This window comes from Typopeltis vanoorti, chromosome 2, assembly GCF_054136105.1.
Source record: "Typopeltis vanoorti isolate ZY-2024b chromosome 2, IOZ_Tvanoo_1.0, whole genome shotgun sequence".
In the NCBI taxonomy this organism is placed as follows: Eukaryota; Metazoa; Arthropoda; class Arachnida; order Uropygi; family Thelyphonidae; genus Typopeltis; species Typopeltis vanoorti.
The window spans coordinates 161380176-161452264 of NC_143550.1; the positions used below are offsets into that span (position 1 = coordinate 161380176).

The 72089-nt window shown below is 35.5% G+C and overlaps 1 protein-coding gene across 2 annotated transcripts; it reads right to left on the minus strand.

Moving 5' to 3' along the window:
* Positions 1-2336: 2336 nt before the first annotated feature.
* LOC150109586 (uncharacterized) lies at positions 2337-28199 on the minus strand. Of its 2 annotated transcripts, none has more exons than XM_090413635.1 (5): positions 28068-28199; positions 10833-11092; positions 5362-5477; positions 4838-5185; positions 2337-3122 (listed from the first exon to the last, which is right to left on the minus strand). In XM_090413635.1, the coding sequence occupies exons 3-5, from the start codon at positions 5369-5371 to the stop codon at positions 2878-2880; spliced, it is 603 nt and encodes a 200-aa protein (XP_090269761.1). In that variant the 5' UTR covers positions 5372-5477; positions 10833-11092; positions 28068-28199; the 3' UTR covers positions 2337-2877. The 2 variants fall into 2 exon arrangements, with proteins under 2 accessions (XP_090269761.1, XP_090269754.1); XM_090413628.1 differs by having other exon boundaries at positions 9662-11092.
* Positions 28200-72089: the final 43890 nt, after the last annotated feature.

The window sequence follows — 72089 nt, forward strand, 5'->3', positions numbered from 1 at the left end:
TTTCGTAATTATTAATGTTGTATGCTTAAATTTCTGTGTTGTTTATTGCAAATTCTGTCAATATTAACGCATCTATATTTGTCAAGGTGTAGTTGAGCAGTGTTATCAATGTAAGCCAGTGTTTCTTATGTTTGTGTATGATAGTGAAGTCGGTATTGGTGGAAATGTTGTCTGACCATTTCTTCAAAGAGTCAAAGACCTTAAAGTTTACATTGTCTGACTGGATATGTTTGCCTAAATTTGAGATCTATCTCCATTATATAGTTTTTTAAGTTGATTTTAAATCTTGTTCTTAAGGATGTGGAGAAGTAATGTTTTATAATGGTAGGCTGTGTAGGTCGGATTCTCTTGCCATTGTATAAACTCGAGTGTCATAATTTCGGTTACATAAATATCGGTGAATCCTTATTCCACAGGAACTTGTAGTTTTTCTCTGTTTTAGTTTTCCTTGATTGGTATAAAAGATTTTTAAAGTATGGAGACCAGTATTCATTTTGAATGAATCAAAGTTTTCTGGAATTTTAGGATCAGGAAGGGGGCTTACCTTGATGTACGCCGTTACTTTTGCTTGGTGTCTGTTCTTTGTTCTTCATTTTCTCACGGCATTGCAGACAGCGCCATTCGGTCCGTTTCGCAGCTCCTTTAGCTTTCCACGTGTTTTCTGAGATCCCGAAGCATTGGTAACGTTGTCTTCGTTCAAATCCAGAGCAATGGGGCCCACCCTGTTCGTTGTAGAATGGTGTTGAGAGTTTCGTTACAGTCAGGACCTGTGCTGGCAAAACGAGCGATGATTGTATTGGTGGTGGTCTCTGTTTATTTTTTTGTGGACCTCGGTTAATAGAGGCGATGTTTGTGGTTGTGGCTGGAATGCTAATTTTGGTGCCCATCAGTTGCACTGTGTTGCTTAAGTCTTCTGTCTTTTCTTTCGATATTCCCTTTGTTTGAAGTTCTTTTTTTCGTTCTTTTTGTAGTATGTGTTCTATTTTGTATTTCATGGTGTTTACCTCTTTCCGCAGTTCTTCATTTTCGCGTTTAAGGTTTTCTTGTGTGTCCATCGCTACAGTTAATTTCGTCTTTATGTCTAGCACAGTTCCTAACATTTCTTCAAAGGTCACGTTATTGAACTGTACGTAATCTTCATATACTCCTCAAATTCTTTGTTAATTTGTTGAATGTGTGTGTATTAAGCAAGTTTTTAACCATGAGTTTGAATGAATCAAAGTTTTCTGGAATTTTAGGATCAGGAAGGGGGCTTACCTTGATGTACGCCGTTACTTTTGCTTGGCGTCTGTTCTTCGTTCTTCATTTTCTCACGGCATTGCAGACAGCGCCATTCGGTCCGTTTCGCATCTCCTTTAGCTTTCCACGTGTGTTCTGAGATCCCGAAGCATTGGTAACGTTGTCTTCGTTCAAATCCAGAGCAATGGCGCCCACCCTGTTCGTTGCATAATGGATTATTGCACTTGTTACAGCTCATTGTGATTGACCTTTGGACTTTCTTCCCTTTAGCAACTGTAGTGCGACTTTTAAAATGGCAACGTCCTTTGTTCTTTGCTCGTTGGGGACAGCAATTCACTTCTGATTTTCAGCACACAAAATTTGGATATTGCTTTGCCTATTTCTATGAATTGAACGTCCCTATCTTCAGCGTAACAAGTAGAATTAAATAGCAGCACTTTAAAATTAAAAATATGAGTTAACACCACTTTAAACCTATAAAAACGGGAGCAGCGATAACAGCGTGCATGCATCCATTTGACTACACAACGCCCTCTATCAATAATAATAATGACAATAATATATTATATGTCCTAGTGCTTAAGCTGGTATTTTTCCTAAAACAGTACCTTTCATATCGCAGTTGGATATTCCTTCTCTCCCCTTCATTTCCTCTTATCAAACCCCTTTTGCCATCTGGCACAGATGCGCACTAGAATTATACGCCAAACATACTCCATAAGATTCTGCTTTGAAAACGCAGAAGGAAGATTACATTCCCCAAAACCCAGTTGATTAATTCAGTACTTCCTTTATGGACGCAGTTTTAACATCGTACAAGCTTCACTTGAATAGCAAGTCATTCTACTTTAAGGGAAAGGTATTTTAAATATGAGCAATTTTTAATAAATATTAACGGTAGAGATACACAGTGCTGTATATTTTATAAATGTACAATTAAATTGAAAATTAAAACATGATAATAATTAATAAGCCACTGAAAATCGGTTACGTGAGAAAAATGCTACAAAACGGATTAGTACACTATTAAGTATTCAGTGAAGTATTTGACTGTCCCGTCGAATTTCTTTTTTATGGGAGAAGAAAATAAGAACAAATAGAAAAGAAATAAATCTTTATTTTAGAATTTATTTTATTTTCAAAAAGATGAAAAAAGAAAGCTACAAAAAAGGTCACTTGGAAATCACTTTTAGCATTTTATAGCCGTGCTTAACGTTACACAGTAAAAAATAATAAAGTACCATGCTATATAAATGGCAGACTTATTTGAGTAGCAAAACCTGAGGCGAAGTGTAAAACTTGAATGAGGAAAAACAAAAAAGTGAACACGAACTAGGTGATCTGTGATTCTCACTGATCGCTTCATTTCCAGATTATTTCGGCTTGAAAATGCAGTTAAACCAACAGTAAACAAAAAATAATATGCGTGTTTAAATTATATAACTGAAATGGGTTATGCATTGAATGCTATGGATCAATGCAAAAAAATAATTTTAACAAAAACAAATAAATTTAAACATAACTTGAGTTTAACATCAGTAACATCTTCTTGAGTTTCATAGCTATGAGTGAGATGATGTTCTTTGGTGGTATACAAGACCACGTTTGGACAAAAATTCACTGGAACACGTGTTGCAGCTAAACGTTTTTTTGCACGTCCTTGTGGATTTCCATGTGTCGTTTAAGGTTATAAGCGGTTGAGATATCTTTCTGGCATACTTTGCAACGGAAAAGATCTTTCTTCACATGCAACTTTAAGTGCTGTCTGAGTCGGTCCTTCCTTGAGTATCTTCGAGGACAAATTTCACAGCTAAAGATCTTTCGCAATTTCTCTTGCGGATCAGCTGATCTGCCTGGAGTTATCGGAAGTGCAGAATCGGAACCTAAAAGTTAGAAAAAAAAATCGTGAGGGCGAATAATAATTCGTCACGAAAACATTAATGTTGAATTACGATAAAGTTTCTTATTATCAAGTAAGTCTCGCTTTGTGTGATGAAACAAAATGTGTCGTTAACTGGCCGACATATACCATGAACCTTTATTCTGTAAAGGAGTTGGCTCCAAAAATGCTTTTTTACATATCAGTTTTCTTCAAAGCGACACTTCCTTGAATTTTATAACTAAAATTTAGACGACTTCTTTTCATGAAAATCAATAATACTTTGGTTCGCATCATCTTCATCATTATCAATAAGGATTCTAATAGGCCGTTAAGCGCCCATGACCTCCTAGAACTCCTATTTTTAGATTTCGCAACGATTATTCTAAGATCAAATACGATAATATCCTATGCATATAAGCATGTATTGTGCTGGTCTGTTTATCTGATTGTGGGATAAACATTACCAGTTTGCGAGGGGGGGAAATCCCCACCTCCTTCGACATTAACTAACTCGTCTTCCTGTTGAAAATCACTAATAATTGTTCCTTGAATCTTAGATGTGATTCAAACTTCAAGTCATTCTGAAGGCATCGTCGAAAATGACTCAACTACGAAATAATGTTTCTACTGTGATATTGTGATAAAAATCAACCATTATTATGGGAGACAAATATGAGGAGATATTGAAATAAGATTTAAATTCCCTGAGTTGATAGAGACCCATGAGTTACACAACAAAGACAACGGGATGGTTATAGATGAACGTATTCAATGATCATTCAACATTTCACTCAGAGAATGCAATATTGCCTTTACATTTACATACTAGTAAGAAATCAAGTATAAATATCCACAAAGAACATTTTGGACATTTATATGAAACGAACACTGGTTATGCTTATTTTCATTTCTGTTTGCGGGTTTTAAATTCTGATTCTCACCACTTGTGTTTGTTTGAAAGAAACAAAACACTCCTTACGTAGGTTAAAAATGAAAACATCAAAAAGCATAAGATAACGTCTCAAATCTCTTATGGTTTTGAATGCGGTTAAAGTGGAGCAGAATGCATTGTTCTGTGGTGTCTTGCTATGTCAATAAGAAAGCTTGACTATTCCCTTTGTTAAGCACTAAGAGCTTTTCTTTTTTCTTAACATCTGTGGAGGGCGTGAAGAAAAACTGTTACACACTTGAGTCAAATGATATTTTTGGTCAAGTTGGTCGAATCGTTTGGTATCCACTCTCCAACCAACAGATAGTTAAGTTTAATTCCGATAGAAATTTGATGGTGTGTGGTGGTTTGGAAAACAAGAAATCAACATTTAGATTTTGAATTTTTTTTGATTATCTTGCCTTTATAGTCCTTCTGCGGAACTGCTGCAAATGTGTTATAAGTTTAGAGTCATTTGTGGGTACAATTCTTATATAAAAGTGAGATGCGTTGCAAACTTCTAAGGCAGTCTCTCACGTGCTATGCAATGATCTAAATTATTTCCAAACAGAAATAAATAATTAGTATTATTCAACCCAAACTCTAAAAATAAAAATAAAAAAAAACTACTGCGGTGTGTGTCTAAATAATATTAGTACTGCAGAGGTGCTCTCAGAAGCAAAGAGAAAATGATTTATGGGGTTATATTTCAGTACAAGAAAACTTACAGCACAAAGGCAATGAAATGATTATTGAATCCAAATAAACCAACAAACTTCCTAACTTACCGTGACATGTCTTCTGATGACGGACAAGATAGCGCATGGTCTTAAATTCTTTATAGCACGCGCCACAACGAACTGTTTCACGTACTTTCTCGTGCATTTTCATGTGTGCCTTGAGGTTACCAGCAGTGGATAAATCTCTCTGGCAAACTTTGCAAGGAAACACTTCTCGATCATTCTTAAAATTCAATTCGACCACATGAAACTGCAAATTATGCAGTTTCATGTGGTTTTTCAGGTTGCTCTTTTGGGTGTAAAGTCGTTGGCAGAAATCACAGTGATGCTTTGCCCAAGGCTTCTGTTGACGATGCACTAGACTGCATTGCTCATTGGAGAAAACTGGACCATACCCTGTAAATGAAACGAGGTTCTGTCAGAAGAATGGACATTTCCAGAGAGCATGTTTGAATTGAAAGTTCAACATTAGATTCGTACGTGCATGAAATATTACAAAAAGCGAAAACTATTAAATTGTTACAGAAGTAAATCTACAAAAGTAAGTCAGAAGTAAAATAATACATTCTTACAAAAGTTCATCGATGATTTTTTATGCTATAATTGAATGAATTTATTATTTAACGAATATTTTGAGGGATCTTCAATTGCTTGCAATATCCATGCTCATATTTCGGAATAATGTAACCTGTCGAAAGAAAACAAATAGTTAATAAAATCCACATCCCTTTATTACTGCAAAAGACAGCACGTTTGCTTATAACAGTCCACAATTCTTCATCACTACACTAAGAAATATAAAATATTTTGAAGTAAAATGAAACGCGCATCGTTCGAAGGACTGTCTTTATATTTTTTCGTCACGTGTTTTTACAAAAGTGGCTAAGCACCTACGAACCGAGACTGTGAACTGGTAGGTGTAAGTTGTTCTGCACCGAAGGAGACTTGTATGAGGTTATGGTCTAAATTTCCAAAAGGCATACCTACAACATACCTGAAAGAGGATCATAGGAAGAAATCAAATTTGTTGGTAAATTGGACGGGGTTGTTTGTTATTATTTTGGGAAGATTGATGATCTAAGATAGGTCGTTGCTGATGGACGAACACCTTAGCATCCCTACCTGCTTGATCGGTGAAACTGGAGAAGGGAATCCAATATGAGTTGCGGATATTGTAGTGCCCAAGAAGGAGGATTTTGCTATTCGGGTACTTAGACTGCAAAACGTCGAGTTTCGGAGAGCTAAATTTGAAGTCAGAGTGATTAACGGAGTTTGGAGATCGATAGAGGGAGCATATGAAAAGGGAAGTTTGATTTGGTAGAGAAATATTTAGCCAAAGCAGATCAAACAGTGGAGGTTCGAGGATTTGCAGTCTTTTGCATGGATATTGTGCAACAAAGAAAAGCAATAAATGATACGGGGGTTAGTAGAGAGTATACTGAAACAATGAATAAAACACCTTAAAAGTAAAAGACTAACGTAAAGTGATAATAACATAAATAAGATTTATATAATTGCCATCTCTATGTTGACATGAAGTAGATATCCTTAAAAAATTAAGTTAAATACAAACAAAATTAAGTCATTGGGAGTAACAGTTTAATATATGGGATGAGATAGCTTAGGAAACTTTTTTTTTTTGTTCTTATCACAGTATCGATGCCGCCACGAAACATATCTATCCCTCTTTTACAGTTATGCTTCAGCCTGAGATTATCCCTACAGGAATTCAAGTCCGTAGTAGCAAACTGCATGAGAAGCTTCAGTCATTGATTTGCGGATACGTTGGCGGGGAGATCTCTGGTCGCTTCAAGAGTAAGGCTTGTGTAAGGTTTTTGTAGATATAAACTCGACTAAAATGTAAATGGACATCTGAAAAAAAAAAACCGAGTAACATTATTGATCTTATGCACTAACACACGGTATAAAGAAAATGATTAATAATGCCAATTTAGAAATGACTCAAAGAATGAAAATGTTTTAAAAATTCTCCTACCTGAAGCACACAGTTTCTTTGATGATTCCTGGTGTAAACGAAGCGAAGGAGTTAATATGATCAGAATATGGTCAGTTTCCTGATAAAATGCAACTGACTATTAAAACGAAAAGCCACTTCGAGTTTTACACGTATCAAGAATTAGCATGCAAAGCGTAATTTTAACATCGTCAGTTTATGTACATTAGCGCCATCTATTAAACCGATTCCTTGTAAAAATTGATTAAAATTTATTGCAGAAATCTTATTTTTCCGTCGCAGTCAAATGTTCTTTTATATATATAGAAAGTTTTTTACCTTGGGTATATACTATACTATGTTAAAGATACCAAATAATTTTATAAGCTAATTTTTAATATATATATATATATATAATTATGGATTTATAATAATTCATTCTTTAAATAAATATTCCTTTAAAATTGATAGCAATTGATTTTTGAAATTGCTTGGTTTCATCACTCAACGAACATATTCCGTTCAATATCTTAAGAAAGATTTTTAATGTAATAATGCGAGAACTCATCAAAATATTGTGGACAGCATTCTTCTGTAGGAAAATTAGAACACGAGCAAGATGATTACAATCATGATTTGGGTGGAGATTATTTCTGCATGAATGTTTTGAAAATTTAGTGCTTCCCAAATATATCTTGAATGAATAGTGACTCCGAGCAATATTTCTGTATGCAATTTAGTAGGTAGATGAAACTGGGAAACATGATTACGAGGATCACGTGATAATTTATGATGAAAGAATATAGCAAACTATAATGAATACGAAAGTATAAAAGTATTTTATGAATACGAAATTATAAAAGTAATGTAATTAAATCAATATTGGAAGCCATGAAGAAACAACCTTTTCGTATGGTTAGAAAAGATTGATTAGGAGCATGTTTATTCCAGAGTTGTAAAACAGCTGACTCCGTCACATCTGAATCAAGGAGCAACGTTTCGAGTACTCAGCGTCAGGATATGCTGAGAAATATCCTATTTGGCTACTACTTTCTCTTTCGCTCTCTGTCGTGTTTGATAATCTTTTGAATATTGCTGCAGTCGCCCGTCAGATTTCATCACACACATCTCCCAGGGGGATGGAATGATCGTTCATATACGTACTTCCGTCATTCTACGATTCAGTAAATTTTAGTGATTATTTTTTTTCAAAATAATCTTCCCGTGATTCGTTTTAAGCACAGAAAGGCTGGTTTTAAGAACCAGCCTTTCTGTGGTTGGTTCCAGAGTTGGCCGATCGCTAGTATGGGTAAGTAGGGTATTCCTCTCTCCGGAAAACTCGGATTTATAGCCGAGACGATGTTTTATTATCCCTTAGCCTTGTGGGGTTTCCCTGTCACTGGAGAGTGCGTGTATTTTGTGATTTGGTGACGTATTTCTGTGCTCAGCTTAGATTTCCTGCGGTGGTGGAAGGAGATAAGTGGGATTCCCAATTTTCTTTCTGTGCCTTCTTTATGTATTGGTTGAATTTTTAGGGAAGTGTTCTAGTATTTTGTGTTTCTTTGAGGGACTGAGGTTATCTGTTGTTCTGTTTGATTTTTTGAGAGTTCGGTGATTTTTAGTTTCCACTAAGCATCAAATGTTATTGACGATTAAGGAATAAGTTTTTTCTCGTGTACGCATATGTTTTACTAACTCTGGAGTCTGAGTCTTTGATTTCTTGAGGATTTAATGGTTTTTGTTAGTCTAGATTACTGGACTTGAACAAGACATGACAGCTGAGAAATACAGAACCATCTTTAACGCATCCAGAGGAGAGGAAAACAAAAATATGCAAACAGGAACCACGACATAGATTTTCTTCACATTCTTCAAACGGAAAAAAAAGAGGGCAAAGAAGAATAAGTGAGTGTCGCGAAAGAAAATCTTAATAATCCATATAAAATCAAATAGTACGAGCTCCAGACATAAACACAGTCCTCTTCCAGTTTGATTACGACTTCTGCCCGACCCCTGCATAACTTAGCAAACAATATCGGCCGACGATAACAAAAGGGAAATATTAAGATCTCTCAACGTGAAAAACATCAGCCAAATCCTGCATTTTTTTTTTATCAACAAAAGTAACCAACAATGCAATGAAGTCTGATTTCTTGTAGAATTAACGAATTGTCTATTGTATCATTGGTTATTATACATAAACAAGGATGACACTGAGAAATACAGAAATAACTTCAACTTATCCATGGGAAAAAAGGTGCAGAATTAATTTCACGTAGTAGATAGAAACTCAACTAATATTCGAACTGTTTCCACCGTCGTTTCGGTGGAGAGATTCCTAATTAATTAAACTAAGTTAAAACTCAATTTAAGTTCAAAATCCTGCTGATCAGGATTTTGAACTTAACAAAGAAATTATCAACAATCAAACGATAAATTTTGTACCTTAGAAAATAAGACAGGATGAGATTCTACTTTAAATAGCACCACCGGAAATTCATTAATTTCCGGTGTTGCTATTCAAAAAGGTGACCCAAGAACGAAAATATTTTTCCTATTGAAAGCATCTCTTGAATGAATGGTTCACTTGTGCTTGTTAGAAAGATAAGATCGCCGTATATACAATTGTCCAGTAAACGTCGGGAATTTTCTTAATTTTTTACTTTGGATTTGGACTAATTTTCTTAATTAGTCCAAAGCACTTGCAAGTGCTTTGGACTAATTAAGAAAATTCTAAAGACGTCTGCAGAATTATGCCAAAAGCTAACATAAAATCTTCATAATATATCTCAAAAAACACAAGTGAATTGCACTGTTACTCTTCTCCACTACTTCAAAACCCCTTTGCACAGACTTATAAAAAAAAAAGCTGTGAAAGTGGTATAAAGCCGATTGCTATAGTAACATCGTTACCTTACCTCTTTCGCAATCTGGTCGACAATGCCACATCTTGCTCAGTGGATAAACTCAATCCTTTCTCTCTCTCTCAATTATGTTTTTAACTTCTATAGTTCAACCCATCTTAATCTGCTCCGAATAATCTGCACCGACTTATGAGAGTCAGCGTGAACAGCGAAAAGAAATTCGGTCTGTAAATAGAAACCATTCGTGGAAATTAATAACATGAACAATCACGTGACATATATTAGAGCGAGCAGCCAATGAAATTCGATTAATGCATATTCCGGGGATTGGCTCTTTTCGAAGGGATAAATTTTATATCCCTTGGAAATCTTGAAGTCTGCGGTTTTTCCTTTCTTTTTAGACATTACACACAGCAAAAATTACTTCAAGCTCAAAACACGACACATATTTTAACAGGCTCTAATTATAACATTTTAATTAAACGGTTAGAAAAAGCTTAACAAACAACATAAAAAAGAACACCTGAAAAACAAAGTCATCTTGTGTGAGAAGCCGAAAACAGTTTAATGAAAAAATAACGTGATTTGGAATAAAGCATTTCTTGTGTAATGTGTAACTAACCATCGAATGAATTAGTACCGTAGACATTTTCACCGTTAACTAATACCGAAGACTCTGAAAAAACAGAATATAGGACTTTTTTTTTTTTCAATCCATTGCAAGACTTCAGTAGGCTGAGCAGTGACATAATCTCACATCAACACATCGTCACGCCGTTCACAAACGTCCATTCCACAGCGGAATTCAACTTGCAACCGTGGGACGTCATTCAACCAAGTGGATGTTTGACCTCAGACAACCCTCTATCACAACCATCAGTGAGGGTGGCAAATGGACAACAATGCTCACTATGTAATTCTGTACCCGCCCCCCCCCCCCCGTTTTAATGACATTTCGAACACTTCAGCAAATTTCAATCAAGTGAACTTCGATTTGTTTTCTAATCAGCCTAATCTATTCTCAACCTTTCTTCCTCTACTTCTACACCGGTTCAGCGAGGAAGGAAAGACTGAAAGATAAGAACTGACAAAGAATAATTTTAAATATATTCTTCGTTTGTTGGTGTGTATGCATTGGTAATACATAAATTAAAACAACGTAACTCAAAGAAAACAATAATAATATTGTAAGTTTTAACATAATCATTAAGAAGGCTACGGAGACTTTTCCGTGTTAATGGTTCTCTTTTACAAGAAAATGTTTCTCTTCCGTTCCTCTGAAGAACTGCTTTCGGATCAAGATCATCTTTGCTGGAACCGGCGAATTGCTCTGAAGCGAAGTTTGCCAACGAAGTTCTGTTCCATTTGTACGTCTGTAATTATCTGAGGATTCTTTAGGATGACATGGATGGCTTTTTCTCGATGCTTCTCGATGGATTCAGCTGAAGATGACATGGTCTGGATTTGGAAGTCGTAGACAGGAACCTGAAATATAAATAAGATCAGGGAGAACAGTAAAGAAAATCTCCTTACGTATAATTTAATTTCTGCTAGTTGACAAGGAAAAGTACTCCAGTAAAGGATTACCAATTTTTAAACCATTTCTCTACTAAGAAGGTTATTTCAAGTTCTGCGCACCACGCATGCCTGGTGTGCAATTACTTTCCACCAATAGTTGCAACAAATATTGACTAAAATATCATGCGCACCTGTTCTGTTTCTGGTGTTCTTGTTATGCGAAATACGAATTTAAAAGTTTGATTTCTTTTTGATATTTAATGTCAAAACGTAACAACCAATGTTTTCCGCTTAGAAACACGTTTATCTCGTTTGACTTTGTGATAATCATTAAAAACAAATTTAATTCATATATTACCTTCCGTTTTCATTTTATTATATGTTCGGTGCCAATTTTCTTCCAGCAGGCCATTGACGATTTTCATCGATGATGATCCGTGGCTTTTAAATTTTCTGTCGCTCCTGGAACCTTCTTTAATGCTTGTCAGCCCTTCTCTGAAGGGTGATAAGAGAACTTCCACACAGGACACGTCCATAATGCTTCATGTGTAATATGCTGGGATTGTTTCGTGGATCACATGAAAGTGTCCGGTGGGAATCTCTCTTATCTCGGTTCAGTGAAGGTGTCACATGTCATTATTTATTTTAAAGCACAACTTCCGCATATACACCATATCACAATCACTTATTTCAATACAATATTGAGTTAAAACACTTGTATCGTCCATGTTTTGTCGTTAACATTATTAGATTCTAAGTTATTTCTGCGCTTATGACTACAAGAAGTCTCAACATCGTCAAAATAACATTTCATTTAACGGCTAGGATTGTTATCAAATTCTCCAATGTTCTATTGTTTTCAACATGTGGGTTGTATGTCTAACTTCTATTTTTGCAAGTCCACTACTCTGCGGATAAATTTTCTTAATATTTCCACTGATTAGATTTGGAAAAAGTTGCGCAGTTTTATTCAAAGGAATTACGAGTAGCAACATCATTGTCAAATCCGGTATCCGGAGAGTTCATCGAAAAACAGTTTACCGAAAGACAATTCATCGAAGGCATTTCATCGAACAACAATTAATCGAAAAAGCAATTCATCGAAAGGCAATTCTCCGAAAAAGCAATTCACCGATGAGCAGTTAATCGAAAAGACAATTCATCGAAACGCAATTGATCGAAAAACAACAATTCATCGAAAAATCACAATTCATCGAAAATACAGTTCACCGAAAAATGAATTATAAGGCGTGTGGGGGCGAAGATGTGTGTGCAATTTTTTTTTTTTTTTTGTTTGTTTTGGATTATTTTGAGAGGTATATATCTTTTTATTATCCTACTGTTTATAACTACTATTTATCCTACTTCGTTCGGAAAGCGATTTTTTGGCGGGGACATACTGGTTGCAGTGAATGATATCCACTGAGGCGGGTATAGTTGAGATGTTAAAAGAACATTTCATAAAGGGATTTCATCCTCGTGAAAATTTTTAGCTCATATTCTAACCGTTGATGAAACATGGCTTCGTCACTATGACCCAGAGAACAAACAACAGTCAATGGAGTGGAGACACAAAGGTTCTCTAGGGTCAAAGAAGTTTCGAACCAAACAGTCAGCAGGGAAAGTTCTTGCCATTGTCTTTTAGGATATGGATGGTGTAATCCTTACCTTACCTCAAGAAAGGTGAAAGTGTTACAGCAGCTCTGAAGGAATTGAAGGAGGTACTGAAGGAAAATCGGTTCGAGAAACTAAGCAGAGGCGTGTTGCTTTTGCAGGACAATGCACCTGCTTATGAAATCCAACAGACAATATACGACTTGGGATTTCAATATCTACTTCAAACACCATATTCACCAGGACTGGCCACAGGGCCAACCCTAGAAATTTTGTCGCCACGTGCAGTAGCATATTTTTCCGCCCCTTCCCCTTAAAAAAAATTGTTTTAATGACATCTTAAAAGCCATGATATTAATCTAGGCTTCAACATCTCTGATCATAAATTCTAAATAGCAGCATTAACTAATAAAAATTCATACGTTAATGAAAAAGGATCATAAACTATATTTTTTACAGAGAGAGAGAGAGAGAGGGAGATTTCCTCTTAATGTGCAGTATAATAAAATGATTCGAAACGTGTTACTGTACTTCGGGATCTTTTAATTTTTAAAGTGGGGGGGGCACAAAAATTTTGCACTCAGGCGGCGCAAACCCACGGAAGGGTCCTGAAGATCAGTCACTAAGAGTTGTGTAGATTCTAGTTAATTGTTAAGAAAAGTTAATTGCTCTCCACATGTTTACTTGACCAAATAATGAATGAACGATTCCAGGAAAAAAAAAAGTTTCTTTTCCAGGCATTAAAAAATACACAGCCTATATATTTACAAATGAATTGTAAGAATAAATTGCCGGTAGACAGTGTCATTTCCTGATCATGTTATCAGGAAATGAAAGTTTATGCTAAGATAGAAGATATATATATATATATATATATATATATATATATATATATATATATATATATATATATATTCAAGATAACAAGTAATTTTATATTAACTTGGTTTTAATCCTATTTCCCAAGCAAACAGACAAGAAAGTCAAGTTTGCGCCTGTAAGTAGTGTGCAAATCCAAGGCAACTCTTGGTAGTGCCAGTCGAGGCAACTCGTGGTAAAGGTGGATAAAGCTGTGGTCACTTTTCTTAGTATACTTTATTAGTATATTACTTTTTATTAGTTATTATTTAGTTATATATTATTATATATATTATATTACACACACACACATATATATATATATATTATATATTAGTTAGTTAGTTATTAGTATTATACACACTAAGAAAAGTGATCAGAACTTTATCCACCTTTACCAAGAGTTGCCTCGACTGGCACTACCAAGAGTTGTCTTGGACTTGCACTACTTGCAGGCGCAAACTTGACTTTCTTGTCTGTTTGCTTACTTTGGAAATAGGATTAAAACCAAGTTTATATAAAATTATTTGGTATCTTGAATACATAATATACCCAAGTTAAAAAACGTTATATATATATATATATATATATATAGTTCTGTAGTACGCAAGTTTACATTACTGAAATACATGAATTTAATTAAGAAAGGAATATTAGCCACATTTTTTTACATAGAGAAAGCAAAGCATTCACTATGAAATTTCTTCACGTACCATGATGCACGGATGTCAAAAATAAACTGGAAGTATAAATGCTTGTAATCTTTTTTTTTTTTTTTTACTAAATTTAAAAAATTAAAATAAACATCGATATTTCTTAGGCAACCAAAACGAAACGAGAGAGAGGGTTCGCTATGAAATAGTAAATTCACGGAAAGAAGAATAAACATCGATATCGCCCTACCTAAGAAAACTCAAAGAGACCACACATAAAAATCAGAATTACATTAGTTGGGATGTCTTTCTAAATATAAAAAATGAATTCATTTACTGCGCCATACCATTTTTGCAGAAAATGTGATATTTTCAGCTATTTTGCCTAGTTGAAGTTATGTTTGCAGCTTAGCATCATTCTACATGTCTAGAAAGAGTGATATCTAATGTTAAGGGAAAAAACAATAAATTGATTATTTCGACTGACTGCACAGGAACCCTAAACTATCGCGAGAAAGTGCAGTTTCTGTGGACATCTGACCTAAGGTTCAAATCTTTGAACGATAGTTGTTTCAGATGTCGAATAAACTGTAGATTACTAAGTGTATGTGTGTGGTGTTTTCGTTTTCTTCCCAACAGTAACCCTACCAGGAGGTTATTTATTGTTTATCGTATGGCAATCTACATAAAGTTATAAAAGTACATTTACAAAAATGAGAACAGATATGTAAAAAGTAAAAGAAAAAAAAAGTGTAAATGATAAATAATTACAGTAAAACAGGCAGTTACACGTTTGACGGACAAAGCACTTATAAGTTAAGATTATGTTCTCTGATCCAGTCTATAGAAGGCGGTGTCACCTCTAGGAAGTCGCTCCTTTGACTCGTATATGTGCGAAGACAGCACTCAGTACAAATATGATGGATTGATTGGTTCGGGTGTCCACGGTCATACTCCGGTGAGGGAATTTTCCTCCACTTGTACAGAAAGCTTGCACATCTTCTATTGCGTACGAATCCTGTTCAGTGTTATCCATGTCTTTCCAATTCCACACCCGGGATACAGGGGCACGCCGGCCATATGTGCAATGTGTGCGATGCACACAGGCGCCAGGATAGTAAAGGCGCCAAAGAGGAGGAAATATTTTTTAAAAAAAAACCTTTTTTTTTAAAGTGATTTTTTTATTGGAGGGGAGGATAGGGGCGCCAACTAAAGTTTTGCACACAGGCTCCAGACACTACTGCTCGCCCCTGCCGGGATGTTGAGGCAGCAACTATCAAACTAAATTTTGAGTTGGGCATTAATATTTATGCTCCACACTCGTTTCCATTAATTTTTAGTATTTTAATTAATTATTCTCAGATGTTTATCTTCACGAAGAGGGGGGGGGGGGCTTTCTTGATTTCAATCTGTTAAGCTATAGTTCTGATATGTCATTATTATGTATAGGCAATACAGTATTTCTGAGTACTTTGTCATATTCTGTGACAGAGCATCACTTCTTAGATTTGGTGGTATTATGTTGCTTAGCATTGTAAGCCAATAAATAGGAGTTGTTTTAATGGTTCCAGATTATAAGTTGCATGGTGCTGTTAAGCTGACCGTCAATTATCAATGGTAGTATAGCTCCTGTATATATTGTTTTCAGCGCTCATCGGCCTAATCCCTCAATCTCAATTTTCCGTCTCTTGTTACTCCTAGGTATTTTAGCTGACTGGCTACCTCGAGAACTTCGACCTTTGGAAAGACCGTTATGGGTTGTTTTGATTATTTGAGACAGATATGAAGTATTTTAGTCCAGCGCTTCCCAAACTGTGGGCGCGGCCCCCTTGGGAGACGTTAGTTTTGTTGAGAAGTCTCAGATATAAGTTGTATTGTCAGTAATAAGACCTTGCATACCACTATGCTACAATTTTTTATTAAGTTCATAATACGGAACTAAACAAATATCCAATTGTCTCGTAAATTTTCTGGAAAGCTCCATTGAGAGATCATTATCCATAAAATAGCTTTCTTGTCATGTCTAATCCTATTGCTAATTTCTTTAACTGAATTCTTTAACGGACTCATCACAATCATAATCTTTGGCAGAACTTTCTCCGCCATTTGGTTTAACGTCATCTATTAATTGTACCAGTTCCTCCTCGTTTAACCCCCCCCCCCCTCAACCGGGCAGGAGGTCTATAGACGTCCAGATAAATCTGGATACGATGAATGCTATCTGTTGAAGTTATAAGAAGTGCAATTCGGCCAGCATGTCCATTAGAAGGTGTGATAAACCCTCCCGCTGAAGAGAACAGTTAATCGGATTATCTCACGCTCATAGCTGCATCTCTGTTGTCTATAACAAGGAATGCAGTTCCTCGTTCTATGCTGGGTAACTGAATCCTAGTTATATTGGATAAACTAAAAATATAGAAATTATTTTTATTTTCTCTTTTTATTGTACAAAGCAATTTTAATGCCTGGACAAAATAAAGGTTCTTGCATAGTTTCTTCATTTAAATATCGCCTTACCTTGGTACACTAATTTCATTTTTATTTATTTTTATTTTTTTGCTAATTTTTTTCTAATCGCTTACTCCACAAAACATTTTCTTTGTTCTCGAAAAAAATTAATTCACGATAATTATTTGAAATATTTGAATTATTTTTGAAAAAAAAACAGGCTGCGGAGGTTCAAGATTATGTTATATTTTTGTTCAAATCATGTTTCGAAGAATACTTCACAAATTTCCTGAAGGACCTGCTTGAGCGACTCTGTTTTATAGAGAATAAAACGAAATTCTTTAATCATATCACTATTTTTTTCTTTATTTTCTTTATATTGTAATCCTCTTGGTTTCCCCTGTATAATTGGTCATTGCAAAATGAAATTAAAGGTTATGATTTAAATTGATATGTATATATTTTCTGCTAGTTCAGATATACTAATTGTATCAGATGTGTTATAATGGCAAAAATAGTAAGAAAATAATCATTTACACTTTCCTTCCAAAACACAAAGAAAGGACATTGTAAATTCACCCAATGAAAAAGAAAATACTACATATTTTTCTTGTGTCATCTTTTTTTTTTATTGTAGTACAAAGAAGAAATCGCTGCCCATAAGATGGTAGAATAAAAGAGGACAAAAATCTGTAGATTGATTACATTATAACTAATAGAGATATGTCAGAAAAAAATTATTTATGTAAGAGTTCTAACATCAGCAGATGTTATTACTCTTGTATAAATATTTTTTTCTTCCAGTTTAGATACATGGCATTGTTGAAGTAGCTAAACATTTGCTACTATTTACACTAAAATGAATGGACATGTTTTCCCAACTGATTTACGTTTATAACAGTTATCTTGCGAAATTTATAAAACAAATTCTCTGAAATATCTGCAGATTGAATAAGTCTATAACCCTCCCCCGCCCCACCAAAAAATAAGATTATGCATATGTTCCTTTTCTTTCAAAAACAATTCAAATCTTCTTTTTCAAGATAATTGAAAGAAATAATTTATAATTTTTCGATAATAAAAATGAAACTGATCATTACAAATTAAGAACTTATTTTAGGATAAATACTGTATCAGCCTGTGAAAGAAATGTCTATATTTATTTCTATGTTAGGATATCTACTAATCAACAATTGAAAATAAAACACGACATTCTTGATCTAATTCGCACTACAGCTTGAGGCACTTTAGTGTCCCTTCTGGCTAAGTGTCCTCTCTTTTCTTTCTCAATAGCACGCAGAGTAATCTAAGCCTTTACCCATTTCCTCCAGCTAAGAAGATTACTATCAAATATTTCTAAGACGTAGATTACTCCAGAAAATAGCAACCAGCATCAGAAGTAGAAGTAAAAATATTTAGATTATTTTAAGAAAAAGAAACAAAATTCTGAAATTTCTACTGAACTTTCTTTTGTGTGGTATGCATATAAGCAGTTTTACACGTTGAAAATATAGCATAGTGTTTCTAAAATTTCAAATAATTTCAGCAGACAGTAGAACAGCTGATTTAAGATGGCAAAGAAAGATTACAGAATTAGAATCTTCACGGTACAACAATATTATTCTCTTATTTCTTTTGTCAAAATGGTAAAATGGAGTAATAGATTATGAATACTCTCTGGAAACTTTTTCGAACCTGTAGAAATTAAGAGTGGTTATGTAATTGAATTGCAGGAGAAAATAAGGAGGCGGGGGCGTAAGCATTAGAAATTTTTCTAAATAAGCATAAATTTTGAATCATTCTCTATATGATATCCTTCATATTATATTTTCAACATATCTACGGTGGTTACGCACTGGATATTATCGTAATGTACATCCTACAAGAAAAAAAAAAATATATATATATATATATATATAATATACTCTCATATAAATCCAGTCTAAGTCTGCTTCCCTAAATAAACTGCATAAATGCTGTATTAAATTTGGTATGAAAATCAACAATAAAAAGACGAAATGTGAACTGCATCCTGAATGGAGAACTTACAGAAGAAGCATATTTCAGCTATTTAGGCACAATTTTTAGTAAAGTTGGCAAATTTAAAATTTTAAATATGGAAATAGACAACAGAATTAGCAAAGCTGGTATGGTAGGAAGGAAAAAGAACAAAGTTTCATGGAATTAGAGAAATTATTCAAAACACTAGAACTAGCTGTATACAAGACAGTGTTCAAACCAGTTTTAAAAAATTATGGATCTGAAAGCTGGTTTAGAAAGAAAAAAAACAGTATCAAAGTCTAGAGACCGCAGATATTAGAGAGAAAGATTAGGAGCGTGAATAGAGGGCATCAATGGCAATATCATATTAAAAACAACGATATGAGGAAAGAACTCAACATTGCTAGCATTGAACAATTTGTTAATCTCAATACATTAGGTTTTTTTATTTTATTTATTTATTTTTTACTGTCAGCAGCTCTTATGTCTTATCAATAATAGAAGATATCTCAAAAATGCTAATATTTTGTTGTAAATCAACTTCTTATAACACACAGAAGTATTCATTTTTACTCAGGAATTGATAAATTTTTACTACTTCTGTTTTGTCCGAAGACTACAATGAAAATGTCCATGTACCATTAAAGAAACTTTCACTTCAACAGATGCTATAATGCAGAAGCCAGAAAATAGGTGGCTTTGTTTAACACTGAATACAGTAAAAAGACATTTATGTATTGCGATGGCAAATAAGTTTGTTCAGTTTATGCGTTAGTAAAAGTTTACGCCTTTACGAAATTTATCTTCCCTGCATTTACTTTTCATATCGGTATCAATGCAATATCATTTCAATTTTCTAGCGAATAACATTTTCAGCGAATTTTTTCTGCAATCAATAGTTCGCGAGATGAATTTTTCTGATTTTTCCTCGCGATGAATTGTTCGGTCACGAACATAGCCATATGTAAAAATCGGAAAAAGTAATCATTTGGGAAAATAACTCTTTTACTTAATTATTTATACACGAATATAAATATACGCAAAAGAAGAAATCCATCGGAATCAAATCGGAACTGCGCGGTGGCCACAAGCAGTGGGATACGCGCAGTCGCCATAATGTGGAGTTGCTCCATCATGCTGGAAAATGAGGCCCTACACATTCTCAATCTGGGAAACACAAATTTCTCTAGCATATTTAGGTATGCCACTCTCGTAGTCTTCTCCTCATGGAAAAAATGGCTCAACAATGCGATCATGCACGATCGCATTGTTGAGCCATTTTTTCGAACCAACTCGAAAATTCCAAAACAGAAAAATCAACTTTAAGAAACATCTCATCTCTGGAAAATGGAAGACTACAAAAAAACCTGGCGTGAATGTATAAAAAAAAGTCCTCCATCCTAAACTTATTTTCTACAAAACTGCAGAAACCGAGAAGAGAAAAATTCTACAGCTCATTTAATGAAACTGCTGAAAAGGACGTCAGCATCCTACGTTTATCAAGGATGTCAAGCGCCTTTATCAGGGCGTTTAAGCTGAAGGTGAGTTAGCCTGTCTCATACGAGGATGGAAGGTTTTTCCTCTCTGAAATTTTTTCTTTGTTTTTTTTCTTGCAGAAAAACAAGCGAACCGAATAGGAAAAACACGCAGTGATTTAAGGCCAGTTGCTTCTTCCTTAATTCAAAACAACTCAACCCAATTCCAATTTCCTTTAGCACTGTGTTTTCTAACTGTGATCTGCCGACCACTGGCATCCTTCAAAAGTCGAATAAGACTTCCAACCGCTGCTCATCTAAATATAACACTAGATGAGTATGCTTCTAAAAGGTTTACAGGTTTTTTTTTTTAAGACTCTTTATTCATCATTCCTTATTTTATTATTTTCCTTTCCTAGAGAATATTTTAACCTATTATTTTTTTTTTTAACAAACTGCACCGATCACCTCCTCAAAACCCAGAAATATACCCACACATATACTCATTAGTATTCTTAGCCTATTCCTTCCCTTATTTACTGCAGTTACTTGCTTTCGAGGTTATTCGGGAGATAAGTGCATGTGGCACTCCTGTCGTTGAGGAATAACAGAAACAGGACTAAATAAGTGAAACATGCTTGAAAAATCTTCAGGAATGAATTTTTTCAAGTTTTCCAATATTTTTACTCTGAATTCCTGTATATTTTATTATTATATTGTGAAAAATATTTACATCAAAGAATCAATTTATTATTATTAGTAGTAGTAGTAGTAATATTAATGATTAATACTATTTTCCCCTCATCCTCCTCAATATAATGATTGTTGGTATAGCAATGCTGCTTTACTAAGGAATAATTACAGAACAATATCGATTCTTATTGTTCTTCTTGTCCGACTTGCCTATTTCCAGCAGGAAAAGCCTAGTCATCTCAGTATTAGGCCTACTAACTTACGTTCAGTAAATTTATTTATTTATTGCATTTATTAATGAAAAAATTTTATTTGGATTCCGTATTTGAAACTTTTACAAAAATATGTCGAACCATTCCAGTTTTCAGTTCAGCTATATTCGGGGCGACAAAGAAAAATGTCGAAATTATGTATTACAATAACTCGCTGACTTAGCAGATGTTTTCAGTACAAGAAGCTGAATGCACGGTTCAGTTTTAGTTCGTAATGGTTCACTTTTATCATGACATTTCCGTAAAGAAGTTCCTAAATGATATTAGCAATTTCGCTCTGGCTGGATGAAATTTAATGAAATTTTTAATTTCAATCGACTAGACTTATTGTGACAAAATTTGGTAGAACGAATTTCTTAGCCTGTTCCTCCCCTTATTAACTGCAATTACATGTTTTCGAGGTTATTCGGTAGATAAGTGCATGTGGTACTCCTGTCTTCCCTACAGATAAATCGCTAACTGTACAATGAAGCAGGATGTACACTTACATTAAATGCTCTAAAATACAAGAAAATAATTATTACGTTTCAATGACCGCTTCCATATGTTGTCTGTATCATGAGTAACGTTCCGCATTGTTACTGAACATTTTCTAAACAATAGTTTGCAAGAAAAATGACTTTTCGATGAATTATGAAAGAATTCATCGAAAAATTTTCGGTGAATTGTTTTTTCGAAGAATTTCATTTTCGACGAATTGTCGTTCGATGAATTGTCATTCGAGGAATTGGTCATTCGATGAATTGCATTTTCGACGAATTGCCATTCGTTAAATTGTCGTTCGGCAAATTGTTTATTCGGCGAATTGCTTTTTCGATGAATTGCATTCGGTGAATTGTCTTTCGATTAACTGTTTTTCGATGAATTTGCCTGTAACCGTCAAATCCCCGTCTTAAAAACTGATTACTGTAGAACAAGCTAAGCGATCTCACTAAATGTTTTATTGAGATTATTATTATTATTATTATTATTATACAGAGCCAGTCAATCAACGTATACACACGTTAACAGATGTCATCTATGGACTTTCTTTCGATGTAATATGAACTCTCATCACCATATTGTGTAGTATGATGATCTCTCTAAAGAGGTCATTACTCACATGAATACTAGCATCAACACGTGACCGGTAGGACAGTCAAACAAAATGACCGAGGCACGATTGTCGTTCGAGGAACGCAAGACCATTTTGAGTTCACCCAAGTTCTTTTGATTTAACACCCTTGGACTTCTACCTATAAGGGACAATAAAGGAAGTAGTGTTATCGTAGAACACCAGCTACACTTGTGGCTCTTCGGGAAGAAATTGAAACGTCATCTCAGCAATCTCACTGGACACTTTGTTCAACGTTGCCCAAGCAGTAGTTCGCCGTAAAAACAAGTGTCTGGACGCTAATGGTAACCACTTTGAGCATCTGGTGTGATTCTGGAAGCCAAAGGTAACTTGTATTCATCCCTTGATGTCTCTACAAATTTATTATTGCAATTTTTATACAGGTTTTTCTTTTGCTAAAGTGTGTATAAATTTTTTTGGCGGATTCGGTATTACGTTTTTATATTGACTCCATACACGAGAGGTGGATTGATCAACGTATAGTACATTAGTATCGTATGTGGATAGTGGGTTGGGAAAGGAGAAACTTGTTTACATTTGATTTGAATGACTGTATATTGTATTCCTTGGGAAACACAATGGGGGGGGGGGGAATTGTTCCACAAGAGCAGTTGCGGGCATGAAGGAGCAGGAAAACAAACTTGTTTTGTGGGTTTCAAGGTGTACTGTGAAGGGATATTAAGCAGCAGCAGATGCACGTGTTCCAACAAGCTTAGCAGTGAGTGGAGGAATTATTGATGTTATTTCAGATGCATTTCCTATGGAAATATTTGTAGAATACACGGAATGTGGAAACCGTTGTCTGTGCGAAAGTGTGTGTGTGTGTGGGGGGAGGAATGAGTTGGTAAGAGATGGGTCATTTATCACCCTAAATGATCCATTTAGGCTGATATTGAGTCAAGCCTAAATGTATTGAGGCTTGACTCAATAGCTGGGCGGATTTATGATGTATATCAAATTAACATTCAAAAGTAATGTAACGTCTTGAGCGAAAGAGAAATCCTATTTTTTTTTGTTGTTGTTCAAAAAACTAACTCTATTACGCAATGGTACTACGTAATGATGTGATGTGTATATGCCAGGAGAGCTTGATGTCAGGGTGATTCCAAGAAGAGAGATCTCAAATTTTCTGAAAATTTGGGTGTTGTGAAAAATAAGACCAGGTAAAAATGGTTCAGTTTTATGAGAAATAAGACAGAATTGGATTTTAGTAGCATTTAAATCGAGGAGGTTATCTGAACCCCAATGGAGGAAAGCTTGAAGATGAGAATTGAGGGAGGTGGTGGTTGATGTTGTGTAGGTTGAAATGAGTTGTCCAGAATAAGGTTCATCAAATGAAAGGGAGGATGCCATGTGCTGTCATCTGCAAAGATGTGTATTGGGTTGGAGGTCAACTAAAATACTTCATAGGTCATAGCAGGAAGAGGGTTTGTGAGATAACAGAACCATGTGGAACACTGCCATTAGTTGAATGATGAAACGATAAGCAAACATAATGTGCATCCAGACAGAAAGCTCGCAATCCACCAGTGTAGTCCCAGGAGTGTACAAACGATGTTAGAGACCCGGTGAAAAGCTTTGGAGACATCAAGTGGAACCACTTGAGATTCGCCAAATTTCTCCATCGCATTTGTTCAGAGATGGGTTGCATACGTCAGCAGATCTTCCGTTGATCAACAGCGACAGAATCCATACAGGCAGTCCTTTGTTATCTGGTTGCCTTCAAGGTAGTGTAAAAGTTGGGAATTGATGATAAATTCCATTACGTTAGACAGAAGTGAAGTGAGTGAGATATGGCGGAGTTGGCGGACAGATACTTGTCGCCTTTCTTGGGAATGTGTTGAATATAGGCCAATTTCAGGCTGTGGGATAAAGATACCAGAGGAGGAATGCCCCATGGCAGAGGATGAATGCATTGGTACAAGGAGATTTTTTTTATCAAATTGGGAAGCATTTATCTGATACCAGGGCTATATCAGATAATAGATAAGGGGTATATTAAAAGCATATAAGGTGCATTGTATGTTAGACATCTGGAATGATTGGGGAGCATTTACAATTGTCAGTTATGTATGCATTGGAGGAAATGTGTGAACCCAGGAGATTGGCTTTTTCTGTGGGTGATGATATAATTGAGCCTTCTGGGTATGATATGTTTGTGTGGGAAACTGTGTTGGGCAGAATATACGACCCACTGCTTTGGCGAGAGACCAAAATGCTCAGCTGCCGTTTGGAAATGCTGGTAGTTTCTGGCTTTTGCTCTTTCAAATTCTTTGCTGGAAGCATTGATTGTTTTTTTAGGACTTGAGTATATACTCTAAAGGAGGGCGGAGTTCTTGATTTGAGCCAGTTCTGGTATGTTTCGTTTTTTCATGTGTACAGCCTTACACATCTTTTTGAGAACCAGGGTTTAGTTAGGGAACAGTCAGAGTAGTGCGGGAAATGCATATTTCCATGCCAGTGAGGATTACGTTAGTGCATATGTTTGGGATGAAAGGTCGTAAGCAGTAATCCAACCATGAGAATGAGGCACAGAAGTCGCGAAGGCAGTCCCACTTGGCACTGTTATAATGCTACACTACTCCTGAATGTGGGTGCCTGTGTAAGCTTTGTTGCATGGGAGAGAAGAGGAGCACTTGATTGTGGTCAGAATTACCAAGGATGGCCCACTATCTTCACTTTGTATTTGGAAGGATCATTGTTGAGGAAGAGATCTAGGATGTTTGGGGAGTAGTTCGGGTTACCTGGTAATCTGGTTGGTATCTGAACAAGCTGTGTAAGGTCGTTAGTGACTGCAAATATTTCAACGTCTCTGCCTGCAAGGTTCGTTCAACTGAAGGCCAGTGTTGTTGTGGACTAAAATCTCCTAGGAGGATGGTTTCGCTATTGGGAAAGTGGGACTGGAGAAAGTCAATTTCAAGAAGAGGAAATTAAAGAGTGCGGAGTGGCTGTTTGCATTACGGGAGAGATTACGACAGCAAATGAATTTCAGTGAGTTGGGAAAGGATATTTTCATCCAAAGGTCAAAGGTGGGCGATTCTAGGTTGGTTGCTCTCTGGCAAGGTATGTCAATGTAGATGTATGCGCAGTCGCCTTGGATTCCAAAGGAGTTAAAGAGTGTGTAGTTTGGAAGATTGAGATGAATACTGCTGGGGGGTGGTGAGATTTGAGTTTCTGCCAGAGACAGTACGTGGGGTTTGGCAGTCTGATGATGGTCGTGGACTCTATTAAGGCTGGAGTTTAGGTCAAGTATGCAGGGGAAGTGGATATGCAAGGTTCTGTGAGGTATATATTTGACCGAAAAGGTCATTCACATTTACTATGCAGTGCCTGCATACTACTCTTCATGGTGGATAATACTTAACATTAATATCAATATAATAAAAGAAATAACTGTATAATTGTATACTATCAGAATCTGTAAGAACATCTTAGTTTAACTGGATACCATACATATGGAGAAAAGTGCAAGACATTATTGTTTTTATAAATATGTAACAGAGGGTTAATACTATTTTTTTCTTTACAAAAAATGAGGCGTTTCTGTGGGATTTACTACAATATATATATTATTCTACAACCTTTCCCAGATGGAACCGTATATAAAAAAAAAGAAAGAAAAAAAAGGAAAAGAAAGAAAAGAAAAAATCGGCAATGCAGAACGTACTGTGCACTCATAACCTAAATTTGAATCGTTGTATATCTTATTCATTGCTTATAAAGAAAGCATTAAGAAGGTTTTCAGTTTGTGTTCTGTGGTAACCTTTCGTTCTTCACGTAAATCATGTATTAACATATAAAAAGCCACTTATGTGTATACAGGTCAGTAGGACTGGGTACCAAAAAAATAAAAATAAATAAAAAATTCTTTCGCATTTTATTTCCCAAGCGGAAAAAGCTGAATTGCTTTTAACCTAATCTAACTCTAAATTTAAGACAAGTCGGAAGCAATCTTCATGCTGCAAGCATTTAATGATAGTGAGCCAGAACTTAAATCCAACTTTTTTAGGAGGAGAATACGGAATGCAACTGCCACCGTCTCGTGAGCCTAAATTCTAACATTCTCATTACTGTCTGTAATAGTGTGAATTCCCTGTTCGATTTTCTTGAGATGGGGAGGTGTAAATTTTCGATTTTCCCACAGGAAATTTTTTTTTGCCAGGCACTAACTAAATAGACTAACTCGGTCCAAAAAAAGGTTTAGCAAGGTTCCACTAGTCAGCAAATGGAATCGGACTTAACAGGTTTTCTTCGGAGCGTATAGCGATATTAATGAAAACGCCATTTTCAAAGGGATACGTCATTCTGAAATACTGATATTGGATTGCTTTTGAAAAACATAAACTGGGCAAATTTAGTGCAGAAACAATTTGCACTCTCCGATTTGTTTCCTGAATAAAGTTTATTTGATTCCCCAAACAACAGGAGTGACGCTTATTGATTGAGTTTTCATTTCTACATTTCCGTTAGTAAACACAAACAAAAACATTCCGTGCTGTTCTCTGTTTCAGAACAAAGAAAACTGTCTGTTTTTACTTTTGATCCCAATGCACGTATTTTGCTTGGAAACATTCACTAACTCATTATTTCCTAAAACGCATGTCAAATGAAAGCAAGCAAGCCGAGTACCGAGAAAGCAAATAAAAGTGTCTGCTGCCTTCATCATACGATTTTAATAAGCACGTGTTGTTTGATACTTCTGTTATGGCATTTTGAACTTCAGAAGAGAATTTACATTTATCACAAGCGAGTAAATCAATATTTCAGGCTAGGAGACATTCCTTAACGTTTTTAGAATAGTCTAAAACAATCAACGAAAAGCAAGCAAGTTAAAATCTGTTGAATAAGTCCCAGGGGACTTATTCAACAGATAAGTTGATAAGGGACTTATTCAACAGATAAGTTGATAAGGGACTTATTCAACGGGACTTATTCACGCAGTACTCTCACGCACCTGTACAACCTCTCTCTTATTTGGTCCAACTATTACATTATGGGGGGGGGGCGGGGATTAGGGAGAGAGAGACATTCCGAAATATAATGACAAATATACAACGACAAACATGTATAATCCCAAGAACATATGTAGTTCATCCGGATTATAAAATGAATGACAAATACAGAAATAAATATGCAATGCATAATAGCGCAGTGCACAAGAATAACCATAAATTATCTCCAAAAAGTAACCCTAATTGTAATGAGAAAATCAAGTTTCTAATTAGAGGCATTTAGGATTGCACTTAAATTTAATAACGAGAGAAAAAAAATAGCTATTTGTGAAATTATAGGATAATGCTGTGCAAACGTAATTACGATTCGTGTTTTTAAGGATAGTCGATTCTTTATCTTAAACTGACAGCAAAGATTGTCTTTAAAAGGAACAGTATATATATTGTATTTATAGATAAATCACCCTCAACATACAAGGAATCGTAGCGTCATTAATTCGCACACCTAAATACTAGAGGAAATACTTCGTTTGGACAACTTTTAATATCATGATTTACTTCAATGTATGATTGAATTAAGGCCATCATTTAATATATTTCCAAGTATTTCAGGTAATATTTGCATTCACGGCTTCTTTCATTATAAAACAAACGATATAATTGAGGTCCAAGCCTTCATAAAATTCCTTTTAGAATTACATGTAAAGCTAGTTATAATTTTAAAATTATTCGGTGATTGCACATACAGAATTTGATTTATTGTGCGATTTTTGGGTAACAAATTTAACAAGCAGCAGAATAATCATCACATAAAAATTATTAATACTGTATAAAAAAGGCGTCACTTAAAAATATATCCTACCTGATGTACGCAAGTTCATCTCTCACACGTAAACAAAACCTTCATAAGCGATTTAAAAGCAACAAATTTCATTTCAAAACAACCATACGAAATCAAAGAATACAATTATTAAACGTGTGTTTACTTGTAAACCACATTCCTCGCACGCCATTGGAGAATTTGAAGTGCCACCTACCGGACTGTCTGGTTTAATGTAAGTTTAATAAAGTTCGTTGCAGGAGAGAAATTTAGATATACAGATTTCTATATTTTCATTGCACTTTCGCTGAAGGAATCACACTGTAATTATTATTTTGATCATACTAACAAGAAAACTTATACTCCTGTAGTCTTTCCTGAGCGGTTGGAAACATCAGGACTCGCAACCTGACTAAAACGTTAAAAAAAAAAAATCTATAAGGGCTTCTAATGAAGAAGTGTTTGCCGCTTTCTTCCGAGGTTGGCAGGCGTTTTATCTCACGTAATCGAATAAACTCGGATTTTTGTTTTTATGCTGACAGCCATAACTGTTTCATAATTTAAAACACTCCCTCCAAGACCTTTCCTGAAAGGATAATGAAATCAAAAAAAGCATTTTGAATGTCTGCATTTGAAGAAAAAAATCGCAACCTCAGTTTTAATTCTAGCTTCGCTAAATCAAAGCACTTACGCGGAATAATTATGCAAAAATGCAGAAAATTCTCATTACTTTAACATAAAAAAAAGCTTAAATTTGATTTGTAATTTGTCCCTCTGAGTAAAACATTCAGCTCCATTTCGCTTACTTATTCTACACATTTGCTAAGGTTTTGTAAGCCTATTTTCCCCCAGCAGATTCACAGTTATTCGATATTGCGATCACCAAATAGGGTTTGTTATACACATGGGTTGGAAAATAACAGCCTTCAGCTTATCTCCAATTCCTCCTCAAATATCTCCAGAACACCTGCTTGAAATAGCTCAAACCACCTGAAAACTGGATTAAGATATTTAAATCATAGAAACCAATACATCCTCTCGTCTCCAACCGAACTCTTGGCTTTATTACACAAGTTATAATTTTCTGATCTTAAGAGGACAACAGGAGGAAAACAACAGATTAACCTCACATTCTTGGTAAAAATCGAAGTTAGTTACATTCACAGTAAGGAAATGTAGGTTTGGAGTGATTCGGAAGTACCATTTATATTCAAACAATATGCCTGCTCTCAGGAGTAAAGTTTTTTTAAAAAAAAACGCCTATGATTTTCTGCGAATAGAAATCATCGCCCACTCAGTCTAAAACTCTATTCCGAGACTGTAGGTGGATGAACATTATGCAAATTTAAAGAGTTCGTAAATTATGCCTGAAATATTGTGCAGTCTCAAGGTGCTCAAATCTCTGATCCAATGATATCTTTTTCGCCTTAATAGAGAATCACTACATTTATTATACAGTATTACAAATGTGATAAATAATGAAATCCAAATATTATCATATTTTTCTTTTATTAACACAACCTATCAATCCATTGTACACTGCTTAGAAGGAATCAACGTAGACCCCCATGGGCAAAATGCTTCGTGCCATATAATAAGTGACGTCATCGGTATAAAAAGGAGGAATATGACGCTCCAAAGTCACTGCAACTGTGTGATAGGATGCCACGTTGCAGGCTTATCTGTTCCGCGAACTGTTGAAAATTAGGCGATCCCAGCTTAACAGTCAATGACACCATACCGGAATGAAGGCATTCGGAATCAACTGCAATTGTTACCAGAAGTAGACGACCTACTACACTCACCGGACCTGACAGTAGGGTGCTAAAAACAAATAAATGTAAAAACTACCATTCGTTGGCAAACAGATTGAATGATCAGTTTCAAGCATCGACCGGAACATGATTCTGCATATAAATATTCGACAAACCCGCAGACCGTAATAGGCAAGTCCCACATGACCCGAATCAGCATCGAGCGAAGTCTTCAAGTGGTGCAAAGAGGGCGTACAGTGGAAAGGTCTAAAGCTGTGTTATTTATTTATCGTATGGGGTTGCCCTTCTCCATCCTCCCTTTTATGGACGGGTTTAGCCCTCCTAATGATGGTTATATATTATAGGTTATATATTATATGACTGTAAATCCCTATGTGTTCTGGGCCGGTTTGCCTGTTAGGAGGAAAGAAGAATCTTACTTACACCCTCTAACGAGCAGATGGACCGGTGTTGGTGTAACAAATGGTGTAACGTATCTTACCAGACTACATTACCCAGCTATGAAATTCGGAGGTGGCGGTGTGATGGTATAGTCCTGTTTTCGTCGTTTGGCCTCGAACCTCAGTTTGTGGTTCCACGAACATTGAACTATGAGCGGTACCTGAACATTATGAACAATGCTTCCTACCCTCTGACGTTTCTACGAAACTGTCCATTGTCTCTTTCAGCACAGACAATTCACCGTATCATAAGGCTGCTCAGTAACTGTGGTTTGTGGATATGAACAACCTCACAAATCACTGGTTTCCACAGAGACCTGTACACGCAATATGTTGACAAAACTATTCGGTTAGCTAGTTGTGGTAAAAAATATGTTTTAATTACATTTCTGAGCACCGAGTAGGCGCTCAGAAATGTAATTAAAAGTGCGTGTTGCTATAACTGTGATTCAGGCATAGATGGCCTGAATCACAACTATAGCAACACGCACTCAACCACTCATCCAATGGATGATACGTCACAACAAGACTTTCTTCCATTCCGCGTGCAAAACTGCCCCATTGGAGATGCTGATGACGACCACTATCGTGTGAACAGAATTCTGAGTTCTAATTCATTCCAAAGATGTTCGATGCAGTTGAGCTATGAACTCTGAGACAGCCAGTCTAACACCTGAATATTGTTTAGTGGGAAACAGCCTCGGACACGCAGCGCAGTACGGCATTGCTCTGCTGAAACATGCAAAGCTCACTGCGAACATATTTTCACAGGATCCGAGCATGTCGTTGTCCATCTAGCCATCAGACGTCATGGATCTGGACACGTCCATCAATGTAGCAAGCCCCATCCTACTCAAACATCCCCATACCATTATTGAGCGTCCACCGAAATTGACAGTTTCATTGATGCAGTCCTTTCCGAACTGTTCGTCGGATAACCTCCAGATTCAAACACAACCATCAGAGTGAAACATTTGGAAGCGTGATATCTCGCTCTAGAGAACTCTTTTCCAATCATTTACGGTCAGAAACGGTGTCAAACACCGAGACAAACATCAATTCGCGTTGAGTGAATACTGATAATGAGTGGTTTGTTTGCAGCAGCTCTGCGGTAGTAAACTAAGGCATGCAACTCTTTGAGGACATTTTTAGTACCGACGGATATCGTTGCAGTATTTTCCAAGTTGACTGCGAGGTCCGCCGCCAATGACGCTCATGATGCTTGAATATTCCGAGACAGAGCTCATTCGTCTCGATCAGCGAGTGTCTGTGCCTCCTAAGGAGTTTTCCTGTTGTGGTAGCACCATCAACGTTTCGTCTACGAATGCCATAAGGTTGGGTTTCAGTATCATGAGATGGGGAGAAATGTAACGGATAGAACGACCATTGATATGGCGTCCAAGTACCATCCAACATTAGATGTCTGTCAGTTCTGTATAGCACCTTCTTTTATTACCAGATGCTACGCAGACACTCCCCGAATATTTGCAAGTTGAGCATTTAGTGTTAAGATATTTATATTTCTTATCTCTTATAGTAACCTTTAGTAAAAACATTAGAGTAGTTCAGTAGAAAGCTATCGGATTACTCTTATTTGTAGTTGAGTAGATTTCGATGAGCTTTTCATTGAAATGTCCCAGATTAAAATAACATTCAATTACTCTTCGCGTTTAAGACGCGAAGAGCAATTATCAGGGCTTTTCAATTAAATGTGAAGTGGATGGTTTCGTACGGCGGTGATAGAGTTTCCTTTCCTGAAATTAAGATTTCCTTGCAGTCAGACAAAAAGCCAGCACAACACATATACTTTACAAGTGGAGTATCTTTATGAGCATAGGGATAACCACTTTCATTCAGCCATTCACAACCTCTCATACTCTGGGATTACAAGGTTCAGGTGATATTTACTTCTCCTTTCCAAGGTCAGGCCACTGTTTTCGTTCTTCAAATTCAGATATCTGATCTGATCTGATTGTTACAGAAATAATCCATACGGAATGGAAACATTCATTCCTCACTCTGTTCAAATTTTCCAACACATATCTAAGCCATGGTTTTCCAAGAAGTATGCCAGGTCTGTCCAAGAAAGGCAAATACCTTTCACAAATAGTTTGGAAGCAAAACACCCACCTTTGTTCACAACCTACGTAGTTGCTCGTACAATTTTAAAATCCACCATTAAAAGGGAAAAAGTCTAAATGCCAATGGATTAATACGGAAAATTCTCACTGATTGAGCCGATGTCAGTCACACCTTCTACTCTCTCACGCCCAAAATTTGTTAAGTGCAACTTTTGTGCATCTGTTCTACCTTCTCCATTTCACCATAACGGTAGCATTGTAACATTACCTGACGACAAGTCTGATGTCTTTAGGTGATGGCTTCATTATCTTCCAACTCCTACATATAGATGATATTGGCAAATTATCTTCGTCTTTGCCTACAACATTGCATCTCATGCCTTCTGCCACCTTCCATCAAAAAGACATCCGAATAATTGGAAATAACTTGCATACCACAGAAGCAACTGGACCAGATGTACGAGGGTGGCTTGAAAAGTCCTCGGCATAACAATGAACAAACGAATTTATAATTTCAAAATTATTTTTATTTTTCGACATAATCTCTCTTACGACTAATACATTTATTCCAGCGATGCTCCAGAGCCATTATTCCATCCCTGTAAAGGTGCTCAGTAAGATCTGCAAAGTAACCCTCTATAGCTGCAATCACCTCTTGGTTCGAAGAGAAACACTGACTAGCGAGGAAGAGTTTTAATTTGGGTAAGAAATAGAAGTCAGAGAGAGAGCCAAATCTGGGGAATACTGTGGATCTTCCAACAATTCATAGTTCAGATCCCTTAATGATCGCATTACCAAAACACCTTTGTGGGCAGGTGCATTGTCCTGATGAAAGATGCTTTTTTTTTCTTCTGCAAACCAAATATTTTCTTAGGAATATTTTCGCCTAGTCTGGTTAAAAGATTGAAATAATATTCCCCGGTTATTATTTTACCCTTTTCAAGATAATTAACAAATAAAATGCCTTCAGCATAGCAAAACATGAAGCCATGACCTTGACTGGGGCTGAACAACCGGCTTCTGTCCACTGTTTTGACTGCTGTTTGGATTCTGGTGTGTAGTGGTGAATCCAAGTCTCATCCATTGTAATAAATCGAGGCACAAAAATCACTTTTATTTTTGTTAAAACACTTCAAGCACTCTTCAGAGATTTTCATCCGAGTGCGTTTTTGATCAGCTGTGAGCAAAAGCGGCACCCATATTCCGAAAAGCTTTTTTATTTGCAATTCTTCATGCAAAATATATCTTATACTCTCTTTTGAAATACCTGTAGTCTCAGCAATTTCACGCACTTTGACTCGCCGTTCATCTAATACCACATCGTTCACTTGATCATTGATTTCTTGTGTTGTTATACTTTTTGAACGTCCTTCACGTGGATGATCTTTAAGGCTTGTACGGCCAAGTTTAAACTCGACAGCCCATTTCTTAATTGCAGGCTTTTAGCACTCTTTGAAGAGCGCCCATAAAAGTTTATAGGCACACTTCTCCGTCGTTTTCGAAGGAAAAAAATTTAATTTTTTTTTTCTTTAAATATAAATACACTTTTTTTCATATCAGTATAATCATTTATTATTATACACAGTATTGACACACACATTACAATAATTTGCAGTCTATGATTATGTGGATTATTTAAATGAAGCCGGCTAATCCCCCTACTTGGAACTGTGGTTAGCTTTTATGAAGAGAGTGGGATGTAGACTTCGCTATTTATGTTGTTTGGCACTGTATATATATGGAATGCAGGCGTTGGATGCTGGAATTGTCATGTGTAAATACGTGTTAATGCTCTATTAACTGTGTTGGTATAGTTTTCAGAATTCGTGTTTTAATGTTCTGTAGTTGTCTACGTGTTTTAAATTTCTTGGTAGGTTGGTGAGTAGCGTGGGTATCAGATGCGATCTCACAAAAGAACCGTATGAATTGTTGAAGGGTCTAGGGATGTAAAGAGTTGATCTGGGTCGTGTTATGCGATATGTGTCTCTGTTGTTACGATAGGTGATGTTGAAGTAATATCTTAGTAACATTATGTAGTGTGTCAGATTTTTAATGCTCAGGATTCTGCGTGTCGTCATAAGCGTTTCGGATATTGGTTGTGTTTAAGGTCTACAAATCACTGCTATCACGATTTTTCTGAGTAATATTTCTAATTTTGTTAGGTGGCTGTTTGATGTGTTTGCGTAGATCGTTATACTGTACCTGAGTAGAGATTCACAGATACCGTGGTATAGGAGTTTTTTCTTTTTATGTCAGATGGCATTATGTCTTTTACTTGGAAAAGTTTTGCTGCGATGATGCGGTGTTTAGTGTGTAGGTAATCTATATGTTTTGTCCATTTAAGGTGGTAATCTATGCAAATGCCAAGGTGTTACGGGTTTGATTTCGGGACATTGGCAGGCATTTTTGTTGTTAATGCAGTGGTATGAGTGACAGTGGTGCGGGACGCGACATTCTCGGATTATGTATTATTAACATCTGTGTCTTGGTGTTGTTGATTACAATTGAGTTTTGGTAGAAGTATGTTTTGATTTCATTTAGGTCTTCTTGTGCTTTGGCGAGAGCCGTGTTGATGTCTGTGTGAATTGCTAGTAGAGCGGTTTCATCTGCTTACTTAAATATTTGACTTCGTGTGGCCCGGTTATGAACATCATTTAGATGGTAATATGGCGGCTTTATGGGACACCGTGTTTTTATTGTTTATCCTGGCTGTAACATTAGCCTATTTTTGTTAGTTGTGATCTGTTTACGAGATAGTACCTGAACCAGGTATGCGGTGTTCCACTTATCCCGATTGAGTATAACATATTCAGTAGTATGTCATGTTCAAGTGGTTAAGTCAAGCAGTATAAGCATGGTGTACTTTTTTTTATCGAGGGCTTTGTTTATGGCGTCGGCGATGTCTTCTAATAAAGTGATGGTGCTTTTTGTTTTCTGAAAGCAAAGCCGTATTGCTTTTGTGAGATAATATTGTTCTTCTGTAAATAGTTCTGTAGTGTGGTGTTTGTTATTTTTTCTAGAATTTTTGATATGACGGATAGGTTAGCTATTGGTCTGTAGTTCCGGGCAGCGTTTCTTTTACCGTGTTTGTAAATTGGCGTAATTATTGCAGTTTTTAGTTGTTGTGGATAATGCCAGTGTCGAATATTATGTTCACGAGTGTCAAAAGAATTGGATTTATTTGTTCAAAGTGTGTTAAAAGGTCTATGAGTCTTATTTTGTCTATTCCTTGAGTCAGCTTTGGTTTTAGTTGTAAGAGTGCTTCCTTCAATTTTTGTTTTCTTGCAGGTGGAAAATACATAGTTTGTTGTTCACTTTGTGTTGGTAATTTTTTGTTGATGATTGGTTGATTATCTTTTTTGAGTTGTGTGATATTGTTTGTGAATGCGTAGTTGAATGAGTCTGCTAGTTCCTCTTGGTTTATATCCTGACCGAAGGTTTTTTTCAATAAAATCTTGTGATGGAGCTTTCTTTTTTCGAGTCAGTAATTCGTTCAGTACAGCCCATATTTGCTTCATATTGTGATTATGTGCTGTATATTTTGGAAGTAATAGTGTCTTTTTGCCTTACGAATTTTTGTTGTTGATTTCTTGTGTTTTCATATAATCTTTGTAGTTGAGTGTTACTGGGTGAATATTTTCGTCTTTTCCATAGATTGTTCTTTACAGTAATACACTTTAGAATGTCACCGTTTATCCATGGATTATTGTCTGTTTGTCGCCTAGATTGTGTAGGTTTTGTTGCATTTTTCTATATTTCTGTCAGCATTACTTGGAAGATTCTAAATAATTACAGTCTCTATTTTTTACAAGGTTGTCGACAATTCTCTTTAATATGATCGAGTTTTGTCGACTTTTTGTGATGGTGGGATTGGGGGAAGGTAACGCAATGAAAGGAAGTTGAGCAAAGTAGCGATCGGCAATTTTGACGTTAATTACCGATGACGTGTGTGTGTGTGTGTGTGTGTGTATGTGTATATATATATATATATATATATATATATATATATATATATATATAATGTATGGAATGGAGATGCTATCTTTAAAATTAATAGTCTCTGTTGTGCACTGCTTAGGAGGATCCAGAAGAAATTTCTTAATTGTTTTTTCAGAGTATCCATTTTGTTTAAAGATAAGAGTAAGGTGATTCATTTCTTTTTGTAGTTCATCTTGTTCATTTAAGAGAGAACGTGCTCAAGAGAGAGCGTGCTCTGTTTCGTAAGGTAGATATAGTTCCAAGTTTTCGTGGTGGAAAATGATGAGAAAGATTATGCAGATATCTATTGGTATGTGTAGGTTTTCTGTACATAGAGATTTTTAACCTTTCAGAGCATCGTGTAAACATAATATCCAAGAAAGGTAAGGAGTTATTATTTTCTAGATCAGCAGTAAATTTTATATTAGGGTGTTGGATGTTTAGATGACTAAGAAAATCTGTGAGAGATGTGTGCCCGTGATTCCAAATAATGAATATATCATCAACATATCTTTTCAAAACTTTTGGTTTAAATGAGAAGGAAGATATGGCTTTCTTTTCAAAATCTTCAAGGAAGATGTTAGCTAGAACTGGGGACAAAGGATTGCCCATTGCCAGGATTTGTTTTTGTTGGTAAATGGAGTTCTGATATCTGAAGTAACCAGAATGAATGCAATGCTTTAATAAAGTGAACATTTTTTTTGGATAATTTGTCCTTTAGTAATGTAAGTACCTCGTCCGTAGGAACGTTAGTAAACAAAGATATAATATCAAAACTAGCTAGAATGTCATTTTCATTGATGGGAATATCTTTTATATAAGACACAAAATCTGTGGTATTTTTGATAAAAGATGAATATTTATTGGAAAAACACTTGAGGTACTTTGCTAGGTATTTGGAAAATTTATACGTAGGTGAGTCAATTCCTTCCACAATTGGGCGAAGAGGGATGTTTTCTTTATGAATTTTGGGAACTCCATAGATGCGTGGGATAAGAGGATGTAGAGAGCGTAAAGAGAGGCGAACATTATGAGGAAGTTCACTCGTAGTCTTTAACAAGTTGTTTGTACGGTTTTGTAATTCTCTTGTAGGATCTTCCTGAAGAATTGAATATGAAGAATTATCTTCAAGTAATTGAAGCATTTTGTTGTGGTAATCTGCAGAGTTGAAGATGACTGTGGAATTGCCTTTATCTGCAGGTAATATTGCAATTGCACGCACAATTGCAATAAACAATGGTACGCCAGTTGGAACAACTTGAAAAAATACAACGTTTTCATGTATCGATTATGTGAGGCAATTTATACCTGTAATTTCCAGTTTGTTTAGATAATTCAATGTTTATTAGTATTCTTTTCCTTTATAAATACCTGAGGAAGGCTGTTATAAGCCGAAACAAGTAGTATTTATCATTAAAATCTTTATATGTTATCTCGGTTTTGTAGTCATTAAATCTATTATTTTTTTTTCAAATGTACAACAACCGAGTAAAAGCTGATCAACACATCTATAGCCTAAATGACGAGGCGTCTCTAATGAACATACAAAGGAATTTTAAAATAACATTGAAGAAAATAGGATTGAAAATAAACAGGTTAGTTTTCCTCCAACGTTGTAAGTTCCATACAATTTTTCCCAATTTCATCTCTTTTAAAGAAAAGATAACAACGGAACGCGCTAAAAGAATCTATCGTAAAGCTAAGATGGATCTCCTCAGCGAAAGAATTACTGACACAAAACGTTGCTTGGCGTTTTTGTTCAGCACTAAAAGATCTTTAACTCAAAAACTAGAAGAAATTATGGATAATGTTAACTTACATGATTTTATCATTAGCAGTGAAGCACAAGCCACACGAATACAAAACAAGAATAAATATACTCTTATCAAGAAATTTAATAATCTAATAAGGACACAAAACAGATCTGGTCATAGTGAAGCCCGTATTAATCCTGAAAAGGTTGTAGTGAACAAATCTTCTCATATGTTAACGGATGCAGAAACGGATATTCTTAGCAAAGGTCTCAATTTTATTCCCTCACCAAAATTTATCCCTAAAGAATCTCTCCTTACAAAAATAGAAAAGGCAAGTTCACTCATTCCTAACCATTTGGCGAAACTTCTTCGTATTGAATCGATTTTCATTATAAATAATGCCAAACCTCCAACAGATAAGATTTCAGTGGCTGAAAGAAGAGCCTTAAAAAATCTAAAACAGAACAGTAACATTATTATTTTACCTGCAGATAAAGACAATTCCACAGTCATCTTCAACTCTGCAGATTACCACAACAAAATGCTTCAATTACTTGAAGATAATTCGACATATTCAATTCTTCAGGAAGATCCTACAAGAGAATTACAAAACCGTACAAACAACTTGTTAAAGACTACGAGTGAACTTCCTCATAATGTTCGCCTCTCTTTACGCTCTCTACATCCTCTTATCCCACGCATCTATGGAGTTCCCAAAATTCATAAAGAAAACATCCCTCTTCGCCCAATTGTGGAAGGAATTGACTCACCTACGTATAAATTTTCCAAATACCTAGCAAAGTACCTCAAGTGTTTTTCCAATAAATATTCATCTTTTATCAAAAATACCACAGATTTTGTGTCTTATATAAAAGATATTCCCATCAATGAAAATGACATTCTAGCTAGTTTTGATATTATATCTTTGTTTACTAACGTTCCTACGGACGAGGTACTTACATTACTAAAGGACAAATTATCCAAAAAAAATGTTCACTTTATTAAAGCATTGCATTCATTCTGGTTACTTCAGATATCAGAACTCCATTTACCAACAAAAACAAATCCTGGCAATGGGCAATCCTTTGTCCCCAGTTCTAGCTAACATCTTCCTTGAAGATTTTGAAAAGAAAGCCATATCTTCCTTCTCATTTAAACCAAAAGTTTTGAAAAGATATGTTGATGATATATTCATTATTTGGAATCACGGGCACACAGCTCTCACAGATTTTCTTAGTCATCTAAACATCCAACACCCTAATATAAAATTTACTGCTGATCTAGAAAATAATAACTCCTTACCTTTCTTGGATATTATGTTTACACGATGCTCTGAAAGGTTAAAAATCTCTATGTACAGAAAACCTACACATACCAATAGATATCTGCATAATCTTTCTCATCATTTTCCACCACGAAAACTTGGAACTATATCTACCTTACGAAACAGAGCACGCTCTCTCTTGAGCACGTTCTCTCTTAAATGAACAAGATGAACTACAAAAAGAAATGAATCACCTTACTCTTATCTTTAAACAAAATGGATACTCTGAAAAAACAATTAAGAAATTTCTTCTGGATCCTCCTAGGTAGTGCACAACAGAGGCTATTAATTTTAAAGATAGCATCTCCATTCCATACATTAGCACAGTCTCTAAAAAATTAGCTAAAGTCCTTAAAAAATATAATATCAGGACCTTCTTCACCACACTTCCTAAAATCCGTTCTCTAATCAGCCATCCAAAACCTACTCATCGCAACCTTAAGTACCCTGGAGTATATAAATTGTGGTTCGATTGCAATATCCCATACTTTGGACAAACTAACAAATCTATTGAACAACGTATAGAAGAGCATAAGAGAGACATCTCTTACAAAAGATCTCATGCAACTGCGTTATCCAGTACTGTTCTTTTTTCAAATAATCCTAATGACGATCAACAAAGCCACTCCGTTTGCTGGAATAGATCAGAAAATATCTTTCGCTGTGATGATGAGTTTGAGAGGAAAATTGTAGAATCAAGGGAAATCTTGCTGAACCCTATTCACTTAAACAACAATTTGAATTATAACATCCCAGATAGCCATGCTGCAGTTATTCAATATTGGCGTTCACCTGTGCCTGCACGCACACTTGCAATAAACAATGGTACGCCAGTTGGAACAACTTGAAAAAATACAACGTTTATGTATCGATTATGTGAGGCAATTTATACCTGTAATTTCCAGTTTGTTTAGATAATTCAATGTTTATTACTATTCTTTTCCTTTATAAATACCTGAGGAAGGCTGTTATAAGCCGAAACTAGTAGTATTTATCATTAAAATCTTTATATGTTATCTCGGTTTTGTAGTCATTAAATCTATATATATTTTTTATTTTATTTTTTATTTTTTTTCAAATGTACAACAACCGAGTAAAAGCTGATATATATATATATATAAGCTTTTACTCGGTCTTGATATATATATATATATATATATATATATATCAAGAGTATTTATGTTAATGTCTCCTATTAGGAGAAGTGAGCCCATGTGTTGTACGAGTAGGTGGCATTCTGACATTTATCAAAGAAAATTACAGTGCGATCGAAAAACAAACTCATTTCTAACAATCGGAAACACCTAATTTTGGAAATCACAAATAGCGAGAAACATATATCAAATACACAATAAACATAAACAATAAACAGTTAGTTGTTGAAGAAGCGTGGTCAAGGGTATTTATGTTAATGTTTCCTATTAGGATGAGTGAGCCCATGTGTACGGAGTTCAATGCCGCTTAGCCAGGATTCTAATTCATGTAGAAAGCTGAATGGATTATGTTTATTGTGTATTTGATGCTATGTTTGTCGCTTTTGTGATTTCCAAAATAAGTCTTTCCACATGTTCGAAATGAGTTTCGTTTCGATCACACTGTAATTTTCTTTGATAAATGCCACAGTGCCACCTCCTCGTTTGTTTGATCTTCATCAGTTGTAGGTTTGGTAATTATTAATGTTCTATGCGTAAATTTCTGTGACGGTTATTGCAACTTCTGTCAGTGTTAGCGCATCTATGTTTGTCACAGTGTAGTTGAGCAGTGTTATCAATATAAGCCAGTGTGTCTTTATACTTGTTATGTTTGTGTATGATAGTGAAGTTGATGGAAATTTTGTCTGTCCATTTCTTCAAATAGTCAAAGACCTTTAAGTTTATATTGTGTGACTGGATATGTTCGCCTAAATTTGAGATCTCCATTATATAGTTTTTAAGGTGATTTTAAATCTTGTTCTTAAGGTTGTGGTTAGTTAATGTTTTATCATGGTAGGCTGTGTAGGTCGGATTCTCTTTCAATTGTATAAACTCGAGTGTTTTCATTCTGTCTCATAAATATCTCTGAATCCTTAGTCCACAGGAACTTGTAGTTTTTCTCGGTTTTAATTTTCCTTGCTTGGTATAAATATTATTTAAGAATCGAGTCCAGTGTTCAGATATATAGATTGGTGTTGGGAGTTTCTTGTCAGAAAAGATCGTTGTTGTCGGCCTTGTTTTCTTGCTTGCAGCAAGAGAGGAGTCTCTCAGACTTCTGCTGGTAAAACGAGCGATGATTTGTGGCGTTCTCTCTTTGTTTGTTTGTGGACCTAGGTTAATAGAGGTGATGTGTGCGGATGCGATTTAATGCCAATTTTGCTGCCGATCAGTTGCACTATGTTGCTTAATTCTTCTGTCTTTTTGTTTTGGTACGCCCTCTATTTGAAGTTCTTTTTGTCGTTTTTTTGTAGTATTTATTCGATTTGGTATTTCATGGTGTTTACCTCTTCCCGCAGTTCTTCATTTTCGCGTTTAAGGTTTTCTTGTATGTCCATCGCTACAGTTAATTTCGTCTTTATGTGTAGCACAGTTCCTAACATTTCTTCAAAGGTCACGTTATTGAACTGTATGTAATATTCGTACTCCTGAAATTCTTTGTTAATTTGTTCAATATGTGTATTTATCAAGTCTTTAATCATGAGTTTGAATGAATCAAAGTTATCTGTAATTATTTGTGGAAACCAAAAGGAGCTGTTTCGCAGCTCCTTTTGCTTTCCACGTGTTTTCTGAAATCCCAGAGCATTGGTAATGTTATCATCGATCACAGCCAGAGGAATGCGGGGGCCATCCTGTTCGTCGCTTAATGGATTATTACACTTGTTAGAGCTCATTGTACCTTTGGGCTTTCTTCCCTTTAGCAACTGTAGTGCGACTTTTAAAATGGCAACGTCCTTTGTTCTTTGCTCGTTGGTGACAGCAATTCACTTCTGATTTTCAGCACAAAAAATTTCGATATTACTTTGCCGATTTCTATGAATTGAACGTTCCTGTCTTCAGCGTAACAAGTAGAATTAAATAGCAGCACTTTCAAATAAAACAAAATGAGTTAAAACCACTTTAAAACTATAAAAACGGGAGCAGCGATAACAGCGTGCATGCATGCATCCATTTGCCTACACTATTTATATCAATAATAATAATAATAATAATAATAATAATAATAATAATAATAATAATAATAATAATAATAATAATAATGACACTAATATATTATATGTCCTGGTGCTTAAGCTAGTATTTTTCCTAAAATAGTACTTTTCATATCGCAGTTTGATATTCCTTCTCTCCCCCTTTATTTCCTCTTGTCAACCCCCTTTTTTTTTCTCGCAGAGATTTGCACTAGAATTACACGTAAAACATATTCCATAAAATTCTGCTTTGAAAATGCAGAAGGAAGATTATATTCCTTAAATGGCAGTTGATTAATTCAGTACTTCCTTCATGGGCGCAGTTTTAACATTGCACAAGCTTCACTTGAATAGCAAGTCATTCTACTTTATGGGAAAGGTATTTTAAATATGAGCAGTTGCTAATAAATATTAACGGCAGAGACACATAGTGCTGTATATTTTATAAATTTACAATAAAAATGAAAATTAAAAACGTCTAATAATTAATAAGCCACTGATAATCGGTTACGTGAGAAAATGCTACAAAACGGATTACTACACTATTAAGTATTCAGTGAAGTATTTGACTGTCCCGTCGAATTTCATTTTTATGGGAGACGAAAATAAGAACCAAATACAAAAGAAATAAATCTTTATTTTAGAATTTATTTTATTTTCACAAAGAAGAAAAAAGAATGCTACAAAAAAGGTCACTTGGAAATCACTTTTAGCATTTTATAGCCATGCTTAACGTTACACAGTAAAACTAATCAAGTACCGTGCTATATATATAAAAGGCAGAGCTGCTATTTGTGTAGTAAAAACTGAAGCGAAATGTAAAACTTGAATTAGGAAAAACAAAAAAGTGAACACGAACTAGGTGATCTGTGATTCTCACTGATCGCTTCATTTCCAGATTATTTCGGCTTGAAAATACAGTTAAACCAACAGTAAACAAACAATAACATGCGTGTTTAAATTATATAACTGCAATGGGTTATGCATTGAATGCTATGGATCAATGCAAAAAAAAAATTGTAACAAAAACAAATAAATGTAAACATATCTTGAGCTAAACATCAGTAACATCTTCTTGAGTTTCATAGCTATGAGTGAGATGATGTTCTTTGGTGGTAACAAGACTTCGTATGGGCAAAAATTCACTGGAACATGTCGTGCAGCGAAACATTTTCCGCACGTCTTTGTGGATTTCCATGTGAAGTTTAAGGTTATGAGCGGTTGAGATATCTTTCTGGCATACTTTGCAACGGAAAAGATCTTTCTTCACATGCAACTTCACAAAGACGTGCGGAAAATGTTTCGCTGCACGACATGTTTCAGTGAATTTTTGTCCAAAAGAAGTTTGGACAAAATAGCCTGGACATTAACTCCAGGCGAGGAACAGCCTGGACATTAACTCCAGGCTGTTCCTCGAGTATCTTCGATGACAAATTTCACAGTGAAAGGTCTTTCGCAATTTCTGCTGGGGATAAGCTGATCTGCCTGGAGTTATCGGAAGTGCAGAATCGGAAACTAAAAGTTAAAAAAAAATTTGTCAGGATGAATAATTATTCGTCAGGAAAACATTAATGTTGAATTACGAAAAAACAAATTGCACACAATTAACGAAACAAAATGTGAGTTTTATTACTAAACGTTAGACGACATTTTTTGATGAAAATCAACAATACTTGGTTCTCATCTTCATCATTAAAGATTCTAAAAGGCCGTTAAGTGCCCATGACCTTCTAGTACAGTACTCGTATTCTTAGATTTCGTAACGATTATTCTAGGATCAAGTGCTTAATCCTACGCCTATAAGCATGTGTTCTGCTTGTCCGTTTACCTAATTGTGGGATAAGGATTACCATTTGGAGGGGGGTGGGTGGAAATCCCCACATCCACTGACATTAACTAATTCGCCTTCCTTGAAAATCACTAATAATTGTTCCTCGAATCTTAGACGTGATTCACACTTTAAGTCATACTGAACCAAGGGCATCGTCGAAAACGACTCAGTTACGAATTAGTGTTTCTACTGTGATAAAAATCATCCATTATTATGGGAGATTTCATATATGAAGAGATATTGAAATTAGTAAAATGCCCTGCGTTGATAGAGAACCATGTATTACAGAACAAAGACAACGGGATGGTTATAGATGAACGTCTTCAATGATCATTCAACATTTCACTTAGAGAATGCAATATTGCCTGTTCATTTACATACTAGTAAGAAATCAAATATAAATATCCACTAAGAAAATTTTGGATATTTATAGTAAACGAACAATCCACTGGTTATGTTCATTTTCATCCCTGGTTGCAGTTTTTAAATTCTGATTCTCACGATTTGCGTTTCTTTGAAAGAAACAAAACACTCCTTACGTAAGTTAAAAATGAAAACATTAAAAAGAACAAGATAACGCCTTAAATCCTGTGTGGTTTTGACTGCGGTAAAACAGGAGTAGAATGCATTGCTCTGTGGTGTCTTGCTATGTCAGTAAAAAAGCTTGACTATTCCCTTTGTTAAGCACTAAGAACTTTTCATTTTTCTTAACATCTCTGGAAGGCGTGAAGGAAAACTGTTACACACTTGAGTCAAATGATATTTTTGGTCAAGTTGGCCGAATCGTTTGGTATCCAGTCTCCAACCAACTGGTAGTTAAGTTTAATTACGAGAGAAAGTGGACATTTGTGAAGGTTGCTGCGTGGGAGAGGAATTTATTTCCATTGCCGGTTGAAACTATCATCATTCTTGATGGTCTGTAGTGGTTTGGAAAAAAAATTCAACAGTTAGATTTTTAATTTTTTTTTTATTTGATTATCTTGCCTTTATAGTCCTTCTGCGGAACTGTTGTAAATGTGTTATAAGTTTAGAGTCATTTGTGGGTACAATTCTTATATAAATGTGCGATGCGTTGCAAACTCCAAAGGTAGTCTCTCACGTCCTACAATGATATAAATTATTTCTAAACAGAAATACATAATTGGTATAAATCAACCCAAATGCTAAAAAAAAAAATAACACCTTTCCAGTGCGATGTGTGTCTAAATAATATTAGAAGTACTTCAGAGGTGCTCTCAAAAGCAAAGAGAAAATCATTTGTGGGTTATATTTCAGTAAAAGAAAACGCAGAACACGAAGGCAATGAAATAATTATTGAATCCAAATAAACCAACACACTTCCTAACTTACCATGCAATATCTTCTGATGGTGGACGAGACTACGTTTGGCAGTAAATACTTTACAGCACGTGCTACAACGAAATGTTTCACGTAATGTTTCGTGTATTTTCATGTGGGTCTTGAGATTAATAGAACTGAAGAAATCGCTCTGGCTAACGTTGCAAGGAAACATTTCTCTATCACTCTTATGCAGTTTCAAGTGTTGTTTCAGATTCCTTTTTTGGGTGAAAAGTCGTTGGCAGAAATCACAGTGATGCTTTGCCCAAGGCTTCTGTCGACGATGAAACAAACGTATTGCTTATTGGAGGAAACTGGACCATCCCCTATAAATAAAACGAAGTTTTGTCAGCAGAATGAATATTTTCATAGCGCCTGTTTGTATTGAAAGGTCACAATTAATTAGATATGTGCTTGAGATATACAAAAAGCGAAAATTATTAAATTGTTATAGTAAATCTACAAACGTAAGACAGAAGACAGCACGTTTTCTTATAACAGTCCACAACTCCTCATCACTACACTAAGAAATATAAAATATTTTGAAGTAAAATAAAACGAGCATCGTTCAAAGAATTGGCTTTATATTTTTTTCGTCACGTACAACTAAGAACAGAGACTGTGAACTGGTAGGCGTAAGTTGTTCTGCACCAAAAGGAGAGCAACCCACAACGACAACCCACAGTATACCTGAAAGAGGATCATAGGAAGAGATCAAGTTTGTTGGTAAATTGGAGGGGTTTTTGTGTGTTATTCTATTGGGAAAATTGATGATCTGAGATAGGGCATTGTTGATGGAGAACACTTTAGCATCCCTACCTGCTTGATCGGTGAAACCAGAGAAGGGAATCCAATATGAGTTGTGGATACTGAAGTATCCACAACTTCAGTATCCAGGATGTATTCAGTATATCAGGATGACCTTGCGATTCGGGTACTTATGCTTCAGCCTGAGATTATCCCTTCAGGAATTCAAGTCCGTAGTAGCAAACTGCACGAGAAGCTTCAGTTACTGTTTGCGGATACGTTGCTGGAGGAGATCTGTGGTCGCTTCAAAGGTGGTGTTTGTGGCTGATATTTGCAGATATAAACTCGACTGAAATGTAATTGGACATCTGAAAGAAAAACCCGAGTAACATTATTAATCTTCTGCACTAACACGTGGTATAAAGAAAAAGATCAAAGATGACAATTCAGAAATGACTCAAAGGATGAAAATGTTTTACAAATTTTTTTAATGTTTTGAAAATTTTTTAATGGTTTGAAAATGTTTTAAAAATCTCATACCTGAAGAAAACAGTTTCTTTGATGATTCATGTCGTAAACGAAGGGAAGAATTTAATGCCCAGTTTCCTGATAAAATGCAACAGACTATTAAAACGAAAAGCCACTGCGAGTTTTACACGTGTCAAGAATTAGCATGCAACGTGTAATTTTAACATCGCCAGTTTATTTACTTTAGCGCCATCTATTAAACTGCTTCCTTGTAGAAATTGACCAAATTTATTGCAGAAAGCTTATTCTTCATTCGCAGTCAAATGTTCTTTAACTATAACGGATCGCTGGATAACAAATTTCAACTTTCTTTTTTTCTGAAAACATGCCGATGATCATTGCGTTTTATCAATATCAGATCGTAGCATAATATTTCTTAAAAAAATCAGTCAACAGTTTTAGCTATGTACACATCAAGTATATATATATATATATATATATATTATTATGGATTTATAATAATTCATGCTTTAAATAAATATTCCTTTAAAATTGATAGCAACTGATTTTTGAAATTGTTTGGTTTCATCACTCAACGAACATATTCCGTTCAATATCTTTTAAAAAAGATTTTTAATGTAATAATGCGAGAACTCATCAATATATTCTGTACAGAAGTTTTCTGTAGGAAAATTAGAGCACGAGCAAGACAATTACCATCATGTTTTGGGTGAAGATTATTTCTGCATGAATGTTTTTTAAAATATAGTGCTTCCTAAATATATCCTCAATGAATAGTGATTCTGAGCAATAGCCAGATTTCACTAATGTCAACAATCTGAGATCACATCGTATTCAATAAAGCAACAAACTCAACCAATTTGTTTCTAATACTCCTGGCATTTGTGTATAGACATAATAAATTACGACCTAGCCTATTCTTATAATTAGATATGCAATCTATTTGGTCTTGTTCTAGAATTTTCTCTTTTCTCTCCCCAGACATACCTAAAACGTCCGAAGGTAAATCATATTTTCCCACTCCTTTGTCACATTCATAACCGTGTTCGCAGACATTCATATCATATCGCGTTTGCATACCATAACTGAACGTTCACACACATTTTTCCCATTCCTCCCTTGATGAACTCATTTCCCTGACTCTCTGCATTGGGTTTCATACCAAGAAGTAATTTCTTCAGGCTTCTGATGCCAAATGAATTCAAGTGCAGGCCATCCCTCTTATAGAAGTTTTCTGCCATCAGACACACTCCACACATCTAAACACTCGCAGCCATATTTTCTAGACAGCCTGCACATGAAATCATTTGCTATCATCGCCCTCTTTACTAACTCAGTATTGTCATCTGGGTAGCAAACTTACAATTTTTACTCTCTCGCATTTCTTTCTCGCTTCTTTCAACAGACCTTTTATATCATTTCTCATATTATGTTTGTTCCCACTTAAATGTTTAGTACCTGCCTGAACCAGATAATTCTTTTACTTCAGTATAGAGAGTGGCAAACTGATTTTCTGAGCCGAATTCAAACTGAGATGTCGTAACGTTTAAACCCTTTTAAAGAAACGGACGATATTTTTCAAAATATGTAAAAGGATAAATATCGTCTATTAATCATAAAACCACCTTGTACACCTTTTCCAATTCTATAAGATGCCAGTCGAATATAAAAACAATTTCAGCAGAGTTAGTTGGTTGTTTATTTGAAAAATATATAATTGAGAAATAATAAAATGCTGAGTAACGTGATGGCTTTGCCTGTATATTTATCACTGGTAATCAATTTTTTTTTTTAAACGCTCGACTGATTTCTGAAATTCGTGTCTTAGTTCACCGGAAGATAAAAGTGAATAAAAGAAAAAAAAAAGTTACACACACGTTTCGATCACAGAATATTTGCTATTCTTGTTTCCAAATAATTTAGTGTGATCGATTAATGTTTGTAGCCCATTACTACCAGTTGTTTCATGTGGTAAAAATGCCGGCAACACAGTTACATTATGTCCTCTTTCCAGAGAAACCTACTTAACTAAATATGCTGAGTTCATTCATTTGTTGCCAATATCTAACTTTTCATCATAGTCGACAAGATATTTCTCCATAACTGGAATAATAATATAGTACTGCGATTGGCTTATTATATATTTCTTACTTTTTAAAATATTTTCAGTGGAAGGGGCTATTTCAAACTGGAAAGTTTGGCAAAGATTCCCTCAGAAATTCATCTGTGTGTTGGCAGAAAGAAAATGCTTTCTGGTGTTAGAAAGATATACCAGTAACAACAGTTTCGCAAATAGTTTAGGAATCACGCTCAAGGTAAGGAGACCGTTTAAAATGTCATTCTTTGCACTGGATTATTTTCATCTAATTATCGATTCTTTATAGGACATTTAAAAACACGATGTTTCTCTTTCAGATTCCATGAGTTCTTTCAACAGTACGTGTTATGCCGACAGAGGTCATCCGAGTCAAACGTCAAGCTGAAGTTGTCATTAAGAGATGTCAAGACGTAAAATAACCCCGTACAACTTCACCCAACAACTAGAGGTGATGAGAGAGAGAGAGAGAGATTTCCTCGAAGGATTTGACGCCAACATGATTCGAATTAGATGAGATATGGCAGTTTCGTTCAATCTGTTAAGGATCATGGTTGTAAATGATCGTATTGTTTTGTGCATTCTGTCGATCACTTTTAGTAATATAAATTTGATTATACAAAATACTTTATAAATAACCAAATATCGACACTGTCTCGACTTTCCACACACACACACACACACAAAATGAAATTTCATTAGATTTAATCAGATGTTGTTATAGAATGTGTGATGACACTGAGTAGTATTTCAAATTAAATATCAAGCCATGGTCTCCGTTTCAAATAAACGGATGGCATCGACTTTCCACAAAAAGTTTTCAGTTTCGCAAAACGCTTGACAAAGGAAGTCTTCCTGCAAAGTTTGCCATAGAGACATCTTAACTGCCTGTTCGCTCTGCACCTGCAAACGCACACGACAGTCCGGAAAAGCTTCTAATCTTAGACCTAAAAGGCTTCACTCACTTTCTTTGGGAATAAAAGCATCACAGTATTTATTCATTCATTCAAGGATGATGTTTGTTCTCTTTATGAATATTCCAAAATAAGCAACGAATATGATCAGGAAACAGCAAACCAACATCACCAAAATATAACTAAATATAACTGTTAAATAGTCCTTTTTACTTTCTTGCATAGAGCACACTTGATTTTTCTTTTCAATATCACTACATTTTGGATTAATTGTTTACAAGAATGCTTCCTTCTCCCTCTTAATATATATTCATTTAGACGTTTTCTACAAAACATGTAACAGAATTGTGTTTACTTTTTAGGCTCTCGTTTTGTGTCTCGAAAGATTCCTCAGAAGCCAACTAACCAACAGAAAACAAGGAAGAAATTCACATGCGAAATCTGTTCCCGCCAGTATTCCGAACGAATTTTTAACGACCATTTGAAAGTGCACGTGAAGAAAGAGCATTTCCAGTGCGAAGTTTGCCAGAAAAAGTTGTCAAGTTCACCTAACCTTAAACAGCACTTGAGGGTACACCAGGAGGTGCGAGAAACTTTCCAATGTGGCATTTGTTGGCACAAATTCATTTGGTGTTGGACAAGACAATCTTGTCCAACACCAAAAAATATTCTCCCACCGTTAAGTGGGAAAGGAATGTATTCAAATTACGGATTCTTATTTTAATTTTTATTGTTTCGTTTTTAGGGTTGTGAATGGGAAGTTTTACAGTCAGGAGTTCTGTGATGTGTGCTGTTATGCCTAAACGTGGTTACAAAAAGTTGCAAGAATTAGTTTTTGTATAAACAAGATTGTCTTTTTATTTTCTTAATGCATTCTTTAAAATATTTTAAAGTGGAAACATTAAAAGTGCAGACATTTTCGCAATTTTTATATAAAATATTTTCATTGTATTCCATTTGGCAGTTTAGATTACTTTTAACAAGTTTGTTACATAACTACTTTATTCTCTTTTGTTATTCTTAAGTTTTAATATCTTTCTTACGGAGACAATAATTCCTTACTTTGTTTAGATGAGAATATTATTTTTAAAGTGGTTGCAAAGTTTGTTTTCACGCGTTCTTTTTTTCATCCAATATTTTCAACAATGAAAAGAATTTACAGTGAACAGTTCTGTAATGTGTGCTGTAATAACATAAAATAAAATAAAATAAAATTTGAAATAAAAATTAATTTGTTTCTTATTTTCCTGTAACATAAGAACAAAGATAAAATTTATAGTAAGCAAATAAAGGTAATTTGCATACGTTATTTTAATAATCACATAATAATCGCATAAATGAGTTTAATAGTGATATTCTTAATCGCCATTTTAAATATTTTTAATTGTGAAGTTATTGTCTGTAAATTAGTATGTATTTTTAACCTCTTCGTGATTGTCAGAATTTCCTGGCAATAGCAATTTGGAATCTCTGACTTATGAATGACTGCAAGGTTATTCTTTGTTGTTCATACTCACTATATCGTATCATACTCAATATGTCATTATGTAACAAGTCTTTATGATGGATTAAAGGCTTAAGATAGTAACAAAAAGTTAGTGAAACCGTGTTCACAGACAATTGACTTCTGAAGAGTATCTGTTTTGAAAACAAAGTTTCGCCAATTTCGGAATGTTTAATAAAGTTTACAAATCCAGTTTAATAAAGTTGGCTACTTGACAAGGAGTTTATTTTAAAGCGACAGAAAGATCTTGTAATTTATGGATAAAAAAGAAATAAAAGAATAAGGATAAACTAGTGGGGGGGGTATGGCTGAGTAGTTATCTCTGCTCTTGATAGTTTGTGAATATCTCGAGGTGGTGAATGAATTTCGTCCGCCACCATCCTCCAGTGCTCCGATCCATACTCTACTTATACCAAATTTGTCTCTTCTCTAGAATAGGGGTTTCGAATTAATTAACAGAACTCATTGTTGAAAGTGTAATAGGAAAGGACGTGGTCAGTGAAGATTTAGGAACACTTATCGTCCTGCAAGACTGTGTGGATTATATTTCATTAAAAATAAACTTGTTTCATAGAAATATTAATTACTGAAATACAATAACTGTTATTATTTTATTTTATAAAATCTGTATTTTATTTTTGCAGAATTTATTTTATTATCCTCTTTATCTCATGAGAAATTTATTTTGTTTTCCAAGAAAATTAATTTTAAATATTGATTTGTGGAAAATGTTATACTCAAGTAATTATTTAGAGGGCCATAATGGACATGTTGAATATCTTATTTGTGTTTGTTTACTCCTTATCAATCTATTCGTTGGTAGGACAGCAGTTGTTTGCTACTTTGCTAGGGAAGTACACGTGGCCAGTTAGCCTGTTTTCAGGTATGAAAAAATCCGAGTTTCCGGGCAATAAAACCTTCTACCTCCGTCTGAGATGTACGAGCATTTCAAATTTTCATTTTCTGTAAAATGCTATACTAAACTAGTTATTTAGAAGTCCATAATGGAAATGCTGAATACCTTATTTATAAATAAATCCTGGTTGATGCTCCTTTTGGAATTCTGCTCTTTGACCTCCATCCATCAATTTCACTGCCAGAAACTAGTGAATATCTAAAAGACGTGGAAGAATGTCTAAGAGTTGTGGAATTAAAATCTCAGTTCGCTTCTGGAATTAAAAAAAAAAAAAAAACGTAGTGAACTGCGCCGCAGATGATCGGTAATGTCGGACCCACCTGGCAAATATTGATATTTCGAGTCAATAATGAAAGTTCTTTTCATTAGTTTTCATTAGTGACTCGAATCTATAAGATTCCATCGGACAATTTCATTGTTTAGACTTGGTATAAGCCACGATCTCACCGAGAGAAGTAGTAAGGTAGGTACTATGAACCAAATAGGGGTAGGGTAAATGGTGAGGCATGTGACGGTGGAAACGTGACGTCGCTGCCAGATTTTCACCCAGGAAAATTCCAAACATTCCATACTCATGACGTCACGATTCCTTATAGTGAGGTCACTATGAACCAAATAGGGGTAGGATAAATGGTGGGGAATGTGACAGCAGTAACGTGACATCATTGGTCGGACCCTATGAACCAGATCAAGTTCAAGATAAGATAAGGATTTGTGCTGTGATTGGTCGGACACTTTAAACCAAATAGGGGTATGGTAAATGGGGTAAGAGAAGTGACGTCAGTGTAATGGGTGTGTGTTGTTATCAGATGTAGATAAGCGATGTAATTTCTTAGTTGCAAATAAGTGACGTCATTGAGTTGAAGTGGAAAGGGAAGTTATTGTAGTTGGAAGGTGTAACTTCCTGCGTGCCATGGGTGGCATATTTGCGTGAGTATCTTGCTTTTGTTTGTTTTCAGTGGTGGTTTATGGGTAATGGTTTTAGTATGGAATTCTGGGTGATATTTAGGGTATGGAATGTTTGGAATTTCCTGGGAGACCAGCCATCATTGACGTTATCCTTTGTATATTTGGTTCGAGTGTGGAATTATGGGTAATTCTTAGAGCATGGAATTTTGGGATGTGGCAGTTTTGTCAGTGATGTGAGATGAGCTTTTTTTCACGTGTGGCATTATGGGTAATGATTAGAGATTTGAATTCTGGAAGAATATTTGGTCAATTGTTGGGGTATTTGTCTCGATTGTGGAACTATGGGAAATTATTTGTCAATATACCCGTAGATATTTTCTACAATAGTTAGTTACTGAATATCACTGGTGCCCTCCTCATCCCCCAAACACAGAAACACACTTTTTTTCTTTCATGTTTACATTTTCTAAAATAATTAACTATTGTGGCTATTTGTGAGTTCCAAAATTAGTGTTTCCGCATGTTCGAATTGAGTTTGTTTTTCTGTCACATTGTATTTTTCTTTGATAAATGCCACCTCCTCTTTTATTTGGTCTACATAAGTTGTAGGTTTGATAATTATTTATGTTTTATGCGTAAATTTCTGTGTCGTTTATTGCAACTTCCGTCAGTATTAGCGCATCTATGTTTATCATTGGTATAATTGATATAATTGGTATTATTGGTATAATTGAGCCGTGTTATCAATGTAAGCCAGTGTTGTTTTATACTTCGTTTTATATACTTTTCTTTTTTATACTTTTTTTATACTTTATAAATAATAATAATAATAATAATAATAATAATAATAATCCAGGAATCCGTGTATTCGTCTTTTATTAGTGTCGTTGCTTCAGGTTTTGTTGTTGGTTCTCAGCGAACAGACATAAACCTTATGAGGGTAGACTACACACAAAATATACACACCTTATATGTGTGCGTATTTTGTAAACGTCATCAAACGTTGGATGTAATATCAAACGTTTTCCACCTCCGAAAATTAATTACTTTAAGTGAAACTAATCGCCTAGTGTGAGACCACCGCTGCCTTGTGCCAGAGGTTATTCGACTGCGTCCAATAACCAAAGGGATAATTTTGTTCAATTTGATTGAACAGAATTATCAGCATGTTCTTGAATTATGAAAAGGACAAAGAAGATATCCCAAACAGATATATCATGTTTCTCTCATCCTACCTACAGAAACTCTACATATCTAATTCATAAACAGAATAAAACGTGGAATACGTCTTTAACTTAATTTTTCAACCGAAAACGTAGCATGGGTCTCGCACTAAACTGAATGCATTAAACTCCCACATAAATTACACAGCAATATCACCTCTCATAGCTGACAATCACCAAACAGCAATATGTAGTAAGACTCTAGTTAGCTGGTTCTCAGGACTAGATTTTTTGCTTGGAGAGTGTGGTGAATAAGAGAAATAGGTTGCCGGAGTCTGCTCTGGGTGCCATAGCTGTGAATGCGTTCAAAGCAAAGTATGATAGATGCTGCGCAAATGTTGGATATTGCTTGGCATGATAACCGGGGCCGCCTCCCCGCATGATTCTGAGAAGTCCATGGAGTACCCCATAGTAATAATAATATTAAACAGCGGTATGTTAGGAAATTCGTTGCCTGCTCATCGGTTTTTTCCTACAAATCAGTTAAAATATAACTGTTTGTTCATTATTTTTTCCCGGTTTTCCCTATTCTCTGTATAAATAGAATTGCTTTTCACTTTACGCTTGCGATTTAATAATCTTTAGTTTTCGGGCTCGCTTTTTTTTTTCCCCAATATGAACGCCTCACTGAACCATTTGTCTCGAGCAGGGATTAGTTGGGCCTTTGCAAATTACTGGTTTTCCCTTTCAGTCGTTTCTAACAGGTGACTTTGTATCCATTGCCCACAAAGTATTCCTGGTGAGAAGTTTACAGGGTAGTTCACCATTGCTTTCCCCAACCCTCCAATTTTATCCAGGTTCGAGACATGCGCATGGCTGTCACGTATTCATGACTGTAATTCCTGTGTGTTCACTGGGCCGATTTGCCTGTTCTAGAGAATGAAAATCCCGAGTTTACAGGTGAACCCCCCCCCATATCAGTATGAGACCGACTAACTCACCTTTAGTAGAAAGAGACCAGATAAAGTTTATTCACGTCACGGACGGGCTTTCGAACCAAAGAGACGTCGTCTATACTGACTGAGCTATGGAGGCCGCCCTTTGCAAAATCTGCCAACAATTTTTAAGCTTTTGCTTAAGGTACATTTGGAAATAATGATGACATCAAGGAAAGGTGTGCTGTAAAACTTGTGTTTACATGAATTCATATGGAACAACTTTTTTTTTTTTTGCAGGAATGCATATACTTCCTTGCAAAACCATCATCAGAAAAGATCCTCTCACTGTCAGTTACGAAAATCGAAACGATGCTAATCATTTGCAATTTTCAGTTATTGTTTAATCACCATGAGTTATCTTCAGCAGTCGATATTGTCGAATAGCATTGATATGTGCTTACCGATGTGTAGAACGCTTGTAGAAAATCTAATAACCAGCTGGTACTTACGTCCGGAGAAGACTCAAACATCTCTATATTCTTTCTTTCAAGGTTACACGGTGGTCAGCATTCATAGTGAAGGATTTATGGAGACACGACACACAAGTTGGAATAATTATTTTACTTATCATTAAGAAAGTAATATTCGACGTTTCGACCTCTGTATTGAGGTCATCATCATCAGGAAAACATACATTTGTACACAGGATACAAGCTACATGACACACTATACAAAAGCCTGTGAAATTGAGCCTTTTTAAGTATACCAAGAAATTGGAGGACTCATCTTCAACCCGTATAGCATCCAAAACGATCCTAAACAAAAGAAAATATAAATAACAGATGGCTTTAGAAATTGTTTAACGTAGTTCTGTTTTTTTTCCACTAGGGTAACTACTATAGGGACTAGGGTAAATGATTAACAAACATTTAGATTCATCTTACTTTTGTATAGTATAGTCTCATGCAGCTTGTATCGTGTACATATGATTGTTTTTCTGATGATGACCTCAATACAGCGGTGGAAACATCGAATGTTACTTTCTTAATGGTAAGTAAATTAATTATTCTAACTCTTGTGCTGTGTCTCCATGAATTCTTCACTATGAACCAAGTTTCTAAAGATAGGAAGAATAAGTCTCAATAAATCACCTGAAATAGATCAGTAGCCGAAATGAAATGCTAAATAGAATGAAATGTGTGTTTTTTTTATCTCTTCTCTTAATTTAGAATTTGGGATTGCTTTACGAACTTTAAATGAGCTATCCCCCAGCAGAGACGAGTGGCGTTCGAGCAGTCATTTGGACAATTCAGAAGTTTTAATCACTTCTTTCAAACGAAATGACCAGATCGACTCCAGGTTGAGACCAACAACCCCTTCGTTCATCAACAACAGACCAGAGTCCCAGGAAACAGTTGAGGAACAAGAGGGATTCTGAAAAGTCAGAAGGAATAAGTAACTCAAGGAACCAAATTACATTTAAATACATAACATTTATTGAAGAAGATATTCGTTATTTATGAAGTGTCTTAGCAATGCAAGTGTTCCAAAATATGTATACCTAACATCTAAATAGGATTACTGAAGAACTATAACTGAAGATAACGCATTTGTAGTGTTTAAATCATTACCATGAAAAGCAACATCTTGTATGAAAATGCTCATTAAATTTTATCCTACCACACGATTCATTCCTCTCTTCCATGAATAATACCGCTCCATCCAGTATACACTATTTGGAAAGAACCCAAAGGACAGTGTACTGTGAGACACAAACAGCTATGGCGCACATCAAAGGATCTCAGAGAATTTTGGACCATTCTTGCGATCAATGGGAATTTTGGATTATTCTTCCTGTAGGCATGTAATCAGGTCCCGTACTATTGTGGGGCTATGCCAATTTTGGAAGCTTTTTTTCCTCCCAGCAAAGGTCTTGTAGAGAGCTTTCGATTCTGGATATTAGTTTAATTATTAAAGAAATACATAATGATTACGAAATGCAGTATGGGAGGAGATGTTCCAAAGAAACAGAGGTACATGTGGAATTATGAAAGATGATGGCAAAATGCATAGAATGGTATCGTAATAATTTTTAAAAGGAATTAAAGAAATATAAAAGTGGTGGAGGTGAAATACGAAAATGATCAAATTCGAAGGATACTTACAGGGTGTTCGGGATAAATTTGACAGTTTCGTAAGGAAAAAGAAAATCTTCTTTGTATCTATTAAATTTAATGAATTGACAAAAAAACATTACAGGCAGAGTTAATTACAATACTATCAACAAGATTTACTCAAAATAACCACCATTAGCATCGATCACAGCTTCAATTCTGCTTCGGAACCTCGAACAAGCTGATGCTACAGTCTCCCTGGGAAGGGCCGCAAAAACTGTTTTAATTTTATCCATTAACTGGGCTTTTGTATTACTGGAAGTGCGATTGGTGTCTTTTTCAACTGCGCCCCATACAAAATAATCCATGGGGTTAAGGTCTGGGGAGTTTGGAGGCCAAACATTTGGACTGGTGAAGTCGTAGAAATTTTCAGACAACCATTTTTGACTTTTCCCAGAGGTGTGGCAAGGGGCCGAATCCTGCTGCCATACATACGGCCTACCATTGGCTACCCTTGTTATCCAGGGCTTGACTACAGTTAGCAACTCCACGAACAAAGCCCGAATTCCAATGCCAGGGTTCTTCAACACCTGTTCCTGCAGATTTGCGAGGAATTCTGCTGTACGAACGCAATCAGATCGTCTGCTAGGGATCTTTCTTCTTGCTACATCCTCGTAGTCACCATTGCAAGTCTCTAGTTCATGCCTGATTGTTTTTACTGTATTCAGGGAGCATTGGGCAGCAGTCGTAATATCCTTATTTTGATGGCGGGCACGAATCATCATGATACAAGTTATTCTCTTCCATGATTCAGGTGGGTTCCAGCTATCCATCCTTTCTGACATCTTGTATATGAATGAAGAAGGGTCCAAACTTTTAAATGAAGAGAAGTGTGTGTTAATACATGTAACTTACGGAAAAATATAATTAATTATAAATATGTCAAATTTGTCCCGAACACCCTGTATTTTTATTTAAGACTTTATATTATTGTTTAGAAATCTGTTGAACAATTGTACTTTTCGCAAAAAAAAGTTTTCATTTTCGAGAATTTTCAAGTGCCTGTATGTAATAAAACAATACTGGATATTAAAAGAAAAATTCTAATAATTTCATAATAATAATAATAATAAATCTATCAACTAAACATGGCATTAAGAAATAATAAATTCGAAACAACAATTTGAAATTAATATCAAAATGTGACCATCACTAACAATGACACTTTTTTTGGTGATTAACAAGACTCTGCTTGTACAAAAATTCTTTTGGGCATTCGCTACAGCGAAATGTTTCCCTCACATCCTTGTGTGTTTCCATATGCGTTTTAAGGTGGTGGGCGAACGTGAAATGTTTATTGCAAAGCTTACAACAGAAAAGGCTTTTCTTCACGTGAAGCTTCAGGTGTTGTCTGAGATAATCCTTCCTTGAGTATCTTTTAGGACAAATTTCACAGCGAAATCTTTTGCCTGGCTTGTTACTGGAATCCATCATCTCATCTGGGATCCTCTCGCGTGCAGAACCCGAATCTGAAGATGAAACATCATTTTGTGAGGAATCATTAATGAAATCAAGAACTTTTAAAAATCACAATATTTCAATATTTAAAGGGTTCGAACTTTTCCAATACGAGACCACGTTGGTTTCGTTTTTTAATCGTTTTTACGAGTTCAAACATGCTTTAATGAATGGACAGTTGCTGGGATAGACTACCTATATCTTTATTCTCCAATTGATTACTCTGTATTATACTCTAAACATTGTAACCCACAAGAACCGCCGAAATCTACACTTTGAATATTCTACAGCTGCTTAATAATCAAACAGTATTATTTAGATTCATGTAACCATATAGGACTGAGGTATTCTGGGGATCAAATCTCTTTGCTATCATAAGAACCCGACGATCATAAAGCACTCGTCACGGGTGCGTGGGCACATATTTATAATGCTCCCCCACAAAAAAAAAAAAAAAATAATAATAATAATTTGGAAAGGATAAAAATTTTATTGAATATTATTATCAAGAGAGGAAACAAGATGAGAGCAAAGAAAATTGAGTGTCAGTTCCCGTGTCCAACTGACTGCATTAAAAGTCGTTTTCAAGGTAATGATGATTCCTTTTGGTTGGAGAGACTTCGTAACTCAGTCGGTTTCGGCGATACCATTCGGTTAGAAACATCTGGGTTTGAATCCCATTTAGGAACCTTTAATCAGAGCTTTGCATCTGAAGCTGAGTTAGGCGATCTCATACAGGGATGGGCAGGGTTTTTCTTATCGGAAACTCGGGTTTTTCATCCTGCAAAGCTAGCAAACCGACCATTAGACAAAGCACAAATAACAGACATAATAACGCTGCTCACACTGCTTGAGTTGCTTCGGTCGTAGACCAAACCAAACCTTTTCGTTGGAAAGACCAGGGTTCGACTCTCGTATGGAACAAAAGTACTTTTCCTGTAAAAGTTAATTAGCCAGTATTGCGTAGATGTAACAGGTTGGATTTTACAGTAAATTCGCGTTTTTACGCCAAAAAATAGACAAACCATCGAGGGAATGCACGCAATTCACACCCAGGCATACTCCGATCATACGACGCGTTAGGTTCCAGACCACAGTCCTATAGCGAATTTCGTCGTAGTGAGAATAACCGCTTTGTTTCCCAAACTCGTAGATGCATGGAATTGGTTAAGAACGATTTTAAGCAGTCTTATATGGGCATAGATGATATGACAAAGCATTAGTTTACGTCAGTTACGGAAACGAAAATTTAGAACAATTTCACAAATCTAAATATTATTTTCAGTAGTTTGGCTTGAGGGAACAACACGCCAACCAGTTTGATCATCAGTGAACAGTGTAGACTTTACACCATTAAAAGATTTTCATTTTGTCAATAAGATTGTGACGTTTACGCATATCTATAGTATATTAAAATCGTAATAATAAAAAACTTCAGAACGTAACATTTAGTCCCAATTTAATTATTAATTGAAAGTCACCATATTTTGAAGTCTGAATTCCGTTCTTTCGAAATCATTTGAACCCACAATAATTCATAAACAGAATATCAAGATGCCTTCTTTCATATTATTATATATAAAGTAACTCTTATAGTAACTAATTAATATAACAAAAGAAGCAGTCATTTACCCCATTAATATTCTGGTGAGACAGAAACACAACACATTCGGTTGACATTTGATACTTTTTTACAGAGAAACGCTGTCCTCACCAATAATGGCTCCAATACATCAATAACAAACCCCCTTGAACTTCTGTTTCCAGTAGATAACGATGGACAACAAGGTGTTCGATGTGATTTGAATCCAGCAATGAAATTATTTTGATTATCTACAAAATGGACTACACAATCCTGCATGTTTCATTGATATTAATAACTGGTCGAAATCCCTAATCCTGATTGACGTTTCGCGCGTAGAACCACACTTTACTGTGTAGCCATTCGGAACTGAAAGACCTACGGAATACTCAATCTTTATTCCAGGAGTGTTACGTCCGTAGAAGTGTGTTCACGTGGCAAGGTTTTCTGTTCTGAGAATCGAAAAACCCGAGTTTACTGCTGAAAAACTCCTCTTCACTCGTATAAGACCGACTAGCTCACCTTTAGTCGAAAGAAACCAGATAAAAGTTCCTCACGTCATGGAAGGGAATCCAACCCAGGTTTCTCCGACCAAAGGGCTTCGTCTATACCGACTAGCACGGAGACTTGGTCAAAATTGAAAAATAAATTGAGCAAACGGTTTTCTAGACACAAAGATTAGGTTACTAAATTAGGTAGTAACGATGCACGTTTCAGACAGGAATGTCCTGTTCACGGTAGAGAAAAGGAAAGACAATTTACTATTCAACATTCGTAACTTTTTCTGTTTCACAAAGTTATTCTAAATTTTTTGTTTGGGTAATTGAACGTAACCGGAAACCCGCATGCTTTGTTTACGTCATTTACGCACACATGTAACGACCTAACAGTGCTATTAAACGAGTAGAACGAGAAGAGATTTATAAAAGCTTCAGTTAAAGTTCAGCTATATCGGATTGTGACGCTGGAAATTGGTTTTCTTCCTGCAAGAGAGGCAAACCAGCCAGACAGCACACACGCACACAGTTATCAGACAGAATGCCCGGCGCTCATAACTTTTGTTGCTTTTCCCGCAATCCCCAACAAGAACAAGACCATTGTAATGGTTATGAAGTTCCTAACCATCGTAATGGTGTCCAACCTTCCATCTCAACTAATCACATTTACTCATGACCGCATTTCTTGTAGACATTTCCCATAAGTCTTCTTGTTATTTATACGGATTTTATATTTTCCTTTTCAAAGTAATTACTTCGTCTCCAAAATATTCTTCTCTTCGGACTTTCGAAACTCCATTTCAATCTTTGATTCCATTTGTGGTTCTCCATTTCTTAGTAGTCGCCAAAACCTTGGACCACCTTTGCTATATTTCTCTTCAATATCCTTCCCGAAAAATTCCGAAATTTTGCATTTAGATTTCCTATATTTTTCTCTCCACTCTAAGATTATTACGAGATTGTACTCTACACCCGAATTACCAGGAACTTTCTGTTTTTTACTGACCGTTTCTTTAACCACCTGAAATCTTCACGTAGTTTTATTTTTCTATCTTTCAGGCAACTGCATTTAAGAATTTGTTATTACAAATAATGCAACAAATTAAGAAAAAAATGATCTTATTGATAAAGATGCTTGCTGTCTGTTTTTTTTTCCCAATAAATTTTAATGACTGGTATAAGCTACATAACTAGAACCTCAACACAACCTACAAAGAATATAGAGACTCTACTGGAGGGGGGGGGGGGAAGACAGATGACTGATCCATGTTCAATGTGCACGATCCTGTTGGATTCCATTAAGAGGTCTCCACCTAGATATTGACGGTAGTGTTGTATATATCTATGTGTATGTGTTGAGGGGTTACATATTCTTGCTTACTCATTCACATTCGAGTGTTTTTAAACTCTAAAATTCAAAATAAAAAGGAAACACTGTAACTGAACTCCACACCTATCTTGCCCACAGGTTCGTATCCCAGGATATCTCATACATAAATCTCTTAGGTAACTTAATAACACATTAAACCCATTAACAGATTCATCATAATCTTTTCAGGGATTTAGGCCCAGTGGCCGTTCATTAACAGATTGAATCTTCAAACTCTTCATAATCAAAATAAAAATCTTTAAATACATGAATGATTAAAAATAAAATCTGAAAATAAAAATCAACAAACCCCTTTTATTTCTGTGTACGGAATAGACGAGGCCGATTTTTTCCCTATCGACTTTTGGAGACTGGGGGAGTAGTACAGTCTCAACTGGCAGCCAATCACTAAATAGCTGGCCAACGACCATCACTAATTATACGTGGCCTCCGGTGAAGGGAGGCGGCTGAGAAGTGCTGCCATTTCGTGGTGCCTAATCCTAACACTATGTTTTACTGTTTGAAAATAATAAGGGTTCTACGGTCAATTTTCTTGAGTTAACGGGACGAAAAACCCGCCTGCCCATGCCTGAAATCGACTAATCAGGGGCCAGTCGGAAAAAGTAAAATTTCCTCTAGTTGGTGACTAGAATAGAACGCACGACGCTCTCTCTTTCTTTTCTCCTGGAGATCTAGCTTCGTGAACCACACACGTCAACTACTACTGAGCTACAGAGGTCTTAAAAAGATACAATAAATACATATATATAATATAATATAAAAACATCAAATTATCAATTTAACTACGCAAGCGCCATGTATTCTTCAAACACACAAACAAAAATAAAACACTTTCCACACATCCTTCCATCAATTACATAAACCAACAGATATTGTCGTATATATAAAGATGACCACAAATTGAACAAGATGACCAAAATTAATGATAACGGTAACTTCACACCCATCTCTTTATACAAGGATATCGTCTTTTTCATTTCTAATTTCTGTTCACTCTTTATGTAGAAGACACAAACTCCACAATTTTTCTCCTGCTGTGTTTCTTTTCAACTCCCAGAACAACTGAACATTTAGCGTCGTTCCATAACTTTCTTTTTACTTCAGTGCATGCTCGGAAACTGATTACAGTCACTTCCGCTACAATCCACTATTGTGCACCGCCATTACTGCTTTCAGCGTTGGAAGTGTAACGACGATAGTGCAGAAAAGTTTATTTAATTTGATATTCAAAATTGTAGAGGACAAGCATATGATGACGTTGCTGTGATGGCCGTTGGAGTTCAGAGATGCATCAAAGAAATTAATGGAAAAGCAGAATTTGTCGTGTGCACAAATCACTCGCTGAATTGGGTGGGTGTACATTCAGTTTCTGTGAATTGTTACCTTTTTTGGAACTGTGGAGCGTTTGTTCATGTTTTTTTCTTCCCCAACCCGTCGCAGGGATATTCTGATCAAAATCACTGATCAAAGTGTCAGGCGTGTAGTAGAAACTCGGTGGAGTGCACGGGGAGATGCTGTGAGCGTTGTAAAAAAATTACTCGAAACTCTTAAGTGCTGTAGAACAGTGCTTCCCAAACTTCTAGATGTCAGGGCCCCCTTTGCAAAATTTAAAATGTTTCACGGCCCCCCCCCTCGAAAAAAAATCGTAATAGAGATATTATTATAATATTTATTGTATTTATATTTAATACAAAACATACACAGCGAATATCGCAAAAATCAAATGCATATATTACATTTTTTGCCTCTTACCGTTTGGTTCTGAAGACGATGCGGGCTGTTCTGGTAAAATATGAAATACTGTCCTTTTTTTTTTTTTTTTTTTTTTTTTTTGGAGTCTGTTTCTGCTTCTTCTGATTGTTCGCGGGAATTTTTTTTTATTTTTTATCAGCCACTTATCCATCTCAGGGTTAAACTTTTTCACGTAGAATAGATCAAATAATATCACCACTTACCGATACTGGCACACCACAGACTGATAACATGAAATTAGTGAATATTACCTGAATAAGGGAATCCCCGGACCAGAAACATTTTTCTCTTTTGTGACTTTTCTCCCTTTACGGTAATTAAGCCTAACTCGAAACAGACAGCAAAGGCAGGTTATTAAAACGTGCATATGATTGGTGCGGTATTAACAAAAGATCGCGCAACCGAAAAATAAAAGCATAGCTGACAATTGAGTTGAAATGCTAACTCTCTTCAACCGAATTCCATAAACTGCCATAACATTCATTATATATATATATATATATATATATATGTTAAAAATACCAAGCAATTTTAAACCTGGTTTTACTCCATTTCCCAAGAAACTTGGGAAATGGAGTAAAACCAGGTTTAAAATTGCTTGGTATTTTTAACATTTACTATACCCAAGGTAAAATAGTTTCTACATATATATATATATATATATATATTACTTAGTTTTAACACTTTTACGAATTTTAACACGTTCGGTTGAATTTTATTGCTGCCTTGGGAAATGGAACTCGCACACATCTAATTAATAACAATCGTTTTTAGTTAGATACTGTGTTTGTCCATGCAACATATGGTTTTGTTTCAGTCTATACAGCATAGTTTCTGTATGAGGGGACATGTGATTCATTAATTAGTGTGTTTTTATCCCAGTTGTCTCTAATTGCACTGTTTGTTGAGAAATATATTACACAGACTCCTCATACCTTATTCACTGGCATAATAAAAGTACTTGTTTTTATTGCCTCTGCAGTATAGTGGCTGTTAGGGAGGGCATGTTGTTTACCACTGCAAGCCAGTTAATATCTCCCCACATGAACTTGTTTAAGCTTTTTTTTTTTTTTTCATGTGTGAAGTATATGCGAAACTTTTATTGGTAACAGAAAACTAGCTCGGATGACAGTGATAATATAAAAAGAGTTTTGATATGTATATAAAGTCAACATCAACAGTCTCTGATTACGAAGGCGTGATGAAAGGGACAGGAAGATTTGGAGCTTCCCTGGAGAGCATTCGAAGTAAATACAATTAGCCACTGCTTTGAAATGAAACATATCAATAAGCAATATTTACTAATATTCATTAAGCGCCGAAATACGCAGGAAGCAAAGTTTGTGAACGTACACCAATGTGTGAATTTTTCCATTAAAATATAAAAAATAGCAAAAAATAAATAATAAAAGTCAAATACGTTTGTTTTAAAATAAAAAAATCTACTTAGTCTTAAAACATTTTAAATTTGTTTTCATTATTTCACGACCCCCTCAACAAAACCTACGGTCCCCAAGGGGGCCGCGGCTCACAGTTTGGGAAGCGCTGCTGTAGAACATTTAGCTGGTGAAGAAGAAAACAGAATTACGTGGGCAGATGCTGGCGTGCTGCTTGTTGCGTTATAATCGTTACGCGTTGGGAATCCGTTCTTCTAGAAATGAACGACACATTGGTCTACCTCCAAACCAGATGATTGAATATTCAACAATGTGACATAATATTCGAAGCTTTAAAAGCATTTTTAACTGAAAATTAGTACAAATTAGTTAACAATTCAGTAGCATACGTCAAAGAAATTTGTGATGATCTGGGGATAGTCATGGATCGTCGGTGTAGAAAGAACTCATGGCAGGTATAGAATCATCACGAGATGCTGAATTATCATAAGAGACTGAGTTGAGGGAAGAAATGTTTTCTTCACTGGGCAGAGTGATCCATAAAATCACAATCACTTCAACAGCTTCAAGTTCTTGCTCAAAATATGCCTTCTTTACTTCATTGAACCTTTTGAATGATAAATACGAACGTCATATAAATTATGATCACGATGCCATTAATAAAGAAGAGATCCTCGTTGAGAGAAAAAAATACTTCAGAGTTTCATTTCTGTTGCTGCTATGCAAGACGAAACAAAGACGTGGAAGGACGAGACCTTTGAACTTTTGCAGTTTATTCTAAGATACAGTGTCGAGAACTCAGTTTCAAATATTGTAATATTACTGCGAATTTTTTTCGCAATTGCTGTGAAATGAGTGAAGAAATAGACTTCGAAATGTCATTTGCTAACAGAAAGGCATGATGTTGGAATTAACGTTTTACTCAAAAATAAATATAGTGTTTTAATTTATTTCCGTATACGTCGTTTTGACTTTTTGTAGTATTTTTGGTGTGTATTGAGAGGGGCGGCAAAAACTCTAGCTACGCCACTGATGGTATGCATTTGAATAATACGAAATACGATTCAGATAATATGAAATATTGCTTAAGAAAAAGAAAGCATTTGAAGGATGAAACTTTTATTCTTTTCCTGCAGAGCTTGCCTTTTTAGGAAATCTATTCAAACTTCATCGAAAAGGACGACTTTGGTTCTCAAATTACATTTAATCTGAAATCAGAATTGGATTGAAGTTGGAAAATTGTGATTTTGAACTTTATATTTGTACTGCTTCGCCAACGCACTTTTTGTACCAATAAGGAAAATATATCTCAAAAAATCGTTAAATATTTTTTTATTTAAAAGAATAGGGTAAGATCTACCATAAGTTACAACTTTATTTTTAATGCAAATGACCATCAACTCTAAACGATTTCCTTGTGGAACTTATAAAATTAACAGATGGCTGCAAACTTACTACGTTATACATCGACAAACAGCGAATATTTATAGTTTCAACATATCAACATTAAAAATTCATATCTGCTACTCAATAGTAAAACTAAATATAGGCACAATTAAGTTGAAAATAATATTAAATGTAACTCATAAAATTCAAATAAGAACTTAAAAAAAAGAAACAATTAGAACTCTTTGCTCGGTTTTCTTTTCTAAGAGTGCGAAAATGCTTTCTGATGACGAACAAGATGGCCCTTCCGTGTGTATTCACACAAGCACGTGTTACAGCGAAATTTTTCTCGTACATCCATGTGTATTGTTGAATGTCTTCTGAGGTTTGCACCTCTCGAGAAATCTTTCTGGCAAATTTCGCAGCGGAAAAGATCTTTCTTCACGTGCAGCTTCAAGTGTTGTCTGAGATCATACTTGCTTGAATATCTTCGAGGACAAATTTCGCAACGAAAGACCGCTTTTGACCTCTGCTTGGGATCAGCTGTTTCGTGAGGCATTCCTTGAAGTACAAAATGAAAACCAAAAGTGAGACATGATCACGTCATAAACAACGTATTTACAAACAAGTTTGTTTTCACAGGATAAGAAGGGGAAACATAATTCTCAAACAATTTAAAAAAAAATCACTCTCTTAATTTAATATCTACAGCATTTAGCCATTTAACGTTCAACACAAAGTGCTACTTTTAGCTGATCAAGTTCATTGCACAAGAAACCAATATATATTCACGATAAATAATCGCCCACTTACAAAATTATCATCAATCCTTTCTCAAATAAAAAAAAAACATTTCCAGTTTTTTGAGATCCTGATATTGCAGAAAGAAAGAAAGAAAAGTAAACCAATGGAAGAAAGTAGTAAACACCACATTGTTTATCAATATGAACATTGAGTTTCTTCTTTTACAACATCTGATGTGAAGATCAAACTGAACACCAGTCGACAATATCCATTACGATCTCCGCATTAAATCATGTAAAAGAGGATATCACAATGTATAATACGCTTGTTGGTGTAAAGTTTAGAAAATACTGGATTTTAAACTACACTGCAAGTTGAAATTCAATACACTCTAAATTTCCGCTAGAGGAGCGTATAAAATATTTTTTCAAAACTCTTCACAAAATGAAATTTGTAACGACAGTTCCAGAAATCATTGGAAAGCATAATTTTTTGAAATCAAAATTTTATGTCAAAGTTGGGTATATAATCATGTGAACAATTCAAGCTTACAAGCAGTAGATAAAACTTTGGGTGAAACTTTAGAAACGCGAAAATGTCATCCATTCGGCTTCGAGAGTTGACTCAGAGATGTGTTACTTTTGTAAGTGCGGTCACAAATTTCGCAGAGTTTTTCCTTCTTCTTTTGAGGGTCACGATGTGTAGTTCCTCTCTTGGAAGGACAGCACCGAACCTAAAAGCAAAACAAAAGTAATTAATTGCTTAAGAATTTGTACAGTAGAATTCCCTAGAGGCATGTCTGATTTGAATAAAGGACTAGAAAATTAGAGGAGAGGCAGTGACATTTATTTGGAGAATTATTTCACTGTTGAAATCTCCTTTCATTGGTTATGAGCATTTATTTCACATACATTTATTAGTTTAAATTATACAAAATTATGTATAAATACTTTATACAATTTTGTCATGGGCGGAATCGACTGAATGTAAATCGAAAACGTTCAAAAAAACTTAATATCTCAAGTAATCTCATCACCGTCTAAACCTTCTAAAAGAAACGAAACTCGTGATCCCAGCTGTTTAAGTTGTAAAACCATTTTTTTTTTCAGTTTGGGGGAGTGAAGATAATTGAACATCATTACCACTAAGGAAAGAAAGGCAAATTTCCGATAATTCATGAAAATGTAGAATTAAATTAATAAGACAAAGAGAGATTTTCTTACTTAACTAATGAGCACTTTAATGGTGTGCTTTTTTCGAATAATCTTTAACTGCGAGAAATATTTTTAATAACTTACAATTCCCATGCTTCGTTTTTTCTATTAACCATCGTTTTTCCCTTATTGAAATTTCAAATGTGTAAACTGGGAATCATATAATTCATTAGTTACGACATATGGCAGGGGTCTTCAACCTTTAAAACAGTGCGGGCAGCATTAAAAATTTCAATGAAGCCCGCGGGCCACTAAGCTATACTGCGGTATTTAGAACTGTAAGACGTTTTCCAGATTCACAAGGAACGATGTGCATTTGATACTTTAGATAAAATCCTATAAAAATTAAAAAAAAAAAAAACTCATCTTTAAAAGCGTAGGTAGGAGTCGGGTTCATGATAACTAAATACAATCAATACTTGAAAAAAGATAATTTAATGAAGAAAGCATTCATTTTTTACAATGTCAATGGGCAACTTGGCAATGTTTATCCTTGACCAGCCTGTCAATGTTGGTATCAATGTTGGAATCCGCTATGCGCAGAGTATTCTCGAGATGTTTGTCCGTAATCTGAGTTCTAGTCTTGGACTTCACATGCTTCATTCTGGAGAAGAACTGCTCACATAAGTATGTGCTTCCTAACAAAGTGCACATCTTCAAAACAAGCCGGCGAAGATTGGGGAATGCGTCCTCAGAAATGTAGTCTTTGTAAAATGTAAGCAAGGGCACATTGAGTAATTTTTCTCTCAAAGAAGAGTTGTTTTGGAGTTCAAGCAGCTCCATTTGTATTGAGCCTGGCATTTCGGCAGCATTGACACTGAATGGCATTGAAAATAAATCTAAAGAAGACTGTTCGTTACGAAAATCACTAAATCTCTCTTCGAACTCACTTCACAACACGGCTAATTTTTTAGCGTATTCTTCAAGAAACGAACAGTTGGCCTCAGCGAGAGCTGAAAATGAGGTAAGTCTTTTTTTTCGAGTTGTGCTTCCCAAAGTTTGAGCTTGGTCACAAAAGCTTTGATGTGGTCAAACAGAATGTGCCGCTCTATTTGATGCGATCAAACAAAGCGGCTACATTCCAAAGTGATCTTTGGAATGTAGCCGCGTATTTAGGTCATTCATATGCAAAGAGATGTCGGTCACAAAGGCAAAGATTTAATTCTGCAATCGGATTCCCCTTGGTTTGCATTAACTGCTGTGTTTCGCTCCTTAAGTCAAAGACTCTTTTAAGAATCTTCCCTCTGCTCAACCAACGCAGGTCACTATAATAAACCACATCGTCGTGATCCGCTTCGCACTCTTGTATGAAATAATCTTGGAATTGACGATGATTCAATCCTCTTGCCCTAATAATGTTGACGACAGTCACAATAACTTTCACGACATTTTCAAATCCAATTGTTTTCGCGCACAAATTCTCCTGCTGGATTAAACAGTGGTAATGGACGAAATCGTTTAATTTTGGTTCCGGTTCTTTCCGTAACAGCGCACTTCGTTCTTTCCAACCATAGCAGGGGCACCATCAGTTACCACACCCTCGAGGTTGGTTAAGCTGAGGTCGAAACGGTGGAGCGTTTCTTGGCGGCTTCAAGAATATCAGTGCTTTTCGTCGTTCCCTTCATAAGTACGAGCGCTAGCAGTTCCTCTGTCACATTGAATTGTTGATCAATGCCACGGACAAAGATAGCCAGTTGTGCTTTATTTTTCACATCTGTGCTCTCATCTAAGGCAAGTGGATATGACGTAAATTCTGACGACCGATTTTTTAAAGTTCCTTCAATGTCATTGGCAAGTTCTTTGACTCGTCGTGCTACAGTTACCCCGGACAAACTCGGTTTTTTAAACACTTCCTTATTATTTGGGCACAGAATATCCCCAGCAGAAATAAGACACTCTTTGAGAAACTCGCCTCCAAGAAGGATTCTGATTTTTTAGCAATGTTTTCAGCTATTACATAACTTACTTTGACGCACGCTTCGCTCTCTTCCCTCTACCTATTAAACGTACCCTGCAGACATCTTAAATCAATTCGGAGACGGTTCACTTTGTCCACACGAAGTCGCTCTTGAAGGTGATCGAAATGGGACGCATGCTTTGTCTCATAGTGTCCCTTCATATGGTATTCTTCGGAAACTGACACTGACTCACGAGAAATTAAACACACTGGCTTATCGTCGATCGGCACAAAAAAGTACAAATTGGTCCACTTTTCATTAAAAACCTGACAAGAATCACTTGATTTACGCTTTTTAGACGCATAGTGATGGAATGTAAACCCTAAAAATGATCCAAAATGGCCGTGTAACGGTTATTATCCACTGAATATGTCCCACAGTATGAAAAGTCAGGCAATATAAAACCATAATAGGCTATGGCTGACAAGACAAACCTGCGTGCACTTATACACGAATATCACACTCTTCACGACTAACGGACTGACTGTGGATGAGATCCTCTTGTATTTATATGAAAATAACGAAGTATCGAAAACCTTCGAGATGTATCTGGAAGGCACTAAACAGCACACTCGAACGAACTATTGCTTCACCCATCTACCTGAGACGATAGTACTAGTACTCAAGTACCGCTTGGCGCTGGTAGTTGGCTGAGGAAGCATTTCTATTTAATATTCATTTTTATAGGATTTTATGTAAAGTACCCAATGCACAGCGTTCCTTGTGAATCTGGAAAGCATCTTACAATTTTAAATACCGCAGTACAGCTTAGTGGCTATACGCGGGGTTCGTTGAAATTATTTTTTATTTAATCGCGTTTTAATGTTAAGTAGTTATTTTTTCGAACTGGCCGGCAAGACACGGCAAAGAGCTCCGCGGGCCATGCGTCGAAACCCCTGACATATGGTATCTCACCTGAAATTAATTTAATGGCTATTAATCCCTATAATAAAGTTGCACGTGCTGGTCACGTTTTCAAGCAACGTTTTATAAATTAATTAATTTTTTCAGAAATGCTCTACTTGGCTGATACTGAAGCCGAGTTACAAACAAAGTTACAAAATTTATTTAAAAAACACTGGTTAACCAATGTAAAATAAACGCAGTTTATTAAAACTAATTAAACGAAAGTAAATAAGAAACTAGCGTCAAGAAC

What these genes read in the sequence shown, in the direction of transcription:
- LOC150109586 (XM_090413635.1), bottom strand. An exon ending in TCATCAGAAGACATGTCACG is followed by an intron (nt 3,123 to 4,837) that starts GTAAGTTAGGAA and finishes TCTAACTTTTAG; the next exon opens with GTTCCGATTCTGCACTTCCG.